This window comes from Psammomys obesus, unplaced genomic scaffold, assembly GCF_907164565.1.
Source record: "Psammomys obesus unplaced genomic scaffold, mPsaObe1.curated_primary_1811, whole genome shotgun sequence".
Taxonomy (NCBI): domain Eukaryota; kingdom Metazoa; phylum Chordata; class Mammalia; order Rodentia; family Muridae; genus Psammomys; species Psammomys obesus.
The window spans coordinates 36,840,068-36,896,896 of NW_026596034.1; the positions used below are offsets into that span (position 1 = coordinate 36,840,068).

Here is a 56,829-nt window from a genome sequence, read left to right on the forward strand (position 1 = left end):
AAGAAAGAAAGAAAGAAAGAAAGAAAGAAAGAAAGAAAGAAAGAAAGGAGGGAGGGAGGGAGGGAGGGAGGGAGGGAGGAAGGAAGGAAGGAAGGACAAAAGAACCTTGGGAGGCACGGGTAGGTGGGTCTCTGTGAATTCTAGGTCAACCTCGTCTATGTAGCAAGTTACAGGCCAGCCAGAGCCACACAGTGAAATCTTTTTTTGTTTTGTTTTTGTTTTTATTTTTTGAGACAGGGTTTCTCTGTGTAGCCCTGGCTGTCCTGAACTAGCTTTGTAGACCAAGCTGGCCTAGAACACACAGAGATCCTCCTGCCTCTGCCTCCTGAGTGCTGGGATCATAAATGTGTACTGCCACGCCCAGCCACACAGTAAAATCGTGTCTCAAAATAACAAATTCACATTAATATAATATTAATATAATTTCACTATTCTATACAGGGGGAGGGAAGGAGTGCGCTGTGGTGCTCGGTGCCATGTGAGCTAACCTCACGCTGTCTATATCTGCCCATATCTCCCTGACCCATTCCTAAAATCACCTCCAGGGAAGACGCAGCAGGGGCTGTCTTGGTTACCTCAGTCTCTTTCTTACAGTACTAGTAATTGAACCCAGGTCAAGATGCATGCTAGGCAAGGAAAACTGCTGTATCCCACCCACAAACCCTCCCGCTTTTCTTTTTTAACTGTGTTTCTGTGTCTGTGTGTGTGTGTGTGTGTGTGTGTGTGTGTGTGTGTGTGTGCAGGCACAAGTGCACTCTGAGCGGAAGTCAGGAGGTCCTGTGAGGTGACTTTCTTCCTTGAGAAGCAGAGTCTCGTTTGAATCAGGCAGTGCTGATTTGACCAGTTTGTCCAGTCTAGCGTCGGAGCTTTTGCCAGGCATCCCCTGCCTCTGCTTTTCAAGAGCTGGGATTACAGTTACAGGCGGCACACCATCTGCTAGGCATTTCCGCGGCACTGGGCTTATCAGAACTCTGCTCCTCACACTTCCGAGCCACCTCCCAGGCCCCCAACACGTATTTATCCTGCGTGTACATCCGTTTGTGTGCCATGAGAGTTGGAGGGCTGAGGATGAGGGGTCATTGGACCTGGGCTCAGCAAAAGCAGCGAGCTTCCTGTGAGAGTCCTCCTTGGCCACCAGCCATCAGGAGTCAGGCTCAAGCAGATCTAAGATAGGGTCCCTGAAACAATGAGCAACGAGGCCTCAGACGGGAAATCCAAGAAGGTCTTTACACTCTGACCCTTTACCACCACCCCACCCCTTGACACCGTGGTGCTGTCTTTTAGGTGGTTATGAGCAGGCAGGTGTGACTCCTTAGGTCTTAGCTGATGCAATACCGCAAGGAAGTTAGGCAGCAGCCCAGAGCCCGGCAATGTCCCTCTTGGCCACCAGGGGTCAGTCTGGCAATGCGGAAGGGACTCAGGGAGCCTTGTAGACACAAGAAGCAAATATTGCATCATCCTGAGCTGCGAGGGGGAAGGGTGGAGAAGGGGAGAGGGAGGGGATTCTGAAGCAGCTCCCAGCAGGACTGAACCTCGTGCTGGACACTTTATCCAGACTAGTAAAAGCATCTGTTGTCTCATCTGTCACAGATGAGACAGGTCTCACCTGCAGGCCTGGCAGTAAGGAAGATAATGCGGCAGAAGCTTAGGCCTTTCTGATTTCACTGCTTCCTCCCAGCAGTGTAGGAGAAGCCGAATTCTGCTCTGTGCTTTAGGAGAGGGACTCGGTTACAGTTTTAAAGAGCTACAGGAAGACTTGCCACTGGTGTCCCTGGTACCCACACAGGGGGCAGTTTGCTGTCCCTCATTCTTCCCAACACACTAGCCGGAGACCGTGTGTTCTCAGCCTAGCAGCAGGCACACAGGGACTCTGGGATCTGGAGATGCCTGCCTGGTTTTCCCCCATCAAGAAGGGCACAAGGAAAAGACCAGTCCAAGCCTGCGGGACAGTTGCCATCATCAAATATCTCTTAGGTGTCAATGGAAACAGGTGAATTACTGTTTGCTTATCTGTCCCGGAAACAAATGGTGCAGGAAGAATGGAGGGGAGGGAAGGCACGAGCCTGGGGCAAGGCAGAGGCCACTGTGTGCCTGTGCACAATTCTAACCTTCTCTGCCTGAATCTTGGTCATGAACACACAGGAAAGAATAGGCCCTGGCTGAAAACTGTACTTCCCATCAAGAGACGCCCGTGTCATCAGGACAGTGGTGGCACACACCTGCAATCCCAGCACTCAGGAGGCAGAGGCAGGCAGATCTCTGTGAGTTCAAAGCCAGCCTGGTCTACAGAGTGAGTTCCTGGACAGCCAGGGCTACACAGAGAAACCCTGTCTCAAAAAACAAAACAAAAATGTGTGTGTGAGAAAGAGAGAGATAGAAAGAGAGATAGAGAGAGGGACATAGGATGTCCCTGTGTTCTCTAGGGACACCCTAACCTGGTCTGCCCCTTTCTCCCTACCTGACACCTCCACTCTTGCTTCTTTCTGGGGCTCATTTCAATTTTTTCTTGAGAACTTTTTCCTTTCAGGATAATTTGCAGGAAAGCTGCGAGCTGAGCTGGGGAGATGGTTCAGCGGGTAATTGTTGTGCAGGAATGTCCTCTAAGGGAAATGGAGACTGTCTGTCCTCGGTGTAGCAGGGCTTGCTTGTAGCAGAGCACCGGAGCTGGATTATTATTATTATTACCTGTAGACTTTCTCTCACAGAAGGAGAGGCCCCTCAGCTGACTACCCAGCCACCCTCCCAGCAAGCTGTATGCAATTCTACCCTGACAGCCCATCACCTCGGGGAGAGGCTAGAGAATATAGGTTTGGGAGGCCGAGGGATGGGGCTCTATCTATCTCTATGGAGAGCCATCGTCCCTGCTGAGTGCAGCCCTTCTAGTGTGGCTGCTTTACCGTCACCTATGCTCCTGTCCACAGACCCCACAAACTCATTGGTTCCCCTGGGTGAACTCTGGTGCACCTGGACTTTGGTTTGTCATTGGGACCTTGTAAGGAGAGGGTAGAGGTTGCCTACTCCCTACCCACCCACCTACCCAGGGAAAAAAGTCTTGCCATCCATTGGCATAGTCAGTAGGATTTGACAAAACCAGAGGTAAGTTTTGGGGAAGCCCTGGCATTGCTCCAGCTAGGAGTGGTGAGACGGACAGCTGAAGCCATGCTGCCTGAAGGTGGAGGGTTGGCAGAGAAAATGACATAGCTGGAGGTGGGGTGGCAGGGTGCCTTCTGGGGATAGTGCCTGAAGCAATGTAGAGAAGAGTGAGATAAGAAACTAAGGCGCCTGAAGGAGGGGGGTCTGGGGCGAGCATCCCGGGATCCCAGGCAGCCAGCTAAGTGGTATGGCTCGGCCTGCCGGTTTGATGGGAGTGGTCTGGCCTTGAGTTCTGAGCGGCTTTGAGAATGGAGCCCAGGACCTAGAACCAACAGTAAGGTCCTTGAGGGTAGCCCAACAGTATTAGCAAGTGATTGCAGAGGATGCCTGGTTGTGAGTGTGTTCAGTAAAGAATATATCTGAAGTCAATGTGGCTGCCCGATTACCATGGGTGGAGGAAGGACCAGCATCCTCCAGTCTCTCTAGTGACAGGAAAACTGGAAAAGCAGCAGGAGGATATGGATGTGTTGGCTTACAGCAGCCTGTATTGAAGGGCCAAAGGGTACAGACAGATTAGGTCTGCTCTAAGGAGCCCTTCCCAGGAAGTGTTGGAAAGCGGAGGGAGAAGACCCAGGGTAAAGGCAATCCTGGAAGGAAGTAAAGAGAGAGGCAATGGATGCTTCTCCTCATCCCAAGATAGACAGTTAGCCAGGGGGCGGGGGTGTGGGGAGGCTGGTGCGGCAGAGCCCCTGTGACAGAGCTGTAGAGGCGCCAATGGTTGTAACAAGGGGATCACTCTGGTGTGGAATGCTCATCATAAGGAGGCTCTGCATGAAGGGGGACCCTGGGGACATGGGAACTCCTTGTACTTCCCACTCAATTTTGGTGGAAGCCTCAAGGGGAAAGCCTGTATCAGAAAGCTGTCAGCTCCCCAGAATCATCCATGGCCGCTTCGTCCCTGAGTGTTCCACCATGCAGCCACGCCCCAGCCTTCTTCCTCCTGACTTGCTTTTTAAATTTTTTGATTGCTTTGATGAGGATAAGTGTTTTGTCTGCATTTATGTATGTGCACATGTGTCTAGTGCCCTTTGAGGTCAGAAGAGGACATCAGATCCCCTGAAACTGGAGTTACAGATGGTTGTGAGCTCCATGTGGGTGATGGAATCTGAACCCAGGTCCTCTGCAAGAGCAGCCAATGGGCCATCCCTCTGGCACCTCACCCCCCTCTCTCTTTCTTTCTTTGAGACAGAGGCCCGGGCAAGCCTCAGACAACTCTCTCCTCTCTTTCTTTCTCTGTGTGTGTATGTGTGTGTTGCAAACACACACCAGCACACGAGTGCACCCACGCAGACAAGTGTAAGTGCTAGCAAGGGGCTTCAAAATGTAACGGAAATACAAAGGGTCAAGAAGGTAACAGCAAAGTGGAGCTTTGCTTCACTCCCCGCTGTCAAGGAGGGACACAAGTGTACTCCCACGAGTGACAAGGCGGGAATGCACTGCCCGTGAGTGGCAAGCCAGGGCTGCACTACCCGTGAGTGGGCACTGTCAAAGCACGAAGATGTGTTCTAGCTTCATTTCTGCTGCCGCGATAAAACATCCTAACAAAAACCTACTTAGGAAAGACGGAGTCTATTCTAGCTCAAAGTTCTGGTTACAATCCGTCATTATGGGGAAGTGAAGGGGTCAGGAACTTCAAACATCTGGCTATACCACACCCACAGTCAAGAGCAAAGAGAGATGAGCTGTTTGCTTAGCTCTCCTCCTCCACACAGTCCATACAGTCCAGGTCCATCCAGTCTGGTATCCGAACTCAGGCAGTGGCGCCACCCACAGCAGGCTGGATCTCACCTCCTCAATTAATATAATCAAGACAATCCCCAGCAGGCCAAGCCAATATAGACAGTCAGCCCTTCACTGAGGTGCCTTTCCCAGGTCATCTAGGCTGTGTCAAGTTGACAATTAAAGCTAACCATCACAACATGCAAATTTCACAGGAGCCCAAATGGATGTTCTTGTAATCATGAGTCTCATTCTGCATGGCCCATCCTACATTTTATAAGCAAGGAAGAGCACAGGACTTACTCCGGAGCTTTTGCTCACTGTTTCAAGGTGCCAGTTCTGTGGGAACTTAGTTTTGGTCACTCTTGAGAATCTTCATCCCCTCCCACACCAGCCAGAACAATTGGCTCTGCCCTTTGCCACCTTCACACAGCCTTGGGCTCCTCCTAGGGCTTTGTTGGTTTATTGCCAAGGTCTTGCTGTCACTGAGCAGCCTTAAGTTCAAAGGTGAACCCAGACAAACAGGGGTTTGTCTTTTTGATGAAGAAACAATCTGCTGATCTTTAGATCAGAGAGCAAGGTCATGAACTGCTGCTGTCCTTTGCTTGAGGGAGAAATTAGAGAAAAGGGCCGCCAGGTCTGGGCCAAGCTCTCCTCATCTCCTGCCCAAGATGTCCTCAAGGCCACACGAGCTCCACTGAAACATGACAAGATAACAAAAGACAGTCGGGGCGGGAGGCTGCTTTTCAGGTTAGGGAAGTCATTAATCCTCTGAGCAAGTCCCAGCTCTCTCAGGCCACTCCTCCCTCCACCCCCTGGCTGTTCTTTCGTTGGGAATTAACATGTTGCATGTGGGGAGGCTTAACAGGCAGCTGAGGGAATGGGGTGGACGTGCTCTGAGCTGGCCAGGTCCACTCCAGCTGCTGGAGCCCAAGGTGCTGCTTGGCACAAGCGGACTTTTGGGGGTTCATGGGTTGGAAGGCCACACAGGGGAGGCACCGTATCTGGAGGTACAGAAGCAAGCCTGCCGGGACCCTCCAAACACTCATCCATCTGCCCTATGGTGGATCTCTGGTTATAAACTCCCAACCCTGCCCGACACCTCACCTCAGCTCAGACACTCCTATCATAGAAAACCAAGCCATTGCTCCTCCTTGGCCAGGCACAATAACCCCTTGGTGTGTGTGTGTGTGTGTGTGTGTGTGTGTGTGTGTGTGTGTGTGTGTTCACATGTGTGTGTGTGTAGGTGCATTTGTGTGTTCATGAGGCGGTGTGGATGTGGAGGTCAAAGGCCAACCTCAGCTATGCATCCTCAGGTGCCAGCCTCTTTGTTTTTGGAAATGCTCTCTGCACTGGCTGAGAACTCACCAAATAAGGCAGCAGGATGGATCCCCAGGGATCCATCTGTCCCCCCCTCCCCCATACTGAGTGCCACGGTGCACCAACCTCCACCCCCAGCTTTTTTGTACATGAGTCCTGGGGATCAAAGTCAGGTCCTTGGAACAAGCACTTTACTGACTTTTTGTCCCAATGAAACATTGGCCTCTTCGATCCACTTTTTGGAGTCCCCATGGTCTCTAGTGGAATTGTCCTCGGAGGGGCTTCACCTCAGTAAACAGAACAATCTTCGCTCCATCGACCTTTCACCTACTCCACCACTGGCTGCATCTTTTTGGCCCTGGGCCCAACAATGCCATGTGAAAATTCTCCAGCTATGACTGGGTTCGCTGTAACTGTCACACCAGAGCCAGAGCCGTATGAAGTCCCAACAAACCCGGGGAAGGGATGTAAATGTGCCTGGACCTGCTTGCCTCTCAGGCATCCCTGCCCTCTGCACTCCCTTCTCAATGTCCCAAGACTGTGCCAACCAGGAAGGTACAAGCCAGGTTCTCCTGCCAACACATGCGTGTCATTTACCCATGGTTTCACTGGGCCGCTAAATATCATTCTCTGCTCTGCTACCGATGGCCAAAGCCAGACTCAGAAAGGGCAGGTAAACAAGAGTTCCAGTGCATAGCTGAGGGCCTTCTGCACACGAGCTAGGCAGAGATCCCCTTGTGGCTTCATCAGTCAGGGAGAACTTTATCAACTAAAGTGGCCCCCAAGCACCCCAGGCCAGGCGCTCCGCTCCAGACGGACAGCAGTACACAGCCCCTTCTGTTCTCTCGGGCCACACCAAGGGCTCTTTGTGCCTCTGGATTGACAAGCAGACAGAGAACCATGCCAAGAAACAGTAGCGGGGCTGGCGCGATCCCATCGGCTCTGTGGAATCCTTTCTGCCTCAGTCAAGACACTACCGCTGGGCTGTGCCATGTGATGAGTGGCTTCTGTGCTCCTGGAGTGTATCATCTCCGCTGGAGGAGAGTCAGGGACAATGCTCAGGACCAATGGTGTGAAGGAACTGAGCGGAGTGAAGGCACAGAGGGGGGAGCTCCTGTAGGTGTGGGGATGACAGAGTCCTCGAGTGTTTCAGGCTGCTGTGATATTACAGGAAAGGGGGTGCAGATCAGAAAGGGTTCCACGTTAGCAGGACCTGGATCATATGCTATTTGTCACTAGGGCTAGCAGGTGACTTGAGAGTGCTACTAAAAAGCGCTGTAGCCCCTAGGGGGCTAGAGAGTCTAACACCTCGCTCCTGGCTCCCAGAACGAGGCTTTGACTGTGACCTTCTAGGTCCAAAGGACTTATCAGGTGTGGCTCGGTTCAAGATCATGAAAGGGACAGTTATCTAGGACTACCAGAAGAGACAAGAAGGCAGGTAGAGAGAAGATACAGCTTGTTTTTTTTGAAGCTAGAGGAAAGGGCTGCAGGCCCTTAACAATCAAGACAACCCTCATTGAGACTCTTCCCAAGTGATTCTAGATTCTATTGAGAATCAAAACTTCCTTTGTTGGGGCTGGAGAGATGGCTCAGCAGTTAAGAGCATCTGTCTGCTTTTCCAGAGGTCCTGAGTTCAGTTTCCATCAACCACATGTTGGCTCACAACCATCTGTAATGGGATCTGATGCCCCTTCTGCCCTGCACTCAAAAACATAAATAAATAAATCTTTTAAAAATGTTTTGTTGTTGTTTTTCTTCCCCCAAACTGTGTTGTTTTTTTTTTTTCTGTGTAGCCCTGGCTATCCTGGAACTCATAGATTAGAGTGGCCTTGAACTCAGAAATCTAACTGCTTCTGCCTCGAGAGTGCTGAGATTAAAGGCGTGTGCCACTACAGTCCAGTAGTAATCAAAACTTAACCATCACAACCCTATTTGTTTACTTGCCCATCGGTGGATGGACGCTTGGAATAGAAATAGGAAGAAAAGGACAAGTTTATACCCTTGCCATCAGCAAGAAAATGTTAGAGCAACACAACATGCTAAGAAACCTAGAATTCTGTACTCAGGAAACAAATGCTAACCTAGAATTCTGTACTCAGGAAACAAATGCTAACCTAGAATTCTGTAACAGGAATTCTGTAACAGGAAACAAAATGTTTTCTGACAGAGGGATATGAGAAAATTTTTGCCAAGTAACAGAAATTATAATTCCCCCAGGAATCTCATACTCAGAGAAGAAAAAGGCTAACGGCTGGGCCAGCCGGAAGGGACACGTTTCTTTGGGGAAAGACTTGCCACATTCAGACCACCTAGCAGGAGAGTGGAGCTGAGACTATGAGGGGTCAGTGATGGACAGGACCACACCTAGCAGGACTGCTTAATTATGCGTTCTCCTGCCTTCCATTTAAACCTAAATCTTATGCTAGGAACCCTGAGACAGACTTGAGGGGTGTCCCAGGACCTCCTGGGCACTCCTCCCAATGTGGCCACACTGTGTGAATCTCCTTTTTTCTACTTTTCACCATCAATGTGGCTCCTTTTCCCCCCTGAGACAGGGTTTGTCTGGGTAGCCGTGGCTGTCCCAGACTCACTTTATAGACCAGGCTGGCCTCAGCTAGAGATTCACCTGCCCCTGCCTCCCCCGAGTGCTGGGATGACAGGCATAAGGCGCTATGCCTGGCTAATGTGGCTCTTTTAATTGGATTTTTGAGGACAGGGGCTAAGTCTGACTTGGTCAGGCTGCCAGGGACACAGGTTGAGACACTAACTCGAGTTCCCCAGGGAACTCACTGCCAAAAGCCCCTGCTTGGTAACACAGGCTCAAGTGTTTCCTGAGGGGCCATGACAGAGTCCTGAGTCCATCGTGAGAGGGCACAGGGAAAGAGATAGAGGTGAAATCTCCCTAGCCTGTGGTTCCAGCCCTCCCTGCCCAGGCTTGTAAATGGAGAAGCTTTGAGATGGCAAAGACTGGAACCCAGTTTACCCCAGGGCACAGCTGCCCTTCAATTATTCTAAGCTGTTAGGTTTCAGGCTGATTCATTCCAACAGGCTTCCTCCTGGAACACACATTATTAAAGGGTGCTGCCCCCCAGGAGGCATGGCTAGTGGGCACCTTCTCTGGTGCAAAGGCACAGATGCCCCATCCTAGGGCTAACTGGGGCCCAGGCCCACAGAAGCTGAGGTGTCAGGTGTCTATGTGGTGTACAAACTGTGCAGCTGTATGGGGCAGACCTACCTAGAGGCCTCACTGAGGGAGGAGGAGAAGGGAGGGTAGGAGAGGGGCATTTTAGGTGAATGCTTCCTCTTGTCTCTCTTCCTTGTCCCTAACCTTCCATCAGCTCCCTGGGCCATGGAAGGGCCCTCTCTGGAGAAAGGGAGATGCTCTGACAGGGACAGGCCCATACCAGAATAGCAGGAAGGGCTGGGGAGGGTGCCTTGGCAGCTCCCAGAGTTGAGCTTCTCAAGCCTGGGCACAGGCCATACTCACGGCTTCTCTGAGCCTTGGCCCCAGCCAGCACACATGCTGACCAGAACAGAGCACTGTCCCTGTCCCCAGCCTTTCTTGTTTGTGCCTACTCCTGCTGGAAGCCACGTGTTATCCAGCCCTGCCTTACTTCCACCCAAAGGGATATTCCCCTGCCCTGCGCACCTCACCTGAGGGTTCTACGGCCTGGCGGCTCTGCCTGGGTTTGCCTAGGCAAACACTCGGGTGGGGGTTGAACAGAAACAGTCCTCTGTGGCCCCTGCAGAAGGTGGTCCTGGGTGGGGTGTACCTGGCTCCTGCCCCTTCAAGGTCTGTCTCATGCTGGTTTCCCAGGATGTCCTTATGCCTTGCATGAGCCTTGAACCCCGGGCCAGGAGACGGTGGGGCTTGGGATAGTGCAAAGACACAGACCATCAGCCATGTGTCAGCAGCCACTTAGCTCTCAGGTTTGTGAATGGGATGGGAGTGAGCATGCCTTTCTCTGTGTGTTCCACACAGTGTACATTTCCCACACATACCAGTTGTGCCTGATGGGCACCCGTGTGTCTGAAAATGTCAGGTGTGAGGCGCTAGTTGCTGGTCTGAGCTGCTCTGACATGACTACCCTCATCTGGTGCCGGACAGCAGTTCTCTGAGAGTTGTGTGTGACTAGAGGCACTGCTCCTAGGAAGCGCAAGGAGGCTAGAGGTCAATGAGACACCTGCCTTGTCATAATCTTCCTGAAACAGTGCAGGCCAAAGGTGCCTATCTGTATTCTGATAGGAGGCCTTGGAGATGCCTAAGGCTGGTCACCTACAGCAATCAGATACATGTCAGCAGCGCCCTGCACCCCAGCAGACACCGAAAAGCCTCGACCTGTGTCATCCATTAAGCATCAATGCTGGCTGTGCAGACCCCCGGGGGACACTTGACAAGTCACAGTTAACTAGGAAGGAGGGTGGGTTGGCATCTAGCAGTGGAGGCCATGGCTTCTCAACCTCCCAGAGCACAGGCCACAGTGAAGGGCTCCGTAAAACAGAACTATGGGGCCTAAAGAGATGGCTGTGTGGTTAAGAGCACTGGTGTTCCTCCAGAGGGCCCAGGTTTGGTTCCCAGCACCCACAGGACAGCTTACAATCATCTGTAATCCAATTCCAGGGGATCTGACACCCTCTTTTGGTCACTTCAGGCAAGGCACACACATGCTGGTGCAAGCAGAACACCCATACGTATAAAGTAATTTAATTTTTTTTGTGTGTGTGGGGAAGAGGTTTCAATACAGGGGTTTTTCTGTGTAGCCCTGACTGTCCTGGATTTCTGTCTATAGACCAGGCTGGCTTTGAACTCATCGAAAGCCACCTGCCTCTGCCTCTCAAGTGCTGGGATTAAAGGTGTGCACCGCCACCACCACCTGGCAAGAACAAATAAACATTTTTTTTTTTTTAAGAGAGAAAATTATGTAGGGCAGAACTCAATGGCCAACATCAAGAAATCAATGATCAGGAGTGTTGTGATCCATTGGTTATGCCTGCCACTGGCACAGTCTAGCTCAGTGTTCATCAGTCTATGAGCAACCTCAACAGGCTGTATATTCGGCCTTCCACCTCCCTCTCCTGCACTCTCCTGGCTCTGCTGGCTCTAAGACCCTAGGTGAGTGTTGGGGGTGGGTGGGGCTGGGCCTCCTCTGTCTCGGTGTCCACATGCGTGGTCTTATTTAGGTCTGTTTCCTTGGGGTAGGTTCTGATATGGGTCAGGGCTGAAACCTCGAGGGCTCCTGAGAGGCAGATCCTGAAGAGAGAAGCATGCAGTGGAGCTGGTGAGAGAGCTCATCAGCACCCGAGGCCAAGTGTGGCAACCCAAGTGTGATCCCAGAGACCCAAATGATGGAGGGAGAGAACTGATCCCCCGAGAGCGGGCCTTTGACCTCTACACCTGAGCCTGCCGGTAATTATACATGAATATACAAAGTAAAACAAAATGGCTAACCATGTTCTATGAACTACAGCTCAAAATTTAAAACTCTTTTAAAGGTTTTTTTGTGTTTTTTTTTTTTTTTTTTTTTTTTTTTTTTGGAAACAGGATTTCACTATGAACCTGTGGCTGGCCTTTAAATCACAGAGATCTTCCTGCTTCTGCCTCTAGAGCACCAGGATTAAAGGCATGTGCCACAGTATTCAGCTAATTTTGTTTTTGTTTTTGTTTTTTAAGAGAGATGGCTCAGCATTTAAAAGAACTGGCTGCTCTTACATCCAACTCTGATTTGATTCCCAGCACCTATACAGTGGTGGCTCATGACTAGCCCAGTCCCAGAGGCTCTGACTTTCTCTCCTGACTTTCACAGGCAATGCATGGGTGTGGTACACAGACACACATGCAAGTAAAACACCCATACATATAAAATAAAACATAGAGGGGAGAAAAAACTCGACAGAGGTCTAAAGAGGCTCAGTTATGAAAGTACAATAGAGGGAAAGAGAGTCCCAAGATGGAGCATCAAACAGAAAACACACAAAGGTTTATCTGAGGACCTGCTGTCCCAGAGTACTGCCTAGGCGGGGTACTGGGTATGGCATGTTGGCCCTGGGCGGAGAAGAAAGATGTTGAATGTTGACACCATGCCTGGACACCTAGCCAAGAAAAACCTGAAGCCTTTTGTTCATTCTCAGAAGCAGAGTTCACTGGATAAGCTCTGTGTCCCCAGGGGAGAAGCAACATCCAGGGCCCAAATGGCTTCAATCCTAACAGGGATGTCTTTGACGCCTGGTCTTCCTGTCCATAGTGGCACTATGCAGAACTTCCTACTATTGGAAAAGATTTTAAGTGCTGTCCATCGCTGGCCTGGTTCATGTGGCCTGCCTGAAGCCAAGTTCTGGCTGCACTGGAGAGTCACCAACCAGAAGGAGAGTCAAGACTGGGCCAGGGCAAAGGCTTGTCCCATGCTGGACTCTAACCCAACTTGGCAGAACTCTAGGCTCCTTCAGTGTTGCCTGGAGTGCTTGGGACACCTGCTCAGGCCACAGGCTGGCTACCAGTGCCACATACTTGCCTGGATCAGAATATCACAGTGTCTGCTTCATTCCCACCAGAACCTTATATGTGACGTTATTTGAAAATAAGATCATGACACGTGCAATCAATGGCTATAAATTCAATGGCTATTGTTCTTCCCCCACCCCACCCCTGAGACAGGGTCTCTCTGTGTAGCCTTGGCTGTCCTGGACTCACTTTGTAGACCAGGCTGGCCTTGAACTCACAGAGATCCACCCGCCTCTGCCTCTCAGAGTACTGGGATTATAGGTGTGCCACTGAGCCCAGCTTTCTTTCTTTCTTTCTTGGTGCACTACCATATCCCCACTTGGTATCCTTATAAGAAAGAGGAAGAAACAACAGAAGAGGCCATATGATGACAGAGACAGGGACTACAGTAAGGTAGCCCCAAGCCAGGGACACCAGGGATTGTCCCCACTACCAAGAACTGGAGAGCAGGAGTTGGTTAGAGCGATGGTGGTTTTACCAACACCTTGACTTTGGGCTTCTAGCCTCCAGGCTGTGGGAGAACTCAGGTCTGTGGTTGAGGTATGAGTGGTCATTTATCACGGGCTCTGCCTGTAAGTTGTATGTTGGTAGTGCATGCCTTTAAGCCTAGTCCTCAGGCAGAGGCAGAGGCAGGTAGACTTCTATGAGTTCAAGGGCAGCCTGGGCTATACAATGAGTTCCAGGCCAGCCAGGGCTACAATAGTAAAATCCTGTCTCAAAGACCACAAACAAACAACAACAAAAACTGGTTCCAACTGAAGCCCAGGCTGTACAGCCTTGGGGCAAAGGCTCTTTGCATGGGCTTGGCTGGCTCTTCAGTGCCCTCTAGGCTGTCACCTTTGCATGGCCTGACCCGCAGCTTTCTCTAGTCTACCTCACATGCCCAAGGGAGTTGTGGGTGGACTCTTATATCATTGCTATTTGGGAACCAGAACTTAAGAGCACGCAATGGCTCACAGAGCCTGGAGCGACTAAAAAACATGTCCTTCATCCTTTAATGCTGTGAGGAGTAAACCAGAGCTTTCTCAGGGCCATAAGGCAGTGATACCAGGGCTCAAAGCCAGCACATTTCACATAGATCCTCTATCTATACGACCTGCCCCAGACTCTCTGCTCTGTCTCAGTCCACACAGACTTGGTCATTGAGTCCTTGGGCTCTTGACCTGCCTGCCTCAGGAGTAACTAAGGGTGGGTGTATCTTTCAGACAGCATCTGAGGCTATGGGTAACTTTACATCAGGGTACCCCAGAGCCCAGGAGTGCTGTTATGCAGGGAACAGTCATAGCTTAGACAGGCTTCAGAGTCCTGGAGGCAGCAAATGCCAAAGGCAGTGAGCATTGGTTCTCACTGGCACCGATTTTCCAGAACCCAACATTAGTGTGATTAACCTTCAGTAGGTATTACCCTTTCATAGTCCTGGGAGCAGAAGGTTGGCATCCAAATATGGCTGGGTCCTGTAGGCTCCAGGCATTCCGTGGTTGGTGGCTACCTCGATCTAGGCTCTGCCTCCCTGTCTATGTAATCTGTGCTTTTGTCAAAATCTACTTCCTCTAATACGCACACCAGTCACTGAGTCTGGTGGCTCAGGCCTGTCATCTTAGCTTCCAAGGAGGATGAGGTAGGAAGACTGTAAGTTCAAGACCAGCCTGGGCTATAGAGTGAGTTACCCAGGGCAACATGGTGAGACTCTGTCTGAAGATTTCTTTTGTTTTGTTTTTTTAGACAGTGTTTTTCTGTGTAACACTCCTGTTGTCCAGGATCTAGCTCTGTGGACCAGGCTGGCCTTGAACTCACAGAGATCCGCCTGCCTCTGCCTCCTGAGTGCTGGGAATAAAGGTGTGTGCCACCATACCTAACTCCCTGTCTAAAAATTAAAAGTAAAAAAGAGGGCTAGAAGTGCAGCGCAGTGGTCTAGTGTCTGCCTAGCACTCGTAAGGCCCAGGGTTCAATCCCTAGCATTGCTGAGTAAGGAAGCAAACAGGACCCCGGTTGTTGGTGCCCTTCATATCTCAGCATGACCTCATAGTAACAACTACCCATGTCCTCAGACTGTTCCCATCAGGTCACTTCGGAGTATTAGAGTTAGGACTGGAGCTAGGAGGCACGTTCTTTTGAGACAAGGTTTACTATGTAGCGCTGGCTGGCCTGTAACTTGCTATGCAGACCAGGTTGGCCTGAAACTTACTGAGCCCCTCCTGCTTCTGCTCATGGAATACTAAGATCAAAGGCTTGGGATACCAGGCCTAACTTGAGGGCACATAACTTCCAGCAGCTTTCTTTCCAAGGCACTCCAACCACCAAGCTGCAGCTGAGCCCTGAGGGCCACATGGAATCAGGGAAGGTCCATTCCCTGTGGGCACCAGACATCATCAGAAAAAGCAGCTATCCCTTCTGGGCTTGGTGTCATCACCTTCCAAGGTCAAGGTCTGTGCTGACGCATCAGCAGTGGGAAGCACAACATCAGAAGGAGCCACTGACCAGGCCCCACAGTCTCTGGCTTCCTGCCCCAACCTTGCCGCCCCAGTGAGCTCCATCATGGTACCATGAAAACTGCCAGGTTGTGTTTTTTCCCTTCTGCTCTGGGGAGTGAACTCAGGGCCTTTTGTCTATAGACAAGTGCTAGCACCAAGTCATACAGACCTCTGGCCCCTTTTTACTTGTGAAACAGGATCTCACTAAGTTTCCTGGATTGGTAGCTGTTAACTCAGTAGTTGGGATTACAGATGTGAGCCACCACTTCCAGCTGAGAGCTGCCAGAACTAACAAAGACACACATCACACATGAGTGGAGCTGAGAGATGGCACAGTGGCCAGCACTTGCCCAGAATATTCAAAGCCTGGGTTTCATCTCCAGCACCCCACACACATATGTTCATGCTCACATACACACATGTATCCACATACCCCTGCACATACACAGCCTGGCTTACACTGCTACGAACACACACACACACACACACACACACACACACACACACACACACACGCACACACACACACGCACACGCGCGCGCGCTCGACCCCACAGAATTCTAATAAAATGAAGTTGGAGGTTAGGAAGGGGCCAGCTCCTGGAACAGTGCCCATGGCAGACCTCAACACAGGATGTGAAGACCACAGCATTTTCACAAGCTGCTTGCACAAGGACAATAGTCCAGCCAAGTCCGTTAGTATCAGCGTCTCCTGTAACAGCCTCTGGAAGCAAAGTCTTTGTCTGCAAACAGATTACACAGGCCTCTTCTCTTTGTCTTTATGCATCTCCCTAGACCCAGTCCCTGCAAAATGCATATCCGGATGCCAATCTCCTGCCCTTTCAGGGTCAACCTAACATGTTGGGGAGGTGCCCAGGGTCCCTACAGAACCAAGACCAGAGGAAAGTCTGTGCTACAGGCCTCTCACAGCTGCACATCTCATGAAGTTGAGCTGAGGGGAGACAAGGCACTAGGGTGTAAGACAGAAGGAGCTAAGGAGCTACTGCTATAGGTACTATGGAGAATCATCTGGAAGCTCCCGGGGCCAGCTCACCTGGAAGAATCTTCAACAGCAAAAACAAGAGAGATCCTGATACAAAAAAGTTTGCCCTTTAACCCCACTCCCAATCCGTGTACATCATGGCTTTCCGGCAAAGGATGGTGCTAACTCTGTAGAGCCAACCCTGTAGTATCCAATCTCAAGAATAAATGAGAAGTGGATTGGCAGTTAAGCGTGCTGGCTGCTTTTCCAGAGGATCTGGGTTCAATTTCTAGCACCCACATGGGCAAATTACAATCATCTATAACTCCAGTTCCTGAGGATCCAACTCCCTCTTCTGGCCTCTGCACACAGCAGGCACACATTACATACATGTAGGCTAAGTATTCATGTGCACAACACGAAAGTAAACATTTGAAAAAATAAAATAAGTGATTCCTTACACCTCTCTCTTTTGGTAGTGCGGCAGGTAGCACCCAAACAATGCCCCGCCCCTTTAAGCTCCACTCCCAGTCACCTCCTGAGGTGCCACAAGAGCCTCACCTAACAAGACCCTGCTCTTCCTCCCTTGCTAACACATAGGAAGGAAAACCGAGGTTCAGGTGTCAGAGCCAAAGGGGAGATTTGGGGTTGGGGTTAAGAGGGTGAAGTGTGCAAGAATGGTTTTGGACAGCAGGCACCAGTGGAGAGGGAGTTAACAGGAGCCGTGCGTAACTTGCACAGCATCCATTCTAGTGTGGGGTTGTCTCTTGCAGACACACCTATTGTTTGGAACCTCCTAGAATGATGCTCACCACAGTGTATGAAGTAGTGCCCAGAACTCACCTCCTCTCTTAGAAGAAGCTTGGACCCCTACATGAAGATGATGCTCCGAAAGGTTGACTTCTCAGAGCCCCCAAGAATAAGGTAGAGCCAACCTCCTGTCTCTGCTAGTGGCACAGACGACTTGTCACTATGAGTTGAGCAAGGTGTCAAAATCAGGGCTGGTTTAGGCCGAGGTTCAGGCCTGAAGTAGACACCAGCGTGCAGACTGAGTCTCAGATCCACATGAATCCAAAAGGTCCCTGCAAAGTCAGGATGTCACCAGCTATAGTGCTGAGGCTCTGTGTGCCAGTCCTCAGGTAAGGGGGCTACGGTGAGCCAGGGGGATTTCAAGTTTGAGGTTGGCCTGGACTACATGGTGAGTGTCTTAGTTAGGGTTTTATTGCTGTGAGACACCGTGATCAAGGCAACTCTTAGAAAGGAAAATATTTAACTGGGGCTGGCTTACAGTTTTAGAGGTTCAGTCCATTATCATCATGGCAGGAAGCATGGTAGCATCCAGGCAGACATGGTGCTGGAGGAGGAGCTGAGAGTTCCACATCTTGATCCCAAGGCAGCCAGGAGGAAGCTCTGATTCAACACTGGGGAGGAACCTGAGCATAGAGCCCTCAAAGCCCACCTGCACAGTGGCACACTTCCTCCGACTAGACCACACCTCCTCCAATAAGGCCTTACCTTATGATGGTGCCACTCCCTATGGCCAAGCCTTCAGACACTGGAATCTATGGGGGCCACACCCATTCAGACCACCACAGTGAGTTTAAGGCCAGCCTGGGATCTGCAGTGAAACCCTGTCTCAAAAACTGAGAGACACCAGGTGGTAGTGATGGCGCGCACCTTTAACTCCAGCAAACGCAAGTGGATCTCTAAGTTAGAGGCCAGTCTGGCCTACAGTGTGAGTTCCAGGGCAGCCAAGCTATACACAAAGAAAACCTGTCTCAAAAACCCAAACAAAACATGGACAAACAAAACCGAGAAATTGCCAGACCTCCAGCCTTTAAACTAACCAAACAGAAAAGAGTATTGGTGTTAGCCACCAAGCCTGGTGACCTGAGTTTGATCCCTGGAATCCACACGGTTGAGAAGAGAATGTACAGGCTGACAGAGAACTTCCATCTTTCTCTTGCTGGGATTATTGAGTCTGTCTTGTTTTGGAGGTCAAACTACTTTGTTGTTTTTCAAGACAGGGTTTCTCTGTGTAGCCCTGGCTGTCCTGGATTTCACTCTGTAGACCTAGCTGGCCTTGAACTCAAAGATCTGTCTGCCTCTGCCTCCCAGAGTGCTGAGATTAAAGGTATGCACCACCACTGCCCAGCTCACAACAAACTCTTTACCAATTAAGCCCTCGGAGGCCCCTTTCAGCACCTCTTGGTTGGTAAGATGCCTCTTGCTGCTTACCCAAGCTGTCCATCATTCTCATCTCGGTACAGTGGCTCTCTGGTGATTTTGTCTACCCTGCCCATCACCTGTGACGTGTGGCTGGAATTGCCTGGGCTCCAGACCCATGGCTATCCTCTTCTATGGCCCAGGTACCTGTGCTGCCATCTTTGGATGTACCGAGAAGGGACTATAGAGTCACCGGCCCTCCGGACGGGCTGATCTCTGCCACATCCTGCACCTACAGAAAGCATGCACCTGAGTCCCTCCCTCATCCTCCATTTGCAGTCAGAGCATCCTCGCCCAACCTGCAGCAGACTGGACTACAGAAACGCATGGGCAACATTCAGGGAACAGGAATCCGAAAGAAATGTTTGCAGCTTACAGAGTTCAGAAAAAGGACCTGGACTGAACCCGTCCCTTGTGGGGAGCAGAGTTTGCTTCTCCTGAGAAGATTAAGGACTCCACACCACTCCTCGCTGCCAACCCTCCTCACTGCCCACGTGTCCTCTCAGAATAAACTTGTCACCATTGGCACAGTGTGGCCTCCTGGAGCCCTGAGGGTGTATTGTGGAGTAGCAGTACAGCCATGGGGAAAGGGCATGAGGATGCAGGGTGGGAGGGAGCAGATTCTTCCTTCTCCAGAGGCCCTGGGAATGGCCAGGCACACTGGGAAGTGATGGGCTCCTAGGAGGCAGGAGGTGAAGGTTTATGGTGGGGCTGGGGCTTGGGAGCTGTTCATCAAAAGAGCTGGGCCTGAGCAGAGAAGGAAGCAGCTGCCCCCACTGCTAGCCTGTAGGGAGGCCTTTGCTGCCCCTGGGAGCGCTGGGTTACTAAAGCTGTCCTGTTTGGGGCCCTGGGAGCCAGCACTACACGGTTCCCTGCTGTGGTTCCTTTGATCAACAGCAAGTTGGAAGGACTCAGCCACCAGAGGTTGCTGTGGAGGTGGGGCTCAGCCCTGCCCACTGGTGTCCACTCCAGGCCCGAACCAAGTGGAGGGGGCAGCAAATGTCACCCCAGAGCAGCTCCTGGAGGGGAAGGAAATAAAAAGCAGCCGCAGCGACAACAGCTCAACCTAGCTGGGGGTGTCCTAGGAGACCCTGGCTCACACCCAAAGCTATGCAGTGTGCCCCAGGAACAGGAGCCTGAGGCACGCAGGAGAGACTGCAAGGCAAGCTGTGGCTTCTGCAGCTGCACAAGGGGGGTGGGTGAAGGGATGGGGGCGGGGGAGAGTGGGGGACAGGCACATCCTTCCTGCACTCTTTCCCTTGTGCCCTGACTTGGTACAGCTCTTTCTCAGGCCACAGCCAGAGCAGTAGCGGCAGCTTCACGCTGAGCCCAGCTGTGCCTTGGGAAAAAACAAAAAAACAACAACAAAAATACTGTCTTCCAGGAGCCTCCTTACTAAGAGGGAGTTTTCCCCAGAGGCTTGAAGGAAATGTTTCCTCAGGTCTCCCTGAAAGCAAGCTCCAGGCAGTGTGTGCTAGGCCAGGGAACAAACAATCCCCCACCAAACTGTCAGTCACTCGTGTGGGCAAGGGATTCCAAGAAGCACCTGGGATCCAGAGCATATGTGGTCAACTCAGTGGTCAAGGGCAGGTGGGGTGCACAGGGTAGGGGCGATGGAGGCAGGAGCAGCTCCTTGGCCCTCCCTGTCTCTCCTCCCCTCCTTGCACAGTCAGTCATCCCACTATCCCCACTTCCAGGTTTGCAGAGGCAGCGTAACTACTTGATGTAACTATTTCATGGCCCGGCTCCTCTGGGGTAGTCCCACTACAGTCCCCAGGAATCCCTCCAACATGCTCTGACAGATGCCCAGAGGTGGGCCATGGGGGAGGGGGAGGCGAAGGTAGGTCTCAAGGATTACAGCGAGCTAAGGAAAGCTGTGCCCCTGGGCTCTGAAGCCAGGGAGGGGAAGAGTCACAGAAGCTCAGGGAGGCATGCCTGTGCAAAGGCCCTGAAGTATGTATGCCAGGGCCTGGAAAGCTCTAGTCACCTGAAAAAGACCGTGCAGTGAGTGCGGGGGAGGAGGGCTGCGGCTCAACAGGGGTTGAAAAAGTGAACGGGGAGTTATGCAAAGGCCCAGAACACTGCCAAAGAGACTGGATCTTAATCACTAAAGCAATAGGTCTTGCATTAAGTCCTGGCACCTCTGTGAATTTACCCAGGTCCTGCATAGAAATGGTGAATGCATGAGGCCCAGGACGACCTCTTAACAGAGACAACATTTCTTTTCTTTGAGGATGACAGTTAGCAGCTCTCCCTGGCTTCCAGCTGCAGGGACCTCAGGACTCTCATCTCCCACCCTCCTAGCTCTGCCTGCCTGTACCTGCTGATTATTTTGGGTCTGCCAGTACAGAAAACCAAAATCCTACCTTCCCCCACTCACCTCTGCCATCCCAGAAAACCTGACAGCCATGTCCTGGGTACACAGGCCCCAACAATGCCCCACCCCCTTGTAAACCATATTTTCTTCCTACGTTTCTTTGGCTAGAGCTCACAGGATGGTCTACGCAACCAGCCCTCCCCTCCGCTCACTGCAGGGCTTGAGGTCTCAGCTGCACTACCACCTGGGTGATGCCCTTTCTCAGCGATGTCTGCCCTATCTTCACTGGAGCTTGTCCCACACCTAGGGCTTAAGCTCACTGCCTGGCCCTTGGGCGGGCTCCAGATCCCTGCTAACCCCAAGAACCTTCTGCAAGGCCCTGGTGGCCACCTGAAGCCTTTCTGTTTGTCCCACTTTCAGATAACCTACTCGGATTTTCAAGTGATTTGAGGCTGGGTGTGGCAGCCTATGCCTAAAGGCGCAGCACTGAGAGGCTGAGCTACGAAGATCTCTGGGAATTTGAAGCCTCAGCTATAGAGTGTGAGCTGCAGGTTGGCCTAGAGTGAGACTCTGCCTCAACCTTCCCCCACCAACTCATGACTATTAAATCCACACTCTTTGACCACTACGACAAACCCTACCTACAGCACGTAGCCTCCTTTTCAGTCCCATAACCCTGCTGAGTTCATCAAAGAGGCTCTCTCCCTCAGTCTCTCTGGGCCTCAGTTTCTCCATCTGTAAAAACTGAAGGCCTGGGCCCTGGGTCCACCTCTGATTCTGACTCAGGAAGCCTGATGGTATGTCCACGCCTCACCCTGAGCCCTGCATTACTCAAAGACTCAGATCCTGGTGAAATGGCATCCACAGAGCAGAGTCCAAAGAAGCTTGCCACCCACCGTGGCTCCGACTCTACCACGGTGAGGACAGCAGGGGGCACCTGGAGCCTGCAGGTGGAGTGGGGATGGGGCTCTCCAGTCCGCTCCCAGCTGAGAGAGGCCCCATCAGGATGGAAGGAGGCTCAGATCAGTGAATCTGGGTTCAGCGGATTAGAATTTGGGCTTGCTGGCTCTCAAAGGCATCTGTTCTTGGGGCTTGCAATGGAGGTCCCATCTCTGAGAAAGCAGTACAGTGGAGCAACTTCAGAGGTGGCGGGGGGGGGGGGCACCCAACATTCCCAGGATCTGAAGGACGAGGTCCACTCTCCTGGGGTTGTGGGACAGTCCACTGTCTCTTCTAATGATCCAAGGTCAAAGTTAGACACCTGGATGAGAAAAGTTTCCTGGATAAATGGGGTCAGGAGAAACACAGTGAACTCAGGCAAAGGCAGCAGGCAGGCAGGCAGGCAGATAGACAGAGACACACACATACATACACACACATGCACAGTGACATGAATGACCCACACACATAGTGCAGAGGGTCTTTATCCAAGAACTGCTCCAGGCCCCACCCACCTCCAGGTCCATATCACCTTCCTAGGAGCCATCAGACTTCTATGAAGCTCCTTCAAAAAATGTTGTTTTGGGAAACAAGTGAAATAGCAACGTGACTCAAACTTAAGGGGGCCAGGTCCGCTGGTGCAGGCCTGTCATTGCAGTTACTCACGGCAGAGGCACGATTATAAACTCAAAGCCTGTCTGGCTACGGGCAGATTTCAAGCCCAGTCTGGGCAATTTGGTGAGAGGCTCTGTCTCCAAAGAAAAAGAAAAAAAAAAAAATCAAAGAGAAATGAAATCCTCCTGCCTACACCCTGGGACTCAAGCTCCCTTCCGGCAAGTCCTAATTTTGGCATGACCCTCCACAGATATTCCAGAGAGAGCAAGAAAGCACGCTTCCACACTCAAACCCCCTCTCCCTAAGAGCAGCAGCAGGCTGCCCGTCTTTGGCAACAGTTTGTGGTCCAGAGGGAAGGTCTTACAGCCCTGCAGATAACCCACACACGTACAAGTTGCCCCCATGCAGAGCAAAAACTGGTCATCTCTAGGTGGACGGAGCATCTCTATTCTTGCTCCCTAGTCAGCGTTAGGTCACTTTGTGTCCTCTGTATTAATGGCTGAGTTATCTTTCAACACCCAGGAGCCACGAGGTCCTTGGCCAGCTTTCACCAATGATGGCAAGAGACTGAATACCATTTCTGTCCCCTGCTTCTTCCGGAGGGTTAGCCTGTCCTGATTGGGTCCCTAGACAATGGACACTGGACACCGCAGGCTATGAGTTTCTCAAAGGAGTGTCTTCCCCATCTGAGCAGCAAGCCCACCGGCTTTAGCTTACTGTGAACCAGGGTTTATCTCCATGCAGCAACAATGAGAAAGGAAGCCAAGGCCATGCGCAGCCTCTCTGTATCAGACATCCTGAGGAAGGGTGTTGGGCAGCCGTGGAGTGCAAGTGGGAGAAGTGACAAGTGGCCTGGGTGATGGGGAGTGTGTGCCTGGGTGAAACTTAACCAAGTCCCACCTTCATTTTCAATTTTGTGGAACCTCCTCCTCCTGATGACCTAGATCACCCCTCAGGATGAAAAGGGCCCTCACCCTTGCTCCCTCAGCTCTGCTGGCAGGAATTATTTGGAACAAAGCTCTTTGCCTACGTCCAGATTTGTTTGTTGCTTCTCCGGGGGTTTGAGCCCATCTCTAGCAGCAGATTCAAGTGAAGAAATAAAGGAAGAGCCAGTTTAATGATGAGGCCAGACTCCATGCTTCCATGTCCTTATGGAGCCTTTAAGGATCAAGTGCCCTTGTCGCAGAGAGCTTGGAGGAAATGTCACAGCAGCAAAGGAAGGTATAGGGGAGAGCTCAGGGACATCAAGGTTGCCCGGAAGGCTCAAAGCAAGGTCTCAAAGTGTTCATTTGTGTGAAATGAGCAAGGCTAAACTTTTTTGAGATAGGATGAGGGAGATGAGTTCCAAGCCAAGCTGTGTCCTTATCCAGACTTGCCCGAGAAGGCTCCACCCAGTCTTTAGGATTAAGGGATCCTCTGTGAAGTTGGTAGGATTAGCTGATACCTCTGCAGAGGACAGAGTGGCCTCCGTCATCCCAGGTTTCTTGTCAAAAGTGTAGGGAGTGGGGTGGGACCTGGCACACCCTAGCCTTGGCTCAGACTCTTGCTGTCAGGAGGTACAAGAGCCATCTAGGGCCAGTATCTCCAGAAGCCCAACAGAGGCCATGAAGACGGCAAGGAAGGAGGGGATTCTGGAACCCTCCATTGCTCTCTTTGACCCAGTCAAGATCTGATCTCTAAAGCAACAGGCAGAGACTAGATCTGAAGAGATGTTCGCTGGCGCCAAGATGTGTGCTTTATGAGACAGGCTTTAATGATGCAATTGAGTTCCTCCACAGAGAATTTACTGTGTTTGGCTACAGGAGAAAACTGGTCATGTTAGAACTGGACCCCAGGAGTGAACAGGGCAGTGTCTGGCATGGCTCTGCATACACAAGGGACTGGAATCTAGAAGTTCTGGCAGAAGATGAAGACTTAAAGCTTAAGAATGCCTGAGGGAGGGGTCTGCCCCCTTTCCTGGAGGCATGACCAGAGAGATGATTTGGGCTAGAGGTACAATGTGAGGGGTGAAGGCCAAGAGCTGAGAGCTGGGTTGTGGGGGTGCATCCTGCAGGACTCTAGGTATGGATGTTTGGGGTCCCCTCACTGAGGGCTTCTTGCCTTGTCCAGCATTGAGCACAAGGGGGTGAGCCACCCTTCTGGGAGCTCTTTGCCCCGAGGCAGGTGGCGCCTGCACCCACCCTTCTCATCTGGCTGCTGAAGGGCTGGTGATTTTTCGGGTGGGATCCATGGGGTCAGGCCTCAGGGCAGGGGTAGGGAGGTGGTGTCCAGCAGGGATTCTGGTGGAAGAGTTGGGGGGAGGGGTTCTTCCCTACCACTTAGCTGCAGAAACCTTGGCTCACACTTTTGACTAAGCTGTGGAAAGAGCAGCCAACATTCCATCCTCTAGCGCTTGGGGCCGTGGGGCATAGCGTCTGGGGCATGTGTTCTGCCTTTTCTTTATCCTGACGCCCTAGGACTAGAGGCTTTAGTGTTGCCCCCGACCTTCACCACTGCCACAGGTGTTTCTGGACAGATCTTCTAGGGGCCAGAGATATGTGTTCAGTGTTGAAAATATCCTGCCCAAAGCTAGGGATCACCAGAGGCCCTGGTGCAATGTGGCTTCTCTTCTAGGGTCCTAGAGGCTGTGTGGGGGTCCCTATTGGCCAAGATCTGAGCCCCCAAACTAACTTGTTTCTAGTACACCACCTGTCCCAAGTCCCTACTTGAAAACACACACACACACACATATACACAATGGACATCGCTACGCCACCAGCCTGGCAAGCTTAGGGGTTTGGCCTCATCCTGCAGTTGTCTCTTCAGGCAGAGCAGCTGGGTACGTGAAGCAGGGCCTGAGCAGAGCCCACCGTTTTCCACCCTCTCTCCTAGGTCCACACTGTGCTGAGGAGGCAGGACAGGCAAAACGTAGGTTCTTGGCACAATTCAGCAGGCATCAATGCTGTCCTAAAGATGAATGGCTGGGCTGGGAGATGCCTAGAGCCTGTTTCCTACTCTCAGGATACAAACAGCATCTCTGCTGTTGCTGGATGCCTCATCACCTGTGCCTCTGTGGCCCTGGTTTTCTGTCCAGCTGGATTCGATGGTCTTAGCACAGCGTTTGACTTTAAATGTGTGTGGAGTGACACACAGGGGAAATGCGTCTTTTTAGAACAAGTGCTCTGAGCTGGAGAAAACATCTGCTAGAGTACCTTCTGACCCTTGACCCTGTTGTTTTCCTTGGACTGCAAGGGCACCAGCACCAGGGATTTGCCCAACTGCTTTTTCTGGCACTCAGATCTAAGGCGGAACCAGTGGAGTGTGGAATCTACTCAGTGTCGGATTCCTGTCCCCTACCCCATCAATAACCAATGGGACAATGGTTGTCTTAGGGCTCTACTGCTGTGAAGGGACACCATGACCAAGGCAACTCTTATAGAGGACATTTAATTGAGGCTGGCTTCCACTTTCAGAGGTTTAGTCCATTATCATCATGGCAGGAAGCATGGCAGCATCTAGGCAGACATGGTGCTGGAGGAGCTGAGAGTTCTGCGTCTTCATCCACAGACAACATGGATTGTGTGCCATCCTGAGGGTATACACAGACACACTTCCTCCAACAAGGCCACACCTCCTAAAAGTGCCACTCCCCATGGACCAAGCATTCAACACATGAGTCTATGGGGGCCATACCTATTCGAAACACCACGACTGGCTCATTAAGAGTTAACTGGCTAAGAGTTAAGATAAAGCTAGTGCCTAGCGCACTGTGGGCTGAGTGGCAGCTTGCAGTTGGGGTATAACATGACCAGGGTTGGAGGAAGACACAAGGGTTAAGTATGACGAGATCAACAAGTGTGGAGTTTATTTGCAGCTAATTCTAGGAAGACGACCTCTTCTTTAGGCACACAAAGCTGCCAGCTCAGTGTAGGTGTCATCAGATGCTGGAGGGCAGCGGAATGGCAGCACGGTGGGCATTTGCAGGGCACCTGTCTTGGCTCAAGGGGCCACGTAGGGGCCACATGAGCTCACACAATAGGGAGATCACATATGCTCTGCCACTGCCTAGGTCTTAGCTGCTTAGAGCCCTGTATAGGTCACAGGCAACATGGCTGGACTATGTGTGGGCTGGAGCAGGCGGGGCAGATATAGGCAGGGCATGGTTGTGTCTGTAACCCTCAAAGACATGCAGCCTCCCCAGCTTGGGGAGGATCAAAGCCCAGTTCCCTTAGACAGTTGTTTTTAACTTTACCAACAGAAAAGGATGGTATGAGCCACCCCGTTGCCTGTGGACATCGCTGCCCATAGGTCTCTTAAATAGGGAAGGGGGCTGCATTGTAAGGGACGGGCAGGCCAAAGGCCAGGACCATCTCAGAGGGCTCAAGTTCTCGGCACCTCTGCTGTGCTGGCTCAGTGCAGTACCTTGCTGAGACCCTGGAAGGTGCCTTGGGTCCTGCAGAGCTAGCAGAAGGCATCCAATGCTTCCAGGCTTTCACATGCCTGCCCCTGGAACCCCACACTGTCCAGATGGCAACATCTGGAGGCTGATGGCTGGCCTTGAGGATCTACACCCAGCCCTTGGTCAGCAGGTATGACTTGGAAGGTAAGACCCAGCAGAAGTTCTAGGACAGTTGGGAGTCTGGCCTCAAGGGTCCCTCTCCCACAGAGGCTAGAATGTAGAAAGAAGTGGCTCCTAGGTTCCAAGTCTTGAACTCTGACCTGCCCACGAGATATGGGGGTGTTGTGAGATGACCTGGCATCACTTACTTTCTTCTGGGCCCCTTTCTTCCTGTCCCCATTCCAGAGGTGCTGCTCATAGCACAATTAGCCAAGGGTCCCCGCTAGGCCAAGCCTCTCCCATCTAGGGGCCTCCAGGAAATCTCCCTCTCCTGTGACCTAAGTGTGTCCCTGGCCCCCTGGCTACCCTCCAGCTTTGTCACCCACAGGAGGCTGGTGGGCAGAGGAATGTATGGCTGTTGAGAAAGGGGTGGGCTGGGAGAAAATAGACGTTCCCACACAGGGAATTTGGCATTGAACACAGAAGACTGTTAACAGCTTAGAATTCCAATAGCTTTAAAAACAAAACAAAACAAAAAGCCTCACAAAACAGCAGAACTCTGCAATCCCCCAGCCTAATGTAACAGGTTAGCCATTAATACAATGTTAAAAGATGCCAGAGCCACAACACTACCTCAGGTGGCACAGTAGATGGACCCAATGTGGTAGGAGCACAACCCTGTACAGAACTCACCCACTGACCACTGACTTAAGCCAGGCATCAGTGTTCTCTAGGTCAGTGACATGTTAGGATGAAACCAAAACGAAAAGTGCTGTGTGGTCAGGGCTTGCTTTAAAACAAAAAAAAACCCAAAAAAACCAATAGAAACCTACAGATAGGAGCCCTCAGGACATCAGATGTAGCCAAGAGCAGGGCCTTCTCAGAGGGCCTGGGTCAGCACCATGGACATGGCCAAGAGTCCCTGCCCTTTGAACCCAGGCTGGGTCTGGGATGTGCTCCAGGATGGAAATGGATCCCTGACCGGATTTTTATTGGAGTCCTGGAGTCCGCATTTAGATCTCTTGGAGAGCCTTCAAGGGGCACTCTAATCTTGACCTCTCCCTCCTCACCCCAACAAAAGGGGACCCCAGAAGCATCGAGGGGAGGTCAGAGGGGCCAGTAGTCAAGGTTACCACCACAGAAGAGCTGCATAGCAGTCCAGCCCACTTCAGGGAGGCCATGATCTAAGGCAATTACAGGGGCCAGCAGGGGATTCTTACTTCCTGACATCCCTCTAAGCTAATAATCAGCTGCTTCATTTGATGTGCTGGCTGGACCTCAACTGTCTCTCCCAGAAGACCGGGGAAGCCTGTGGGGGTGGTCCCACACAGGAGGGATAGCAGCATGTAGCCAGCAGCTTTCACACTCAGGAAGCTGGAGTGGTCCTGCCACACAGGTGGCAGAGAGCAGAGGGGTGCTTGGTGCATAGTCTTCTGTACAATGGCCACAGGGGATAGGGAGAGGATGGGGGGGTACTTGGCAGAGAGCTGCTGGCAGACTCAGTAACTATGAAGGTGGACAGAGTTGTGTGGGTGGGAGACCCGTGGTGCTGGTCACTGTCAGCCTTCTCAGTCTGTTTCTAATGGTGTGTGTGTGTGTGTGTGTGTGTGTGTGTGTGTGTGTGTCTGCCTGTGTGCACAAGAGCACACGGCCCTGCAGGAGGCAGCCACCTCTTCCATGAGCTTTGAGCTATGGCGGCCAGCTGCTTCAGGGTTATGGCTGCAGAGGTCTCTTTCACGTGGAGCTAAGGGAAATCACCGGGACTTCAGGACGAGGAGACCTGAGCTACATACACCTTTATAACGTTAAGAAAATAACTCAGCAGTAGAGTGCTTGCCTCTCATATGAATGAGGCTGGAGTTCCATCTCTAGGATCCCAGAAAAACAAAACAACCCACACTATCATGTGCCATCTGTCAGTCCAAGTCCACAATGGAATAGGTGACACTCGAATCTCAGTAGCTCTTGACCTGATGACAGTGATGTGGTCCGCTTGAGGCACACACCATGCTACTGAACAACAGCCTTAGGAGAGGAGCTGTGGCCAGCAGCTGTCACAGTCAGAGCTGGACCGTTCTGAACACACATCTCGTGCTTCTTGCTACCCTGTTTTGTTAAAAAAAAAAAAAAATAATCATCTCGGTAGTGTAAACTTGACCAAATGCACACTACAAAAACAAAACAAAACAAAAAATCAGAGGGGAGAAAAGCCAGACGTGGCAGTCCTCAGAGAGTTGGAAAAGACCAGGCCTCAGCTCACAGCATGCCTCACATCGGGTGCTGTGTGTGGATGGTAGCCTCCTGGGACCAAATTCGTACCAGTTTTCTTTCACAGCTACTGTGGACACCTGACCATTGGAGGGACAGCGGATGATGGTAGTTGGTGGTGCTCACTGGAGCTGTGGGGAATGACAGGCCCGGATGCTGCTTTTCCGAAGGTGAGTTGTCTGGAAGCAGTCACAGTGTGCACTCTCCCTATGGCACCCAGGAATGGTGGCTAAGTCTCCTGAGGAACCACCTGCATGAGCTTCTGGCAGAGCACCGTCACGGAGACTGCAGGGAGAAGACAGGGGTGAGCATAGGGCGAAGATGGGGCATGGGCCGACAGCCAGGTCCTACTGTCCCACTTGCTCTCACCAGCCCATTTATCACTTTCAAAATTTCGAGACATGGCTTGATAGGTAAGTTGCTTGTCTATGCCTGGCTTTTGCATGGGTCCAGGAATCTGAACCCATGTCATCAGGCTCCCACAGTTTCACCCACTGTGCCGTCTCAGCATTCCAGACCACGGTGCTAGCCTAGGTCTGCAAGTACTGCTCTCTTCTGGGGGCTTACGAGTGTGAAAACAGGGTCCTAAGCTAACTAGAACCAGTCCTGGCCGGGTACCTCAGATACAACTTTTTCAGGCGCTATCTCTTGTCAGGCCACTGTGCCTGAGCTAGTGGCCAGCAGTGGAGTTTTGCCAGTTGGCAAGGGCAGCTGGCCATGGAATATGCCTGCTAAGACCATCTAGGTTGGAGTGCTGTGTCTCACCCCTGTATCCCTGTTATTCTCTTACATTTATGGTTGTGAGCCTAGCCTTTAACGGCTGAGCCATTTCTCCAGCCCTCTCTGTTATTCTCAACGGCAGCCCACTATATTAGTGACCCAATAATTAGTGACTCTGGCTAGTACCAGAAAGCCCGAGATCCAGCATGATTCCCTTGGCCTGTAGGGTGTGCATGGCAGGATCAACGATCCCTCACCCTGGCCATTTCCACCCTGACTGGTATGGGTAGCAGCTGTGCACACTCACAGATGGTCTGCAGGAGCCACTTGGGCTTGTTTTTCCACCAGACACCGAAGAAGTAGACCGGGAGCCCACTGAGGATGATGGCAAAGCCAACGCAACACTCTGTGGGTGTTTTCCAGAAGGACACAGCAATGAGGAAGAGGCAGGCCAGAATGAAAAACACTGGGAGAGCCAGGTTCACCTGGAACAGAATGGAGGAGTGTGAGCTACCAGGGTTCACCTTCCCCACATTGTCTATGGCCCGTGGGCTCCGACCTACTGCCCTGCTGCTAGCATGTGGCCTCAAAGCTATCACCTTCTCCTTTGGGTCTGCCCTGCCACGCCTCCCTAGACCTTGGGCCTTTGCTCTGCAGTGGCTTAAGTGTCTCCAGCTATTCCTCTTGCCCACCTTGGGGAGAGCAGAAGCCTTGTCCTGCTCAGTCTCACTCAGTACCTGATGCTGAGCATCTATTTACCCAGAATTCATCTGGTATAGACAGGAATGAAAACAGCCAGGCTGGTTTCTCTTAAGGCTTCCACTAGGCAGCAGAAATAGGCTCTGTAGTCCCCACATCAGACACAGAAACTCCTGGCTGCAATACCCACCCATGGCCACCTAGGGGAGAGCAGCACGCTGACTCTTCCTGGAACACTCTGGCTACCCATCAACAAGCAAGGAATCCTGCCTTCTCAGAACCCTCTGTGGATAGAAATGCTCGCCCTGAAGCCAGAGCCTGCAACTAGCCAAAGCAGACAGGCTTCTGGCAGAGCAGCTTGTGCTCTGAATAACCCAGCAGGCAGAGCTCCGTTTTTCTGTGTGGGCTCATGCCAGACTGCTGTCCAGATTCCCACTGGCTCGGGCTCCCACCGTGGGAAACAGCCTCAGTGGAGTAGACTCTAACCATGTGGCCTGGAGACTAAGCCCACAGGTTATCTGTGAGCTTCCCACAAACCAGCCATGGGCAGTTTGATCTCTGTCCCCACAGCCTGCATGACTGGGTAGCACAAGCCAGCATGGCTGGGGTCTCCCACTAACTGGCCTCCAGGTGGTCTCCACCAGTAACACAAGGAACCTGGAGGCCAGTTAGTGGGAGACCCCAGTCATGCTGGCTTGTGCTACCCAGTCATGCAGGAAGAAGCTCCACGGCAGGTGTGACTAGGTCACCCCTGTGCCCAAGGAGAACAAGCTGGGTAACAGAGACTGCTGGACGCCAACCACCATAAGTCAGCTGTCTCGGACAACTCTGATACCTGCTGTGACCCCAGCAGCTTAGCCTTCCGTGTTCCCTTCATGTGGTACTCAGGGATAAGGGGACAGGGTCTCTTGTTTGCCAAAGAGAGACGGAGGCTGGACAGGGAAGAACAGAGGCAGTACTGGTTTACTGCTCCTTGGACGCAGCCCTGGCCTCCGAGAATTACAGCTAGGACTGAGCAGGGACTCTGCCCAATACTCACTTTGATGGGACGCTTCAGCTCAGGCTCCTTGAAGCGGAGCCACATCATGCCGATGATAGCCAGGGCCACACACAGCCAGTTGAAGAAGCTGAAGAAGTTGATGATGGAGAAGATGTCATTGGAGAAGGCGTACATCAGGGTCATGACACACTGGAAGCAAAGAGAGGGCAGGTGAGCCCGGCAAGGGCTGTGCTGATGCAAGAGGGTGCCAGACGCCACTGGACAGAAGACTGCCAACTCTGCCAGTGTCTGGCTAAGCACATCAACTTGCTGTTACAACTGAAACCACACGTGAGGTCACAGGATGCAAAGGAAGGGACCCACAGCCCAAGGATGATGTACAAGAGCTCTTCAGAGTGGAAGAGCAAAAGCATCTGCACCTACTGTGGCCTCCGGTGCCAGCAGTGACCAAAATATCCAACCTGGCAGCTTTCCAACAAAGCATGGTGCATGCTGCATACCATATCGCCACTAAAAGCAAGCTCAAAGTGACACTGACAGCGCTTCCTCAAGAAGCCTGAGTTCCTGACTCAGGAAGTGTGAGGCGGTAAATGTTTCTTATTTTAGGCTTTCTGGGGTTGGGCTGACTGTTACACAGCAACAGAGAACTAACAACTCAACAGATGGGTACAGAAGTTAGAACACTGGAGTCCAGTTTGAGGGCTGAGGCCATTAACAAGCCTAGGCATAGCAGAGCAAAGTGACATGGCTGGAGCAGACATGGTGTCTGTGAGCAGATGTTCTGCTGGGCAGGGATTTTATTTCATATACTTGATGACTGACTGAGTTATCTCTTTAAAACCACAATGGGGTTCTGAATTTAAAAACCCAGTGGTGGGACTAGAGAGATGGCTCAGGGGTTAAGAGCACTGGCTGCTCTTCCAAAGGACTTGGGTAAGGATGCATTGGTGGTTCAATGGTAGAATTCTCGCCTCCCAAAGGACTTGGGTTCAATTCCCAGCACCCACATGGCAGCTCACAACTGTCTGTAACTCCAGTTTCAGGGGACCTGACAAACACCAATGCGTATAAAATATAAAAATAAAGAAGTTAAAAAAAAATCCAGTGGTGTGTTGCAGTCTAGTGCAGCCTGGAAGCCATGTACATGATAGACAGTTCCCAACAATATACTGCTCTGAGCATAGCCATGGGGCCCTGAATGGTGAGGACAGACAGGACAGGACCATGTGGCAGACTTACTGTGAACACCAGAGATGGCACAGGTGTCAGGAGTTGTGGGTGGATCATGGAGAGGACAGAAGGCAGGTGGCCCTCCCTGGCCCCCACGAAGAACAGCCTGTGGATGAAGCAGTGGGCAATCAGCCCCGGCCCTGCCACCCAGACATAGATGGAAGACATGTGGAGCTGGTGTGGGGGAGGGGTTTTGTCAGCTACATTGGTAGGGGCATGGCCCTTGCCCCGGCCACAGGCTCCTAGGCTAACAAGGACAGAAACCTTGGGTTGCACCTCACTTCAGGGACCCCTTAATATGATCTAAACAACAGTGGGTCAGAACAGTTCCCATTCCCAGGTCATCCAGATATTTAACAACCAGCTGTGTATCATCAATAAACAACTTTCAAAGCTGTGGAGCAGGAGAGGGGTTCCTTCGGGGGAGCTATCAGGCATTTACCTTGAGGATGTGAAGAGAGATCCATTGACAGAGCCAAAGCAGGACAAGCCCACGAAGACTGGAATGATCCAGGACATGACTCCCAGGTGGTGGTTCCCAAAATCCTGGACACACATAGCACAGGGTGAGCACTTGGCTACAGTGGGGCACAGGCAGGGCCTCAATTCTGGCCACCGAAGCAGCTTAGCCTGTAACTCAGCCCTTGACCTGGCCCCTAGCTGCCCCACACCTCAGGCTTCTGCACATGTGGCCATCTTTCAGAGTTAGGGGACACACAGGGTCTCCCAGTGGTGCACACAGGTAAGGTGCATAGATCCCTTCCCATGGAACATGGGGGTAATACTTAGCAGGTCTCCCTGATGGCTGCTTCACATCTGCCAGGAGCCTGGTGCGGCAGGTATTTATGAACCATGGGCTCGGAGTCAACACTTAAATAGACAAAAGCTAGACAGCGCTGCCTCTCTTCCACGTAAGCTCAAAAGGAAGCGCAGGAGCTACAGGGGCTGCTGAGGACCCTGGCTGTGCCTTCTGATGCCATAAATAAGCCAGAGCTAGCTTGATGCTGCTGACATAGCAGCAGGCCTCAAGTCAGCATAATCCCTAATAGCACCACCTGTGCCCAGATGCCTATGACCGCCCACACGCTGTCTTGCCATAGGCATGGTGCTATCTAAGCAGCTACATTTAAGGTCCCGTACGACCACGCAGCCAGCATGGCAGCATCTTTAGTCCTCTGTGGTCATCATTAGTAGACACCAATGATGACCACTGGACTCCCCAGGTAGGGTGAGGCTTGGGCACAAGGGCCAGGCCTGGCTGGCTTGATCATAGGTCTGGGGGTAGCAGGTCAATCTCAGGTTCTCTGGCCTCGGAAAAGCTGGTGGGCAGTGTCTTACCACAGCCACGGCTTCAGACGTCAGCATTTGGTTGGTAGTCAGGGTAGTAAAATAGGCCAGGTTCGTCAGCACATATACCAGTGTAACAATGGGCAGGGAAATGATGATGGCCAGGGGCAGGTTTCTGGGAAGAAGGGGGAGAACCACGTCAGTGTGCAGCCCAGGATGTAGGATCAGACCCCAGAGCGAGAAGCCAGGTTCCCTTCCCTTTCCAAGTGGTTCCATGTCTGGACCTCACTGCTAGGGGAAAATGGGAGTGCCGGCAGCATTAGCACATGGCTGGATAAACCCACTGGACTTGGGCAGCTGTGCATAGCTGAAGCACACCTCGCAATACCTGAAAACCTGCACATCTTTTCGGTGGCTCTGAGGGCTGAGGAGACTGCCTGGTGTGAACACCCATGGCCTTTCTACCTACGAGCTGCATACCCCAGACAAGTCTAGCTGGTGTCTAGGGCCAAAAAAGCCACAGCTGTCCCTCTCTAGCCTAGAACCAACCCTATGTCCACATCATGATTACTGTAGGCCCCTAACTCAGCCGTTCACAGAAACTCGGCAGGGGGCTAGAGAGTAGGCTCAGTGGTTAATAGCACTGACTGCTCTTCCAGAGGATCCAGGTTCAATTCCCAGCACCCACACAGCAGCTCACAACTGTCTGCAACTCCAAGATCTGACACCCTCACACAGGCATACATGCAAGCAAAATGCCAATGCACATAAAATAAAAATAAATTATTTTAAAAAAACTGGTCGGGGCTCATCAACAGGCTCTTAGAGTGTGTGCTTTCTCCTCTCACAATATGACAAAAGGAAATGTCTCTGCCATTTCTGTACATACCTGTAGGGGTTGATCATCTCCTCTGTGACAAAATTCAGGTAGTTCCTAGAAACCAGGCAACAGTATGTCATTATATTGTATATACAGTCACTGGGGGGTTGTGTGGGATATCAATGCAAAGAGGAGCCTGGGCGGCTCTGAGTAGGTACGGTGTTTGGATGACAGCAGCCCCTTCAGGCTCATACATTTGCACGCTCAGTCCCCAGCTGGTGATGTACTATCAGAGAACGATTAGGAAGCATGGCTTCATTGGATTGGCTGTGGCTTTTGTGCCACTAGGTCAGGCTTTGAAGTTTCAAAAGCCCACATCCGGCCCAGTGTGTCTGTCTGTCTGCCTGCCTGCCGATCAGGGGGGTCAACTTCTCAGCTACTGCTCCAGCACCATGCCCGCTGCCATGCTCCCAGCCATGATAATGGATTATCCCTTTCAAACTGCAAACTCCCAATTAAATGATTTCTTTCACTGGAGTTGCCTTGCTCACAGTATCTCTTTATAGCAGCAGAACGCTGACTAAGACAGTAGGGGACAGGAGTACCCTCTGCGAGCCTCCCAGGGTTTCTACTGTTGACAGCAGCTGGGCCGTGGGCACCCTTGGGACAGGCGCTCTGTGTTGTCCTCTGCCAACCCTCTCTGAGGTGAAGAGACAGCTCATCCTGTTTCTCTGTGTGGCTTCACAGAGAAACTCTCCACAGCTGTCCTGAAGGCAGAAGCTAGGCTGGGCATCCTATGGAGAACTGCAGACAGGCCTCAGGGCCCCTGCCTGTCACCTGATGGTAACGAACTGTTGGTGCCTGTGCTGCTTTTCAAGATGTTCCCTGTGCTCTGTCCCACCCACTCAAGTCACTCAGTTGTTCCAGAACCTACCATCCTCCGTAGGCAAAGAGGCCACTGTACAACGCCAACACAATGTTCCCCACGTCCAGATTGGTGCCTTCAAAGGATAACTTAGGGTACAGGTTGGACATATCGCCTGCAGTGCATTAAAGAAAACAACACTGGTTAGAGGGTCTGGACAGAGCTCACACTGAATGTTTCTGGAACAAAATACTGTAAACAAACAGAAGCTGGGCGTGCAGGCTTTTTGCTTCAGCAGACTGACGGCACTCACCTAGTCACCTGACCACCCCTACCCTGGCTACAAGCCCATGAGATCTTTGCAGACTGAGGACAGGCAGGAGGGTCAGGAGCAGGCCGTCCCATGACCCTCCAGGACATCCCTCACATAGCACACAGAAGCTTCAAGGCTACATAGAGACTTGCGCTGACACCTTGGCCCCTTACTATGAAACTCAGGAGACCCTGGTACAGGGCTGCCAGGAATTAAGTGGGAAGAATGCTGGTCAGACCTGTGTCACCCTGCGAGTGTGAGCAAATGTACCGAAGGACAAAAACGGGGTAAACTGACAGAGGCCACCTTACACTCTGCTCATTTACATACGTCCCCTCTCTGCTGTGTCTACCCCCTGCCTTTTCCAGTGGTGTGTCACAAGACTTACGATTCACACACTTAGACTCCAGGTAGTGTTCTGAGGATTTTTCAGAGCTAGTGGCTATTATAACAGTCTTGGGGTGGTCACTGGGCTGCCCTCAGAAAGGATGCCCTTCCTGAGGCTTGGTTACCTTATCTGTGGAACAGCTCATCTTATCAAGCCTGTAAAAGTCTGCTCCTTAAAGATGCCAGACTGGAGCCAGGCTCGGTGGTGCACGCCTGTAATCCCAGCACTCTTGGAGGCACAGGCAGGCGGATCACTGTGAGTTTGAGGCCAGTCTGGTCTACAAAGTGAGTCCAGGACAGCCAAGGCTACACAGAGAAACCCTGTCTCAGAAAAACCAAAAAGATGCCAGACTGGAAGCCAGGTATCAGGCCAGCAAGTGGCTAAGCTCTCCACAGACCCAGGTGACCTACCTATGGGCTGTTAGTTGATGGGTCCTGTGACTCTGGGCCCCTGGGGACAACATAGCACTAGCACGCAGCTCACATTTGACCCAAGACCAATGGAACTATAGGCACAGTATGATCATTGGAAGGCAGACTGCACAGGGCCTGGCCAGCCTGACTCATACCCTGGGATCAAGGTCACCAACGGGCCCTGTAAAGGAGGTCTTCACAGAACATCTTTCAGCCCTGTGCAGGGTGTGACTAAGAAGGAAGGCTTGGACCAGTGTTTCACGGTCTTCTGGATGTATGGGCACGATTCTGTTCTGCGGCCTGAGCTAAGGTTGTCCTGGCTCCCCACCCAGCCCAGATTAGACCTGGTCTTCTGAGAAGGGTATCACCCACATCCGCATCTGTCTAGGGCCTGGTCACAGGTAGTCAGAAGCTGCTTGTGGTGAGCAGTTCAGGGCAGCTCAGGACAGGGCACCTTCAAAGGGCTTTGATGGAGCCTCCCACAGCCCAGGGTACTGCCCCTGTGCTCTGCAGTGGAATGCGTTGGAACAAGGAGAGCCTTGACATGCATATGGCCTAACCCACAAGTCCCTGCTCTGGGGAGCATTCTCCTATAAGCTGAGAGAGAAACCAAGGCACAGACCAACTGTGCAGTGTACCTAAGGATATGTCGGGCCATGTGAAATTCAAAGCTGATTCTCCACCATGCTGTGACCTTTTGAGGGATGGGAATGAGTACCAGAGACCTGGAGAAGTGACCAGAAACCACCTTGGGTCAACACAGACAGCTTTAGAGTCCATACTACCTTATAATACAGCTCAGTCACTCTAGCTGAGAACAAAACACAGACTTGGGACAGCATGAGGTTTTCCAAGTTCGAATGAGTTAAGTTCAGCCCTGAGGCTTATGTAACACTTCAGTGTTTGCCCTGTGGACCACACCATGCTTTGGTCACTGTGTGAGTACAGCCATCACAAGATGAGGTGTTGAGGCAAGTGTCTGCCAGAATGGTATGTCCCAGCCATCTCATGTCCTGAAATACTGTGTGACAAGACACTGGCTTGAGAACCTCAGTGGCTCTACTCCCAGGAACACATGAAGCTGGGCTATCCTTTAGACATCTTAGTACCACAGGAGACCTCAGGAGGAAAGTGATGTCCAGGTACATAGAGAAACGACACCCCAGACTGTGAAGAATTTAGTACAGAAGGCAGGGTGCCCAGTTCAATTCCCTCAGCAGATGGCTATCTGCCAGGGAGTCACAGTTTGGACCAGTATACCCATCTGGAATCTATAGGCATCTTTAACCACGGGGAGGATGGAGGTGAGCACTAGAGTTCAGTATGTGCCAGGGTTACGGCATTCAGCCTGGCCTGCAGCAGATCCCTAGGATATGGTGACTGTGGTCTCTGCTGGACACTGGCCCAGGACTTGAGGCCACAGCTTCCCTGGATATCTGCAAAAACAACTTTCTCTCCATAGGCACCGTAGATCTGCTAGTCTGGATTCCCACAAGTTGTTCCTAGCTGGACTGACTGACTCAAGGGTGACCTCACCTTACCCTGTCACCCTTTGACTGCAGCTCCACCTTGGTGGCTTGAGGGCTTGCAGGGGAGTGACCACAGCTGCCTGTCTGATCTACATATAAACAACTGGCTCCCTCTTGCCTGGAAGAGTGGTTTAGAAGGAGAAAACAGACAGGAGCAGTGCTAGAAGTGGAGCAGGGCTGGGATTTAGATGTAACTGCCTCCACCTGAACCTGGAAACCTTGAGGTTGTCACAGACCAGATGGGGGTGGGGTAAGTAGTGGGATAGATCAGAGTGGCAGAGATCAGAGCTGCTGCTGCTCAATGTGCTCGGCATGACCTTCACAGTTCAGGGAGGCACTGCCAGGCCCAAAGCCGACTCCCTCAGGCCTGTTCTCCACAGACCTAGTCAGGCCTGATCTGTGTGTCCACCAAGCTTCAGGCACTGGACAATGGACTAAATGAGGGCTTGCTAACTTAACCATGACAGATTCCTGGTGAAGCATACACAAATGCTGAGTGCATGCTGGGAATGCACAGAGTTGAACTCTTTCCTACCTGTGGGACATGGCCAGTCTTGCAGCCCCTGACTCAGAGTTCAGAGGCTCCCCAAGGCTGTTATGTCCTGAAACCTGTCTGGCCCTGAGACATCAGAGGTGGGGGAAAAAGCCAGATCACTTACTCGCCTGGGCCCCAGGCATGGAAAAGCTAGTTATCCTGAGATATGGGCCACTGTGAGACAGCAGAGCTAGCAGGAGAAAGGCAGGGCATTGTGCTCCTGTGGGGCTGAGCTTCACCCAGCCACAGCACCCACACAGCCAACCTCAACCCAGGGACAGCACTGCACTGAGCCTATGTTCTGTCCTCGACAGGCTCTGGGGCTACATTCTTCTCCGATAATTGTAGTCTGTCAGTTTCCTGCAGACACATGTGTATTTTTAAAGGAAGCCTCTGCAGACTTCCAGGTGGCACAGCTATGAACTAAAGGGCTCCAGACCCAACAACGATCCGTGGCAGACACAGGAAACAGATGAGGTAGCCATAAGAAGATGGGAAGCCATGTAGCCTGCTGCTCTGGGGCTTCCAAGAGGGACAGTCCTGTAATGAGGGCACAGGACACCCACACGCAGGGCTGACCAAGCTTGGCATGCCTCTGAAGAGAGTATATAGAGGCCTTGGGCATGATGCCCAGCTGGTCCTATTATGTCCCAAGCTTGAGATGTTGCTCCACAATAATCCATACCCTAAGTCCCCTAACGGTACTGAGGCTATCCTGGGGGCACCCCTCCACAGACAGCCTTAGAGGTAGATGGATGACTTGACACGCCTTCCCCAACATGTCCCCAGGCTTCCCTTGGGTGGCTTTGGAGGCTCCATGCTGCTTATCCTACTTCCTGTTCGCAGAGCAGTTGAAATGCTCCAGCTCTGACCCCAGTCTGTCTGCATATGGACATGGAACCCCTAAGGGAAGAGATAAAGACTTAAGATGAGGCTCTGCTGCTGCAACACATACTGCTCTTGTGTGAGGAGAGCCCAGGGAATGGCTCCCTCCCAATGAGAACACAGAAGGAACTACCCATGAACTGGGCAGCTCTCAGGCAGCCAGCCCCACCTGCTGCTGCTACCATTGTCCTCGCAGCTCCTAGGTCCCAGCTGAGCTCTCAAGAGTGCTGCTGATCCAGGATACCCTGCCAGCCATTCCAGAAGTTGGCTACCAGCCTTCCCCACAGCACGATGCAGCAAGGGGTGGGGCCTCAGCACTCTAGCACAGCACTGCAACCCTGCATTCTGTGCCCACGGTAACAGTAGGGCCTGCCCCTGCCCATGAGCTGCAGGATTCGGGACATGCCACCTCACTAAGTGACAAGAGCCAAATGACAATCATTTTGAAACCAATGAAACATGGGAAAGGGCTAGATTCCTGAGCCAGGCATGGGTCACTGTCACTACTGACATAGGATACAGCCAACATACAATTTAGTCCACTGGTAGCTGTTGACAGCATATGGCAACATATGGGGTGGCACTTTCCCCTTCCATGATCCCTGGCAGAACAAGTGACCACTCACTCACAGCTCAGGCTAATGAAAACTGCCTCACATTGTACAGACAGTGGCAGCCATTAAAGCCCCCTCCTGGGCAGTCAACATGGGAGAAAGGAGAAAGCTTTATGGGACACCATCACCCATAAGCTGTCCCTTACAACGTGCAATGGCCTCGGAGACCAGTTTATCTTGTTGCTGTGTGGTTCATCCTCAAGCAGAACCACAATAGAGCTACTTAGTGTCCTCTGATGACCTGGGCCTGCTGATGTGCACAAAAGAAGAACCTTCCATAGCCCATTCCCACGCCTGGCCTTGAGAAGGCCTGGCCCCGACTCATGTTTTGGAACAGTCTGATCTCAAGCCACAGCCCCTTCAGGGTGCTGTGGGCAACTGGCCAATTGACTAGAAAGGGACACAGCAAGCAGGTCAAGGACAGTGGAGTCCCTGTCCACCGTATCTGTCCCGTTTGTCTCTGGGGTCCCACTGGCCAACTCACTCACTCCCACCCACAAGTCCAGCTACATCCAGTTAGATCTAATGCCAGTCTGGGCATTGCCTGTGCTTCCAAAAACACTGGACGAAGTGCAGAGACCTTGTGATACCAGAGTCAGGTGGAGTTCTTCCCAGCCTGCTAGGTAAGGAGTAGCCAAGGTGCCTTCATTACTTGCACTCCCCTGGGACCTGGGGAAAAGGATACTTCAAGGGCTTTCACAGCCTGGGTCAGAGCCTTACCTAGCTCTGTCTGCAACACTCTTGTCCACAGCTGTGGCTAGCTAATATCCCCTCACAGTGCCATGAGCTCTGAGCTACAGGCCCAGTCCTCACTGGATGCCACGCAAGGGCGCTGCAGAGTTTCTGTGGGAGGCTGGCAGGGTAGAAGGAGTGATACCCACAGGTCCTCCACCTTTCCTGGGCAGCAGGGTCACCTGGGGGCTAGGGTGAGCAATGAGGAAGCTGCCCAGTGCCAGGTGGAAATGGCTATCATATTTTCAGAACCACAGATGTTTTGTCAAAGCAAGTTCATGCACATGACCAGAGCCAGGGTCTCTGTCTTCTGGGACCTGGTGATCACCAGTCCTCCAATAGAAAGTGAGGGTGGGCAAGAGCTGTGGAGAGAAGGGCCAGCATTCCAACATGGTGTCCTTCAGGAGCCAAGGTGTCCATCTGGGGAACAGAACTCCCTCCCCCCACTCCACCCCAAACCCGCTCAGGAATTTTGCAGCCACTACATTGCATCCTGGAGCTCAGAAAAGAACTGCTGGGGGCATAGGGCATGCTTGCCACAGCCACCAGAATTATAAACACGTGCATTCAGGCCTGACAAAAGCTCTGCTGTCCCCTACTCAGGTTTGTTTTTGCTAGCAGCAAGTTCCGGTACTAAATTCCTCACTATATCTCATCACAGCAGACAAACAAGGTCCTTCTCAGAAGGCCTACCTCCAGCCACATGCTCTGCAGTGAGACTGAATACAGCGAGCACAGAATACAGTCCCTCCTAACACTACCTGGAGTGTCCAGGTGATGCTCAACCCAACTCCTTCCCTGGCAGCTGGCCAGCTCCTCTGTGACTGAGGTCTTGTCTACCAGGATCCCAGAAATGTGATCAGCCTCCCAAAGGCATCTGGAACCCTCTGTAGCTCTAGGAAGGCTCCTAGAAGGTGAAGGCCTCAGGCCACTTTGCTGCTGGACTCGAGGTGGGCAGTTCACATACCTGTGGATAATCCCTGCCAGACATTCTTAAAGGACTGGGCCCACCTCTGAAAGCACCACCTGGGCCATGTTCCAGGATTTCCATCACCTCAAGCACAGTAGCAAACGGTTTCAGTCACACAGAAACACCGTACAGCCATAAGGCCCTCTGCCACAGGGAGAATGCGGAGCTCTTGTAGGCAGTGTCTGCCCATGCCGGAGAGCAGGTCCCACACCTCAGGCTTCCCCAAGTACTGTGGATCCATGTTCAGCATGGTTGGGACACTGGAGTGTAAGGCAGACAGTAGCTACTGCCCTGCGGAAGCTAAGTCCCTGTCCCCAGGCATTTGGACCTCTATTCACACAGAAAGGTGAGCAAGGGAAGCAAAGCAGACCCAGGCCAGCTCTCTGCTGAGCCTGCTCTTATCTATAAAATGAACAGGTCCCTGCTGCCTCTGCCCTGGGGCACAGCAGGACCAGCGGCTTCTTCTGCAGCTCCTGGTGACTGACTGAGGCTGAGCACTGGCCCCTGCTGTGTTCTGCTCAGCCCAAGCAGTGCTCCAGCTGGGTGCAATGGTGCACACCTTTAATTCCAGCACTCAGAGGCAGAAGCAGGTAGATCGCTGTGAGTTCAAGGCCAGCCTGGTCTACAAAATGAGTCCAAGACAGCCAGGGCTAGACAGAGAAACCCTGTCTCGAAACAAACAAACAGCAGTGCCCAACCTCCCCGGGGCAGCAATGGCCACTACTATACCACAGCTCTCAGGCAGGGGCTCAGTCAGCTCCTATCCATTCTTCATTTAGACCACTACAGGGACTGAGATAAATGCAAAGAAGGAATTGCAAACAGGGGCCCCAGCTGGGCTTGAGCTGAAGGGCCTCCACTTCAGTGTACCCCCAAAAGGCTGGAATTTAAAACCCAGACATTTTGTTCCTAACTCTCAAACAAGGACTGTTCAATAAATCTCATATACTTTTATACTATGGAATATTATGGTTATGAAAGATAGGTGGACAAAGAAACAGGAAGACAGACAAACCTGAGTGTGCCTGTGTGTACTCCAGACTTCCACACAGGTGATACACAGGCTTGCAGATTACAGAGAGCACATTTCTTGTGAGTATATGCCTCACTTTCCCTTTCCCTTCTCCCAACAGCCTCAGAAGGCAACCAGGAAAGAAACTCAAGAGGTCCAGATAACGATCCAAGTTCATACAGTGCATGGCTAAACTCTGGGCAGTCTTAACCTAAGCCTCCTCATGTCAGCAGGGGCCTGAGTGGCAGGGTGACAAGAAATTCGCTTTTATATCCGCTGACATCATGCTTGAATTACATCAGTGCTCCTGTCTCTCAGACATGATCCCTGGGCTCCTTACTGGCTATCCAGCAACTGGGCTCTCATGTGAAGACAGACGCTGTGAGGGCTTGCTACTCTCCTTCTGAAGTGACCCCGTTCCTGAGCACGCTCACACACGTTGCTGAAGCCAAATTCCCATTGCCTGACAGTCCCTGGACGCAAAGGCCTAAGAATCAGCAAGAGAGAATACTGCTAGCTAAGAAACACCCACAAAATCCTAGACAGCAAATAGCCAGGTGTGAGAACCTCACCCCCATCCTAGAACAGTGAAACAAAGCAGACGACAGTGGGCACCTCACACAAGGGACATGCTAGTCACAAAGCAGAGGGAAATGCACTGTGGTGGGTGAGGCCCTGCTAGATGGAAGCTCCGACCCTCCAACTTCCTGCCCAGACGACAGACATTTGGGACTCCCTCCCCGGCAGAAGCTTCACGGACTCCTGCCCGCTAGCTAGGGACAGGGTTTGATACCTTCTCTCAAGGTCAGAGTTTCTTCTGTCATTCAGCATTCCCTGGGGCCAACTCGGTGTCCCAGGAAAGGGAGCCAGGGGGCAGCAGGCAGCCTCCTCACCACTGAAGGGGACACTTTGGAGGTGTCACACTTTGAGTCACCCACCTTTGCCCATCTCCTTGCCCATCTGGATGAAGCCGAGCAGAATGATGAGGGTCAGGGCCAATAACTTGGCAGCAGCAAAGGCATCCTGCACGCGGGTAGCAGCCTTCACGCTGTAGCAGTTCACAGCTGTAAGCAGCACTGTGGAGGACAGAGAGAGCAAAGCATGAGTCTCCACAGGGCAGGGTTGAAGTCACACAGGACACAGATGAAGTCAGGTGCTCCTGGCTGGATCCCACAGAGGCAAAGCCCTGCCTGTCCATGGGCTGACTTTCTGGGACTTGTTTTGATAAGCTAGCCGGTTCTCTGTGGCCAGGGTCAAAGGTTAGAAACTCCAACTCTTCAAAGAGCCTGATCCCAAGTGCCCTGGATAGCATGCAGTGATTTTTTTTTTTTCCTTCTTAGTTTTTATAGATGGGGGTCTCAGGCTGGGCTCAAACTCAAGATCCTCCTGCCCAAGCCGCCTGAGTGCTGGGATAACAAGCCTATTGCACCATGCCTAGCTCTTTTTACTTATTTTAGAATTATTACCTTTTCGAAACACAGTCTTACTGTGTAGCCCCATTGGCATTGAACTCTGGACCATCTGCTCCAGCCTCCTGTGTGGTAGGATTAGACATGTGATACCACACCTGGCTAAGACTTCTGTGGGACTGAGCAGTCTCTGCCTCCGGAGGGGACCCTCCCCCCACCCCCACATCAGAACCACCTTCATCTGTTGTTTATGTATACCTGGTCCTTGTGGAAGAGCCTGGCTGCAGACTCAAGTAAAACCCAAACCTACCATTGGAGATGACCACCTAATACCGGTACCACGTTCTTCTCTGCCAGCACATGCTAGGGTCAAGCACAGCACTGTAAGCTGTGACATGACCCTCTCCTCAAAGACAACCTTTCATGAGGCTGGGGTAAGCAGGTGGGTGAGGTGTCTTGTCTGTGTGGGTCTGATAATCCAAGAGGAGAACAATGGGGCAATGTGGGCACAGGCTGAAGGGGAGAACCCATGGGAACAGCGTTTTTACACGCTGCTGCATGCAGGTGGGCTCAGGGCATGACAAAACAGAAACGTGCCATTGCACTGTGTCATACACTGACATGAAAGCCATAAGTACTATTTTGTAGACAATTGAGCAACTGGACCACACAGTGTGAAGCCCTCAGGGACCCAGAGGGGCTGCTAGCAGGGCTGCGTGGTCCGCTAATGAACTCCAAGACCTTGGCAAGAACATGTAAGTGTCCTTGCAGTGAGAAACTGGAGCTTCAATATTATACTGTATGTAAACATAGATATAAACACTGCAAAACCAACAACCACACCTACTCCACCACCGTGGTAGCTGCTGTATTGGTCCCCAGACTAGAGACCACAGCTTCCTCAGCTCTGGCCCCAAGAGAGCTAGGGAGTCTCCATACCCCACTCTGGGGGAGGGGCGGTCCCTGGCTTGCCTTGGTCAATCATTAATGAGTACAGCAAGCAGTCTGAGGCCCCCAGCAAGGTCCTGATTTCCCCAGGATATAGGAAGAACCTCATTGCTTCCCTAATTGAGCAAGTCCCAGAAAAGCTGTGCCAACTCAGGCCTCAGAGACGACAGGCAGCATTTACCCCAGCCAGACTAATTATACGTAATTTTGCAGTTTAGGGAACAGACTGCAAAGACAGGAATCCACATTAATTATCTGGACGTGTACAACCTCAGGTGGAAGGGAAACAGGAAGACTCCCTGGTGCTGGGGATGGAGGCAACAGCCACTGCTTTACCTCCAGGAAGCCAGAGTTCTCATTAGCATTGAGTCATCCCCCTCTTTATAGCTCTGGCTGATGTAACTAGGCTGCTGGCTGTGACGATGCTCTGAGAAAGCTCCCATGGCCATGTTGTTGCTGCTGCTGCTACAATGATTTGCTTGAAAACTCCCATGTCTCCCAGGGTAAAGGAGTGAGAAGAGAATGCAGGATAAACACATGAGCCCCCTTTGAAATGTTTCCCCATCTGGAGCCTTTGTCCCTTTACCTACAGGTCACCCGTTTTCTTTGTGATGACAAAGAAACCCAAGAAACCAAGCCTCTCTTGAACCTGCCTCCCCAGATACCAGGCTTCTGGGTGCAAGAGGCTGGCAGATTGCATCACTAGCCAGATCCCGTTTGGCTGGGGTGGGCGGGCAGAAGGGGCGTGGCTAAGCCCAAAAGCAACCGCAGCCTCAGCCTTGGCAGCTGTAGTCATCACCCTTTCTGGACTTTGAAGGGAAAGTATAACTTGGCTCTGGGCTCCAGAGAACGAGCCTCTACTGAGCTGCCCTGTATGAGGTATCCCTCTGACCCTCTGAGGAAGGAAGTAGTGTACTGGAGCTCCAGCCTGGCTGTCACAACAGGCCCCTCCTCTGCTACTCCAAAACTCTGCCCTGTCTGAGGGCCAAGCCAGCTTCTCCCCAGCCAAAACCAGGCCTGAGTCCAGACTCCAGGCCAAGTGGACAGAGGATGGCTAGCACGTGCTGGGCCTCAGTAATCAGGGTTTAACTCTCTCTTCCTAGCTGGTGACTTCTCCTCTGACCTTAGAATAAGACTGAACAAAAGGGACTCTATACTCTCATGTCTGTTATAAAAAAGAACCAAAGCAGGTGATGAAATGGTAATGCTCACTGACTCAGTAACAGGCAAACAAGGGTATTATTATTTCTCACAGCCCTGTTTTCAAAACCAAATAATCTGAAATAAATGAATGAATTCATCTGAATCCAGGGGCTTCTGGCCTTCATGAGACATTGTCATGAGAGGCAGTCGGAAGACTGACCAGAAGGAACCTCAGCGCCCAGACAGTCTGCCGCCTCTCCACTCTTCCCCACCAACCACAAGAGCAGGAGCAGCTGCTGTGATCCACTGCTGTTAGCATGCAGCCCCTTGGCAGGGGGCTAAGGATGGCCATGGTGTAGGAGGTGGAAGCTGGTTCTTTTGGGGGTTTCCCACACAGCACCCACAGATAAGTGTGGCTGTGCTAGCTTGCTCAACAGCTGGGCCGGTGAGATAAAAGCCTAGTGCTCCATACTGGTGCAAACAGCTGTGCAGGTCAGGCCCTCAGACCACAGGCCTAATGATGACTGCTCTTCACATGATTAGTCTTCATCCCTAGCCAGCACCACGGTGACACCCAGAGCCACTTGGCTAACCACAGGGCTCCTCAGCTCACACCTACAGAGGGTATAGTATACCGTAGACCCTCTACTATCTGGCTGGGCCAGCAGAACACAGAGCTCCAGCCAGGGAAGCCCTCACCCTGACACCACCACACGTGCGGCTGAGCAGGCCTCTGGTACCAGGGCACTTGACTGTGAATGTGGCCTTTTGCTTTGGTTGGGGTCTGTAAGGAGGCACCCGGTTCTCTCCCCCAAAGGACCATACTTGGGGCAGACAGCTGCCCAGGAACTGCTGCCTCACGCCAGTGGACAGGCGGTAACAACTCACAAGGCAAATGAGGCTGGTCTTGCCCAGATGCCCCGAGCAGCACCAAATCTCCCTAGGCCCCCTAGGCAGGGTAGAGGAAGGAAGTGGCTGGTGGCTTTACTGGTTCCAGGAAGCATGGCTGGGCTGGTCCCACAGGGCACCTCTAGCCCTGGCCCAGCAACTGGACTAAGGCCTGAGTGTGGGCTGGCGCAGCCCTGGGACCCTGTCTGGAGGTGATCCTGGCTCCACCTGAATCTAGTCAGTCAGCACATGCAGGGAGCCAAGATTAGTGGTGACCTGCTGATGAACATAGGAGTCCCCGAAGTCAGCAGCGTCTCCCAGCTCCTTAAGGTCTAGGTGTTTTCTAATTCCCCACTCAAGTCTCCTGGGTAGAGTCCAGGAGAGCTCCAGCGAGCCTGCCTTGCAGTAAACCAGTGGGCCGTCTATTGGCCAGTCTCCTGACCAGACTCCTCAGGTGCTAGTGAAAACAAACGCCAACCACTGGAACTTCCACCCAGACAAGCTTCTGAGGTCAGCAAGTTCCCACACGCTGGGGCCACCTGCCCAGGGCGCCCACTCAGATACCAGTGGGCGACCTCTCCAGGCTCCCTTTTCTGGACTCCAGGGAACACGCTTGGCCACACAGGCTGGGAAACCTCCAGAGTGTAACACAACTCCATTGAAGGATGTCACTCTGACGGGCCAAGTGAACTCACAACCATAAGTCTTGGCAGAAGAAGGTTACTGCTGGGGAGTAAAAGAAAAAAAAAAATTTTTTTTTTTTTCTTTTTGAGAAAGGGTTTCTCTGTGTGTAGAAACACAGAGAAACTGTGGCTGTCCTAGAACTCACTCTAGGCCAAACTAGCCTTGAACTAAGGCGTGCACCACCTCGCCTGGTGTCTACAATCTTCTATGGACACAGGGACTACAAGCTAGTCACACTTAGTCTAACCCTGTGCCCCCGTCCTTCGGCTCCGGGCTCTGTTGTTTCTCCACTATCTTCCTCTTGGTGTGGGGTGGAACCCAGGCCATACACTAAACACACAGTGAGCACTAGCCAACCACATACAATTCCAAGGTGCAAGTATCAGCAACACTTCAAACAGGCCTGGCACATCCTTTCAACAGGCCAGAAATCACTGGCTTAATATGTTGAAACTCAGTTAAACCCAAGTCCTGGGTTAAGGAGAACACCCACTCACCCCTGAGTGACTTCCCAACACATCTTCTGAAGCAAGCTCCCTCAAGACAGGTCTCAAGGGTTCCTGGCAGCTCTGAATGGCTGCCGGGCCTGTCACAGGGTGCTGGACACCGCTAAGCCTCTGCTCCCACTCCATATGCAGAACTAGCACCACCACGATGCTGAAGGCCCATGCCCAAGGGCTTTCTATTAATCTGATCACTGCAGTGTTGATGAACCAAAAAAATGAAACTGTGTGGGTGATAAGGGTTCCTCATCACCAGCTAGGTGCAGACTTACATATCTACACATGGCACCCCAATTCCCCCATCAGTGAAGCTATCAAGAAAAGGCAGGTAAGACTTGCTCCAGCTACATAGCAGTTCCTGGAGTAGGAGAGCACCCAGATCTGTAAGTCTCACAGCCAGACTTGGGACTAACCTTTATGTCCCTCAAGAAGCACTAGAGTAGTCTAGCTGTAAGTATGTGTGGTACATACAGACACTTTTCCTACTATTTGAAGCATGGCCAGCAGATGGTAGCAAACATTACAATAAACTTGCTGAATGGAGTGCATTCAGGCTTCACCAGGGCACAACGTGTGTGTTTATGTGTTGGGGTGTGTGTGTAGTTATCAGCATATACCTGTTAATAACAAGACATCAAGGCATCTCTCCATCTCAATCAGGTCCAGCAGGTGTAGTCAGAAAAGCCAGGAATCCCTAGGCTTAGGGATTGCCAGCTGACTAGGCCTAATGACTCTGGATACCACTGAACAGCACTTTAGGCAGTTGCTCCCCTCAGCAGGTGTGTCCCCTGCAGCCTCTACATTACCCATTGTGGTACGGACTATCAATCCCACCCTGTCCTCGGCTACGAGACTGGAGGGCTCACAGCTCGAGAGACAGAGTCAGGAGCTAGCTCAGGCCATCTCTGTGGCCCTGATCCTCCCACACAAGCCAGACTGATGAGGCTCAAGGGAACCAGTAAACACACTCCTAGACACTTCCACTCCTGCAGCCTGAGCTACTGGCACGCTCGGAAGTATAAGCTGAAGGCCGGCCCCTTGCTGGCCATGAGCAGCTGCCATACCATAAGGTCTCGGCAATGACACATGCTGGCCAGCCCCAAGGTCAGGGTGAGTCAGTGTGGATCAGATTGCACACACCAGGCTCCAGAGAACTGGGATGGGAAATCCTGCTAATTCTTTACACAGCAGCAAATCCTGGCAAAGGGGAAGTGTGGGCACGATACAAAAAAACATCCAGCCAAGAACTCGTCTGATGGCTGGTGCTCAGGGGTGAAGACGCCTCAGGCTCGCAGGCTCCCCAGGGCGCACAGATGAGATGCGGCTGGCCATCAGGAAGGCAACGGTTCAGAGCACTGCGGCTGGGCGTGAATCCTTCAGCTGGGTCAGGGCAGTGGAGGAACAAAGTATGTAGGGGGCATATCAGAAGCTGGCATGACGTGGACAGGGACACTGTTCTTGAGGCGGCCCCTACAGCCAGCATTCCACAAGGCTCTGGAACTGGTCATGCTGGCTGGGGGTCTATGCTCCCCGAGCCCTGAGGCATCCTCTAATACCCTAGAGGTGGAAGAGGAGGGTGGTGACAATGAGAGGCACCTCAATCTCCAGGACTTCCCAGGGTGGACAGATGGGGCTCTCTGTCTAAAGCTTATCCCAGGGGAGGTTGTGGCAGGGAGATAAAGGATGACTGGACAGCTCCCTACAGATACCAGCAGGGAGGAGTCCTCCCTCAGGACTCTAAACATAAACCTCTGAGCGGCCTGTACCCCTAATCTAGCAGAACAGACCAAGGCCACCCCAGGACCCTGGCACCTGCCACCCTGCCTAGAGGCATGGCTGGGTGCTCCCAGCCTACTCCTGCCTCAGCTTCTCTAGCTGTGAAACATGGGAATGATTGCATGGATTTCAAAGGCTAAGTCAGAGGAAATATGCAGAGGTTGGGTGTTCACCATGAAACAGTGCTCTCAGGGTGCTTGCCCTCATCTGCCTCAGGGCCTGGGACTGCGGCTGTTCAGAGATCCTGGCCATGCTACGGATTACCCAGCAGTCCATAATCTCCAGCGGCACCCGCCCTACCTCTCCCCGCCTCCAAAAAAAAAAAAAAGAGTTAGAAATGTGTGAATGCCTACATGCCTTATTTCCCACCTGCCCTGGTCACAGGTTCTGAGGTTCTAGGTCCCATGACTGGATCTGCTCAGTGTGCATGTGCTTTCATGTCTGGCTGGGAAAGCCGATTTTGGTGCTAATTACAAAGCTCTAGGCAGCACTGAGCTCATGGATCTAGACACTGGGGCCACTGGGGCCACTGGCGCATTAGCAGTGCCACGGTCTTTGCCTCAGCTCAGCCATGGCAGCAGCCATGGCCAGAAACTCCAACAAAGGCCTGTATAGGCCTGGGGTCTATAGTAAAGGCAGTGACTTGAAGAGAGGGGGTAAAAAGCCACCCTTCCCCCCACCTAGTTGTTACTCAGTTGACCCGCTGACCTTCAGGTCAGCAGAACCTGGACAGAAACCCAGGCAGGGCCAAGCGGGAATCTACGCTTCTCCAACAGGCCCCAGAGGAAGAGAGGCAGCTAGCACCCTCCAGGGACTGTTTCTTCCTCCTTCTGTCCTTTTCTCAGTGCAGGGCTGGTCCCTGGTAAGAGGGAGCAGGCACACTGGGCAGAGCACAGGAAGATGACACAAATCCTTGTGTCCACTAAATAAAGCTCTCCACCAACACCTAGGCAGGATGGATCCCCTTATAGAGTTATACGTGGAAGTGAGGAGGGTCCTTCCTGAAATCAGAAACATTAATGGTCCTGAGCTGATACCACGTGGGGAAAAAAATCCCAGGCCACAGCCTCCAGACACATGCCAGCTAAGACTGTCCGAACCCTGGCCTGACTCATCTGGTGGAGAATAACGAGTTTCCTGGCACTGAGGAGTTTATGCCAGCTAGTCTCTACCTCTCCTGAGAGGGTTCCCATCCTCCACTCAGCTGGGAAAAGGATAGGATGCACACCTTCAAGGTTTCAGACTGGTCAGCAGACCATGTCCTTCACACTCTCAAGCCTGGGAAGGTGACACAGGTCGCAGGGGAACAATGAGCTGGTCACCACGTAGAGCCTGTGCTGCGTTCTGGAGTCTAGGCTGCTGCCCTCCATGCACCTCGGCACAGCCAGACATGGCCTGTGAGGTTGATACATCCCGGCTCAGCTAGAATCTCAGCTCCTTTGGAGGATTCTGCAACAAGACAATCTTGGCTCTGACTGAATGTCCTCGTTAGTTTTATGTGAACTTGACACAAGCTAGAGTCATTTGGGTAGAGGGACTCTTTAACTGAAAAAATACCCCCAGAAGAACTGCCTGGAGGCAAGCCTATAATGCATTTTCTTAGCAAATGATTCAAGTGGGAGGGCCCAGCTCACTGGGTGTAGCGCCACCACGGGTGGACGGGTGGTCCTGGATGACAAACAACAACAAAAAAGAGCAGGCTGAGTAAGCCCTGAGGAAAACACTGATAAGAAGTATCCATGGCCTCTGCATCAACTCCTGTCTCCAGCTTCTTGCCCCGGCCTCTCTGGATGATGCACTACGAGCTATAAGATGGAGAAACCCTTTCCCAAGGTGCTTTTGATCGGGGTGTTTAGCAGACTTACCTAAGACACTGGGCTCCAAGTCAGCTTGACACCATCTAAGCTACTGAGCTCTACTCAGGCAAGAGCAAGCACGCGCCAGGTGGCGGCAGTGCACACTTCTAGTCCCAGCACTCTGGAGGCAGAGGCAATCAGCTCTCTGAGTTCAAGACCAGCCTGGTCTACGGAGTCATTTCTAGGACAGGCAGGGTCACACAGAGAAACCCCCACCCCACACCACCACAAAACAAAACAAAGAACACAAAAAAACTCAAGCCACACACCTCAGGCCTCACTCACACAGGCACGTGACGGTCATGAACGGTGTGGACAGCAAGTCTCTAATCTTTAGGAAAGACTCCTCTCCAGGTTTCCCACATCGGGTCCAAGGTCACAGGGAGGTCTCCAGACACAGCACCTACCACTCGTGGGTTCGCTCAGGGCCGATGCAAGTCATTACCCAACAGTCTCATCTGGGGGAAGGACATGCATGGAGACAAGCGTAAGGGACTCTAGAACTCCTCAATCCACAGAACCAGGCCTCTGTCCTAAAAGCAGACTCTTGGTGCCTCAGGGCACGGAAGCCAGGGAACAGTGCATTCCCCAGAAGTGCCCTCCAGGAAGAACAGGGCACTCACTGACACATACTGAAACTCACTTCTCAGAGTATAACCTGCCCAGAGCCAGCAACCAGGCCTTAGAGGCTCTGCAGCCCTTCTGGGCCTCCGTAAGAGCCTCTGGGGTCTGCCTGCCCTGCCAGGCCAGCTGCCTTTCTAGCAGAAAGAAGCATGGCCTCCTGTAGAAGCCTGTCCTGCTGTCACTGAGACCCTCTCATTCCAACCCGAGGGTGGTGGCAGCAGAATACACGCACCCGTGGTTCCGACAAACAGAACTGTGTCTGCAGCGCTTGTCAAGTAGCCCAAGTAGGCAGAAAGGAAGACTGGCAGATCTCACCCTGGCATTCTAGAACTCGAGCCAGGCTGTGTCTGTTCTAGAACTCACCAGAGGGTTTTACCTACTGCAGCCACAAAGGATGGTAACAAAGCTAATTAAGATTTTTTTTTTTTTTTATCCTGGGTCATGGGGCTGGAGAGATGGTCTTCCAGGGGACTGACTGGGGTTTAAGCCACATAGTGGCCCACAACTGTCTATAACTCCAATCCCAGTGGCTCTGACTCTCTCTTCTGGCCTCCACAGGTAATGTACACACAACAGGTGGTGAAAACTTATGTAGACAAAACACACATCTAAGTTTTCAAAAATTTTAAAACCAAAAAACCCGGGGGCTGGAGAGATGGCTCAGAGGTTAAGAGAACTGGCTGTCTCCCAGAGGTCCTGAAGTTCAATTCCCAGCAACCACACGGTGGCTCACAAGTATCTATAATGAGATCTGGTGCCCTCTTCTGATGTGAAGGCATACATGCAGATGTTGCATACATCATAAACAAATTAATTAAAAAAAAAAAAACCACGACAAACCCTTGTATCACAATCACAAAAGAAGCCCGTGAAATCGTGACCTGCCACATGCTCTATGGAAGGCACTGGCTATCTGAGCAGAGCCCACATTCAGGGCATTCTCAAATCTTGGAAGCTCCAAATGTTGCAGAAGCTTGTTGGAGCCCTAAGTGAAGCTTCCTGAGAAACTGAAGCATGTTGTGTTTCCTCAGACTTAAAAAAAAGGCGTTCACTGTGACCCGACTGCGACTGTCCCATTAGCTACAGGGTGGGGTGACAGGAATGGCTGACCCTCACATGTCTGTATAGTTGAACATTTACACCATTGTGCATGTGTTATCCTTTCTTTCTTAAAGAAAGAAGACATTTGGGCCAGTGAGATGGCTCTGCAGATAAAAGGGCTTGCTGCCAAACAAAGACCCGATTTCCAGGCCAGGGACTTACATGGTAGAAGAAAAGAACTCCCATGATTGTCCTCTGACCTCCACCAGTGCGCAGAACAAATAAAACATTGAGAAGAAATTTACAAGGAAGGACATTTGCAAACCCTTCACGCTCACTGCCGCCTGTGAGCAAGAGTTGTTTCGCCTACTTCACAAACACCTGCATAAGCCAGAAACAGGCTTTCCAGGTCCATTTGACAGGAGAGTGTGGGGTCTTAAAAGATACCATGCCAGTCTGGCATGGTGGTGCACACACTCCCTGCTCTCAGGAGGCAGAGGAGACTTGCAGGCTACACAGCAAGACCCTGTCTCAAGACACAAACACGAAAAACCTTCCGATACTCATACCAACCCCTATCTGTAATTCCCATCAATAATGAAAATTGGACAATTAAAATTCTGAGTAGGCAAGCACAGTAACCCGTTGTCCCTTTTGAGCCCAGGCTTTCCCTTGCCAGTCTGGTGCTTCTGCAGACCAACCGTGGCTTTGATCATTTTTTACACATGAACCAAGCAAACAGCATGGAGACTTTAACATGTCATCAGCCAGTCAGTCTCCAAACAGAACTACAGAGCAGGTGTGTACGTGTGTGTGTGGGGGGGAGGGGGTGTCCAGGATTTAAGCGCACACCTGAGAGCTGTGACTGGTAACGAGAGTCTCATGGCCAAAGCCCCCATAGACACTGCCCTTCTGCAGCTGCTTCGGTGCTAACAGTAGCCCCTCCTCGGCTCACAGAACAAAACTTTTAGCCCTGCTACCTGTCCCCACCCCCTTGCTTGCTAATTAGCAAGGCAACTCCAAAAGGAAACAGATGAATTTAGCTGCCTGGGATCATCTGTAAATTTTGAAAGCAGCATGGTTTCCAGGTTGCTTCCTCAAACTTCCCCCAAAACCTCCCCCAAAATCATGTGGCATTTGCTTCAAACGACTGTTCTCCCCAGTCCTGGGAGCGGGGTGGGGTGGGGTGGGGGTGGGGGTGGATCACACAACTGTTTTAGAAAGCAGAAACCAATCCTTCTTGACCTGTGCGTCCCACTAGGGCTACACTCAACAGCTGTTACCTGGCACATCTTGGGAGCTCCCCCGCCCCCAAGCCCACCCACCCAGACTGTCCGCCGCCAAGCTCCAAGCCCTTTATTGACAGCCAGCCTTTACAGGATTCTGTGCTCTTCCCAAATGAACAAGCAGCCTTTACTACCACACACAATTTTATTACTACAATTTTCTTATGAGTCAGCCCATGCACGAATTCCTGACAGGCCGGTTTGAAGGACCTAAGTGATTTTTTTTTTAACTGTAATTTCCCTCTTAGCAACCAGTCAGCAATCGAAGCTGAAACAGGAAACTGGCACCCCAGCCACTCCACGTGCTGCACTGCAAGACGCAGGGGCTACTGCTTTCACCCGGGACAGGCTGGACTGCTCGAGGAATTAGGTCCAGGAAGCGGGGTGCCCGCCGCAGAGCCAAAGACGGTACCCCCGAAAGTGTGGACCCTGTGAATGGGTTAAAGAAACGCACGTGGGTTCTGGAACCTGTGACTTTAGCCTGGAACTGCCGAGATGGTCCAGGGATGGACAGATGGAGGGACGCTGGGATGGGCACTCGGGACGTAGTAAAAGTTAAAAGACAGGGACCTGGGCTCTCGCCCACTCCGCCCCAGCCGGACCCCTACTTACGCACGCAGAGGCAGGCCACGAGCTTGGCTGCCTCCTCGGGCACCGGACAGGTGGGGAAGATCGGCTTGAGCAGGTAGGTGGCGAAGACCAGCGCCACGATGTACTGTGAGGAGGGCCGAATGATGAGCAGCTCGATCCAGAGCTTGAGGAAGGCCGGCAGCGAGCCGTAGACCTCCAGCATGTAGGCGTAGTCGCCGCCCGACTTGGAGATGGTGGTGCCCAGCTCGGCGTAGCAGAGTGCGCCCACGATGGAGAAGACGCCACACACAGCCCACACCACGAGGGCCAGCCCGGGCGAACCCGCTTCCTTGAGCACGCCCGTGGGCGTCACAAAGATGCCCGAGCCGATGATGGTGCCCACGATGATGGCCACACCATTGAGCAGGGTGATGTTGCGCTGCAGGGTCACGCCTTCGCCCCCGGAATCCGAGCCGTCCGCGTGCCGCGCCTCCAGCATCTTCTCTCTCGCCTGCCGCTCCTCCTCGGCTGCCGCCGCCAGCGTCGCCGCAGGGGACGCCACCGCGCGCCGCTTTGCGCCCGCGCCCGCCATGCTCTCGCTCCCGGCTCGGCCTGGATACCCGGCGTGCGCGCGGCCGAGCCGCCCTCCGCGCACTGAGAAATGCGTCTGCGCCCGCGCGGCTCCTGAGGCCTTTTATTCTCGCCATTACCCGCCCGCCAGGCCCCGCCCACCGCCGCCGCAGTTGGTCCGTCTGCGGAGGCCCCGCCCACCTCCGTCCGCACGACTCCGCCTCCCCACGGGCCCCGCCCCTAGGCCTGTTAGAGCACGTGGAGCCCAGAATGCGGCGTGGTGTTGTATATAACGCGGTGTGTTGCGTGAGATTGGAACGCTGCACGCGGGTGGCGAGGCCTCACGCCATCTCACAAGTCCCTCTGTGCGTTGGACCGGGGGCCGGACGGTGATGACGTGCCTCTCCTCTCCCTTGCCTCCCCTGCCCCAAGTGGAAGCTGATGGTACAGAGGACTCGCCTGGGGTCAAAGCA

The 56,829-nt window shown here is 52.3% G+C and overlaps 1 protein-coding gene across 1 annotated transcript; it reads right to left on the reverse strand.

Moving 5' to 3' along the window:
- Positions 1–28,555: 28,555 nt before the first annotated feature.
- Slc7a5 (solute carrier family 7 member 5) lies at positions 28,556–56,443 on the reverse strand. The gene is made up of 10 exons (XM_055621240.1): positions 55,829–56,443; positions 43,997–44,134; positions 35,737–35,842; positions 34,872–34,916; positions 34,034–34,157; positions 33,138–33,241; positions 32,705–32,801; positions 31,505–31,654; positions 30,074–30,251; positions 28,556–29,331 (listed from the first exon to the last, which is right to left on the reverse strand). The coding sequence occupies exons 1-10, from the start codon at positions 56,376–56,378 to the stop codon at positions 29,276–29,278; spliced, it is 1,548 nt and encodes a 515-aa protein (XP_055477215.1). The 5' UTR covers positions 56,379–56,443; the 3' UTR covers positions 28,556–29,275.
- Between the last annotated feature and the right edge of the window lie 386 nt (positions 56,444–56,829).

Coding starts and splice junctions, on each gene's coding strand:
- Slc7a5 (XM_055621240.1), bottom strand. CDS start 56,378: ATGGCGGGCGCGGGCGCAAAGCGGCGCGCGGTGGCGTCCCCTGCGGCG. Junction 35,843..43,996: donor GGGCAAGGAGATGGGCAAAG/GTGGGTGACTCA, acceptor AATGCACTGCAG/GCGATATGTCCAACCTGTAC. Junction 34,158..34,871: donor GAGATGATCAACCCCTACAG/GTATGTACAGAA, acceptor CCTTCTTCCCAG/AAACCTGCCCCTGGCCATCA.